This window comes from Helianthus annuus, chromosome 13 (assembly GCF_002127325.2).
Source record: "Helianthus annuus cultivar XRQ/B chromosome 13, HanXRQr2.0-SUNRISE, whole genome shotgun sequence".
NCBI lineage: Eukaryota > Viridiplantae > Streptophyta > Magnoliopsida > Asterales > Asteraceae > Helianthus > Helianthus annuus.
The window spans coordinates 104,348,757-104,420,845 of record NC_035445.2 but is presented as its reverse complement, the minus strand read 5'-3'; the positions used below and the strand labels follow the sequence as shown (position 1 = coordinate 104,420,845).

At 39.3% G+C, this 72,089-nt stretch overlaps 1 protein-coding gene across 1 annotated transcript; it reads right to left on the bottom strand.

Annotated features, from left to right (window-relative positions):
• Window positions 1-37,291: 37,291 nt before the first annotated feature.
• Window positions 37,292-64,584, bottom strand: LOC110901455. Its single transcript, XM_022148283.1, has 3 exons — window positions 64,329-64,584; window positions 38,529-38,539; window positions 37,292-37,528 (listed from the first exon to the last, which is right to left on the bottom strand). The coding sequence occupies exons 1-3, from the start codon at window positions 64,582-64,584 to the stop codon at window positions 37,292-37,294; spliced, it is 504 nt and encodes a 167-aa protein (XP_022003975.1).
• Window positions 64,585-72,089: the final 7,505 nt, after the last annotated feature.

Here is a 72,089-nt window from a genome sequence, read left to right as displayed (position 1 = left end):
CCCAATCTACTGATGCAACTCAAGTACTACTGAAGACCTAAAGCACTGCTGAAGCTACAATAATGGAATGGAGAATCAGTGGTTTAGTTATGCTTTGTATTTGTATTATGTAAATCAGTAGTTTAGTATCAGTGTTTGTATTGATCAGTGGTTGTAGGTTGTTAGGAGGTTAGATGTCACTTTCATGGTGATGTCAGCCAAAAGATGCTCAGTGGTTTGTTTTGTACTATAAATAGAATAGTACCCTGTACTGTTCTATTAGCTCTCTTCATCCCCAAGTCATTCTGTACGAACAATCATTGTGAGCTCAAGCTGAGGGGGAGATACAGTGCATGCATGCTTTGTAGTTGATAATTGTAATACAATCTTTCGATTATGAGATAAACATGTTTGCTGAAAACTATTTCTTCCATTGATTATGTGTTGAAAGTTTGTTTCATTTAATTTCGCTGCACTTAACTCTATTTCATCTTCATCATTATTAAACAAGCACAATCATAAGAAACTCAGATCCTAACATCTGAAGACACTTGGCCACGCCCCCGTGTCCGCTGGGCACGGGGCCGTGGTCAGCCTTCTGTTTTCTTGTTTTTTCTTGGGAAGATGTTTTCGAGGGGTCGGGCATGCCACGTTTATTCCTTTTCTTGTATTTATGTTAGATTTTGCTGCATATTTGTTCCTTTTGTTCATTTACGCTCATTTAGTCCTGAAATACAAAAGGAAGACAATAGCACACTTTTTCCAACATTAGTACTAAAAAAGTGTTAGTTTTATGCCTTAATTGATGTATTTTATATGTTGCATTTTACACACATCAATAACCGCTTACGGAAATTACTTTCAGGTATCATTTCTCAAGTTACTCTCACTTCACTTTACTATACTTCTTCTTCTTCATCAAAACCTGTACTTATTCTCACGCCTGAGGGTGGTCACGGAGAGAACCCCCATTCTCCTCGTGGCGAGTCTAATGGTTGTTTGTTTTGAAGTTATTGTTCGAGGAAGGAGATCATTCACCCCCGAATCAAACGAGAAGACCTAACCCTTTTATGCAGATTCAAACCCCCTGGTTTAGTTGATTCCGATTTATTGAACTAGTGTTTCTTCATTGGTGCCCATCGATTTCTCAGTTTCTATTCACATCTTCTCATTTTGGTTCATTTTTCTTCATTCTCTGTTCTCCATGGCAGAGAATTCGTCAATTTACCCATCAAGTCCTCGATCTGAAAACACGGGTAATCTAACCCAGGATATTCAGATCGACGGAATCATGGGCAAAACAGATAGCAGCAGAAATTATCCTGAGGGAGAGAGCTCCGTTATGCAATAAGGAGTTCACAATCATCCAGATCTACTTCTGGAGGAAACTCCAGAGTACTGGTTCACCAGAATCCAGAACGCCATGAACCAAATTTTTTCACAAAATGCCAGATCTGAGTTGTTGCATAACAGATCTAATGATCAACAAGAGTACAAACTCAAGAGAAGATCCGACATCACAATGTTGGACCCACAATCAACACATCAGTGAGACATCCAACTTAGTAGCCAAGGATATCTGGAACCACACCGAAATATGCAACAAAAAGATAACGACCACCAGGAAACCAAAGTGCCACAGATAAATATTGTACAAGGAGGACCGTCACGAAGGCTGCACAAACGGGACCACAATCAGCACTTGCGAGAGCAGCAAGTAGTCTTTCCCGTCGTTCTAAGAGGCCATCAAGAAGAACGCCCGGTAATCATTACTGGTATCTTCGGTCACTATCGCACTGATTATATGTTTATAGATCCAGGAAGTTCCATGGATATAATTTACGAGCAATGCTTTAAGCAACTCGACCCTGAGGATAAGGCGCGCTTAAAACCAGTCGATTTTCCTCTCACTGGTTTCTACAATGAAGTCGTCTTTCTGTTGGGTCAAATCGCCTTCCCTGTAACCCTCTCAGATGGAGAGCACTCGCGCACCCACAAAGTCAATTTTATGGTCATGCTAGCAACATCTCGCCATGATGTATAACTGGGGAGACGATCACAGAGAGAGTTCGGCATGATCACCTCTATACCACACGCCGCTTGTGGTTTTCCGACGGAAACCGGGGCAGCAATTCTATATTCCAGCAAAGAAGTGATGTATGTGGACGATGAGCCACCAGTAAAAGTTGCCAAACCTTCACCGACAAACGAACCAGAAAAATGGGTCCTCACCGAGGAATATCCTGAACAAACCATTTTGTTAGGACACGATATCTCATCGGCAATCCGTATAAATTTGAAAGAACTCCTATCTAACAATATGGATATCTTCGCCTAGTCCCCGGCATACACGACTGGAGTACCAAGGGAAATAACACAGCACTGCTTAAACATCCGACCTTCTGTGGAACCAGTCGCGCAAGGGAAGGGCGGTCTTAGCACAGAGAAAGTAGATGCAATGAAGGAACAAGTAACCGAATTACTTCAAGCTGGAATCCGGCGCGAAGTACAATATCAAACCTGGGTAGCCAACCCAGTAATGGTGCAGAAGCACAACGGCGGGTGGTGCATGTGTGTCGATTTTAAAGATCTCAACAAGGCCTGCCTGAAGGGCTATTACGCCCTCCCAGAAATAGACAAGAATACGCCTATAGACCTGCAAGCATGCAGACAAGTGTGTCAGACGACGCTGGTGAGTTCAAAGTTTTGTTAACGCGTTTAGTTACCAGATGTGTGTTTAAAACAGTTCAACGTTTTGTTTTGATGTTGTTATTAACTCGATTACCGTAAGTGGCTACAAGATGTGTTTGCCCAAACCCCAATGCCTCTATCAAAGCATTGGTCAAGTGGTCAAGGTAATTAGTTCACGCCCGTCCATTTCGGCCCGGTGTGAGGGTGCCAAACCTAATAGCGCTATCAACTAAATACCCCGTTGCCTTACCGACAACAATCGGTAGATGTAAGGGGTCTTATATGATAGAAACTGAGTAATAACCAACATCCCATTAACTTGCATTCCTCCCTAGAACGTTACCCGATATCCCTTCCCGGGATGCATGCTTGAAAAAGAGCAGTGAACTCACCTTGGTTTGCTCGGTTTGATTAATTACTTGTTCTCGCTTAGTTATTCAAGGCCTAAGGTGTTCATGCACATGAAATCAGTTTACATTCTAATCGCACATGTACACATATAATCATAACGTGCATTCAATTCATGATTACTGGATAACACAGGACAATTCCAAACTCATCTGATTCCACACTTCACATGTATGTTTCACAACAGTGTTAACATTTACATGTACTACTCATGTATGTATCTTAACAGTCGATGATCATATCATTTACAGACATTAATAGGGTTTTGTTACCAAAATCATTCAAATTTCAACAACAGTCTAAACTACCCCTTTGGGGCGGCGAAACTCCCAATGGCGAAAGACTTATGCATTTCGTCGGCATAGATAACGAAACATCAAGTGTTTCGTCGGTCATGATGTGTGACGAAACCCCAGAATGTTTCGTCGGCTTGGAGTTTCGTGAGAAGGGACTTCCGTCATCAGATGTAACAGTTAATCATTCACACACACAGAAACCCTAATCGCCTCTGTTCCAATCATGTCGAACAATTATTTGCAAGCATCATTAATCAGTTAACCTTAACTATTAACCAATTCACCATTTAACCATCCCATAACAGATTAACAGATCAACCGTTTAAAAGTATCATTCCAATCAATGATTACATCTCGACATATATAACCCTCATAACAATCTAACCATGAATAGTCCATAACTCATCAAATATATCACTATTAATCATGTATTCATATCAAATATATCACTGATAATCATGTATTCATATCAAATATATCACTGATAATCATGTATTCATATCAAATATATCATTATAATCATATATTCATATCTAACAAATATTAAACAGTAACACCATCAATATGTATTCATGTACTAACTGAAAGAACGGAGATAACAATCCCAGAGATCTTCAATAGGAAGTGTCGCCGTCGCTAATTTTAGAGAGAGAGTTTTAGGGTCTGCAACCGATCAGTTGTGCGACGTATACATATACACACGTTCTAAGAAGGGAGTGGGTTGGGCCCTTACTGGGCTTCGACGGCAACTGACTCGATGAAAGATTCCCACGGTGAAACTCTACAAGTTTCGTCGAGCAAGCTTATGGCGAAACCCCTCCCATGTTTTGTCGAGTTCAGGAATGGTAGAAGACCTTAGTTTCGTCAAGTGGAGACACCATGCTTGTGACGAAACACCATGTTTCGTCATGACCTTACTAAGGACAATAATAAGCCGACAAGTTTTAGACGTTTATTAATCATTGGGCCGATCAATTCACTTCTGAGTTATCACATGGGCCGACATTTATTAATCACATGGGCCGCCACACAATAAAAAGGGTTCTGAACCTACTAAGTTTCTATTGGATCGATGACTTGTACTGATCACATGCAAATGCTTTGAAACCTTTGAAATTTCATGTGATTCTTGTTAGTCAATACACACATGCAGACTTAAATTTGACTGGACTATTGAACCACTCAATTATCTTGAAACATTGTGGCCGACCAACTTAAACATCCAAAATCAGTGATTGGGCCGTGCACATTGAACGGGTAACAAAATAATCATATAACAAAACAATCATATAACAAACGCGCATCCGCTACAATGCAACGAATTATAAAAACACAGTTGCGAAAACAAGCAACGTGTCAGGAAGGACCTTGAAAACTCGGGTTGTCACATCATAATTTCTTCCCGAAATTTGATAAGTAATACAAAAGTGACATGGTAACTCAAAGGTAACACAAAGCGACAAAGTGCTAGACTAGGATGACTGTGGATTTTCCTCGGGTACCACAAAGGGTCTTGATACCCAAGAATAGTTTGATTGCAAAATACGCAAGAACACACATTTTGACCGAAACTACGACTCGTCACTACACCTAAATAACGTGGTAATCCGTAGGTATAGTCACAAGGGACTATAACCATCGTGATTACGCTCACATCGCGAAGTTCAACGAACTTCATGTTGACCATAACCTGGTCAAAGAAGAAAGTTAAAAACGCATAAAAAGCACGAAAGAGACTTACAAAGGGTCCAAGCTAGGAAGTTTTGATTCAAACAACTCAGGTATGAAGTAATAATTTAGAGCTGATTGAACCAAAGTGTGTGCAGAAATAAAATGAGAGCATGGGTTTATATAGATGTCGGTGAACCGTTAGGATCATTCATCGTAAAACGTGCCTTGATCTTGGCCTTACATGTGGGCACATTTCTAAACCATGGGACACTCAAAACAAGCAAATGGTAATGAAATCAGGGGGTAAAAACCATCAAAGTAGCAAAAACGGACAAGATGATGTTTCTGCCTGGCAAGACCTCACGGCCTGCGTAAGCAGAGACACAAGGCTACGCGGCCCGCCTGGGCAATCTTTCCAGAAATGTCAGAAATGGTCCCTTCACTTGTTAAACTCAGTTTTTGGAACTTTTAAGCCCCATTAACCCCATTTCAAGGCTCTAAAATGAAGTTAAAGTATAGGGAACTTGAAATGTGATCAAAAATATCTTGGATGTCGGTTCACTTGGTCGTACGGTCACGTTGTTTGGTTAATTACGACGAAACACGAACGGACGCGAAAAACGATCCAAATTACGCGACGAATGGAATTTTGTCAAGCCAATCACTAAAATAAAATATTTTAATGATTACATAAATTTTTGGGTGTCTAGATATATTCAAAACGTAAGATATGCGTGAAAATGCAAACTTATGCACTTTTTGACGCTTTTAGTCCCTATTGATCAATAAAGTTTATTTTTGCGCACCAAACACCTCAAAGCCTATTTATAAGATATGTAAAGGATATTTAGGGCATGTTTAACTTATGATCAAGTTCCAGAATGCTCGTCACAGTACAAATTGGCATACTTTCGCAGTTTGTCAAAATTAGTCCCTTTGATCGAATAAACTTGATTTCACCACACTAAACCCTCCAAAACTTATTTCTAAGTTATGTAAAGTTTATTTAAGGTATGTTAAGCCTATGTCACTGTTCCGGAGTGTTTGTTGTATTAAACTGGTTATATTTACGCATCAGTTTGCGTATAACCTTCTAGAAAGTGATTTAAAGCTCGAAATCGAACATGAATTGATATGTGCACATGATACACATATTTATACAAATCCCAAATATGAAACTCAATATTTCATTGATTTGGTATTTTTTTTATTGTCACAGAGGCACAGGTGTCACACTACTTTCTCTGGGTTGACCTTAAAGCCGTCTCTGGTTACTATGAACCCTAGGAATTTGCCCTTATCCATTCCGAAGGAGCCGTTTATTGGATTCAGCTTCAGGTTAACTCTGCGTAGGTAATCAAAGGTGCACTGAATGTTTGTGAGCGTAGTTTCTTCCTCTTGGCTCATGATAACGAGATCATCCATGTAAACTTCTACTGTTACGCCAATGTCTTCTCCAAAGACTCTATCCATCAATCGTTGGTAAGTAGCCCCCGCGTTGCAGAGGCCAAAAGGCATTTTCGTGTAGCAAAAGATACCTTTGTTTGTGCGGAAGGCCGTCTTGTCTTCTTCTTCCTCCTTCATTTGCACTTGATGGTATCCCTTATAGCATTCTTAGAAACACTAACAGCGGAAGGATGCTAAAGAATCTACATTTTGAAAACTTGGCATACAGCTGCTCTTTACGAAGTAGTTCCAGAATAAGCCTCAGGTGTTGCTCGTGTTCCTCCTGACTCTTAGAATAGATCAGGGTGTCATCGATGAAGACTATGACAAACTTATCTAGGTAAGGCTTACACACTCGGTTCATGAGATCCATGCAGACTGCAGGTGTATTCGTTAATCCGAAAGGCATAACCAGAAACTCATAATGGCCGTAACGAGTTCTAAATGTTGTTTTGGAGACGTCTTCCTCTCGGACTCTCAACTGATGGTAGCCCGATCTCAAATTAATCTTAGAGTAATAACTCGACCCTTGCAACTGGTCGAACAAATCATCAATGCGTGGAAGAGGATAACGATTCTTCACGGTCACCTTGTTAAGTTCGCGGTAGTCAATACACATTCTGAAGGTACCGTCTTTCTTCTTCACGAATAACACTGGAGCTCCCCAAGGCGAAGAGCTAGGACGTATGAAACCCTTTTCCAAGGGTTCTTGTAGTTGCGTGGACAGTTCTTCAAGCTCTGATGGAGCTAGACGATAAGGTGCTCGAGCTATGGGCGCTGCTCCGAGAGCTAGCTCGATTTGGAACTCAACTTGGCGATGAGGCGGAAGACCAGGTAATTCCTAAGGAAATACCTCTGGAAAGTCACGCACAATAGGTATGTCTTCTATCTTCCTTTCTTCCGAGGATGAATCAGAAACGAGGGCTAGAATAGCAGTGTGGCCCTTCCACAAACACTTCTGGGCCTTAAGGAAGGAGATGATGCATACAACAGCACCACTCTTGTCGCCACGAATTACGAGGGGTTCTCTACCAGGACGAGGGATGCGGACAATCTTCTCATTGCAAAGAATTTCCGCTTGATGCGGAGATAGCCAATCCATCCCGATGACAACGTCAAAACTACCCAGAATGATAGGAATGAGGTCAACGGAGAAAGTCTGACCAGCTAGGACTAGGTTGCAGCCCTTAACTATGTGTGTGGCTTCAAGACTTTTACCGTTTGCTATTTCTACCGTGTGTTTGGTGTTCAGAAGTGTTGGAGTGCGCTTAAGTATTTGGCTAACTTTTAAAGACACATAACTAGTATCGGCACCCGAATCAAATAAAACCGTAACAAAGAAGTCGTCCAGAAGAAACTTACCCATCACAACGTTGGGATCGTTCCTTGCTTCACCCTGACCAATCACGAACAACCGACCCTAGGCACCATTGCCATTATTGTTGCCTCCGTTGTTGCCTCCGTTGTTGTTTCCATTGTGGTTCCCGTTTCTTTGGTTGTTGTTCTGGTTTTGGTTCAGCTGGGGGCAGTTCCTCTTAAAGTGGCCTTCAGCGCCACACTGAAAGCATCCTTTATTGCCCTGCTGATGCTGCTGCTGGTGATTCTGTGGAGCTTGTTGCTGTTGTTGGCGATTCTGATTTACAGGACGTGGGCTCCTGCAATCCTTAGCTTCATGACCCAGCTTGTGACATCTCTGACAACGACCTTTGTTGCACTGCCTGCTATGGTGCAAATTACATCGATTGCACTTAGGGTGATTTCCCTTGTACCCACCCTGACCTTGATTCCCAGAAGACTACTGACTGGGGCTCCTGTACTCGTCTGTCCTTCGTTGCTGGGATTGAGCTGAAGCAGAACCCTTGCCCAAATTTCCATCCCACTTGCGCTTATTATCATTGGGAGCATCAGAAGTAGTAGTGCTAATACGCTTGGGCAGCCTGTTCTGCTCAACTGCCTGATCAGTAAGGCGATGAGCCAACTTGACGATTTGCTGAATGGTGCTGAGATTAGCCGAGGTTACATGGCTTTGAATCTCTGGTACAAGACCCTTGAGATATAGCTCGATTCGCTTGATGGGAGGGTCCACTATTGTGGGACACAAGATGGCCAGCTCGTTTGACCTCTTCGTGTATGCCTCGATCTCAGACCCCGTAGTCTTCAGATTGAAAAATTCCACTTCCAGCTTGTGGATGTCGTCACGACTGCAGTACTCTTCCTTAATCAGCTCTTTGAAACCGTTCCACGTGGTGGCATTAGCAACCGCCAACCCAAGCAGTTGAACCTGTGCCTTCCACCAGGTTAACGCAGCACCTTCGAGTGTTCCAGTAGCATACTTCACCCTACGATCTTCAGGGCATTCACACATTTCGAAAACAGACTCGAGCTTCTCGAACTAGTGAAGAAGACCTACAGCTCCTTCTGTGTCGCTGAAAGTACTAGGTCGGCAATCCATGAAGGTTTTGAATGTGCACACAGGAGGCTGAGCATGCTAACCTCCTGCAGGGACAGCTGCGAGTGCCTCAGCAACTCGTTCATTGATCAAAGCCGTCAGCTGAGCTTGAGTTAGGTTGATACGTCCTCCGCGTCCGCTCATGATCTTCATCACGAAGCAACGTAAGTGAGAAAAGTGTCGCGAAAGTGCGTATGTGTGGAATGACATGAGAGAGTAAACACACAAGGTTCAAATAGCAATTATCACGTTAACTAATGCACATTGTGAACTATCTAACCGACAATATAACATAAATCATACCACCTATTGTGTCGAGTCTTGCACGTGGAGCGAAGTGTGGTTGTGGATCCTTGAGCACTGTACCGGTTATAGTCTGGTTTTATCAAAAAGCTTTTTCCCTTTTTAAAACCAGGTTCACTATAACTAATGGCTCTGATACCAATCTGTCACACCCCCAAAATCCACCATGCGGAGTACCACCGCTTGGAGGCGTGACGTGACCAGGATCGAGCCACCAATTATATTGAACAACGTATTTAAGTAAATAAAGCCAACCACAATACGATTGGTGACCAAAAGCTAGTTAACCATGTTTTAAATTAAACAGCAGAAGCATAACGTAAAGACCAAAACATAAGTCCATAGTTTATAAGTTAAATTCCAAAACGCAAGTTCAATAAGTTCATAAGGATTTAAATATTAAGCACAGAACATAACAGTCCGTACACCACAACGACTCCTTCCTCGTGCAAGCTCCAAGTGTTTAGCGACCTGTAAGGCATGTAACAACGAGTCAACAACAAAGTTGAGTGAGTTCACGTTTGGTTGTTTAGTTTTAAGTTGTTTCTGAAAACGTGGTTTGTCTTTCGTTGGCGTAATTGCCATGGGGGTTACCCCGTAGTTGAAAGAACATTTAACCAGTTCATCCTTTATTACCCATACCCTGTCCATGATTAGTGGGGGCTTCCCCATGTGAACTACTAGACCGTATGATATCGACTACTACGCAAGTAAGTTGTGCCCTACATCAGTGTCTATCATCACTGATGGTTTGCCATAGTCCATTTGTACACGCCCGTCCGACTGGCACGATGTGAGGTTTGTTAAACCTAATAGCGCTATTAACTAATGACCCGCTCGCCATTGGCCTCGGCGATTACGTTGATATAAAATGAGGGACTTATGATAGAGTTTTGTCTAGTAAATTTAAGGTTGTTCTCCTTCACAAGGAGGACGAACGTACGTAGTTCTCCCAAAGAGAATACGCAGGATTAATACTGGCATCCTACCCGAGGAGGATGGCCGTACATATCCTACCTAAGTAAGATATGTAGATTCCGTTTTAATTCTTTAACCCATTCCCAAACCACCGGGAATCCCATGCCTTAGAAAGTGTGTGAACTCACCTTGGTTTGCTCGGTTAGATTCTCAAATATAGCTAACAGTCGAGGTCGGTCAATCACGTCCTAATATAATTACCAGTTAATCATTTAGTGGTTTTCAAATAGAGCACAAAGTTCCTACACGTATCTATCACACAGCATGCATTACTTTAGCGGTTTATGCCCATTTAAACTCCCCATCCATTCCCATTCACAAATAAACATACCACATTGCACATAACACTTTTATCGACACATAACATGTTAGATCATTCACAGATAACATATTCGACATTTAGACACGCAACTCGCTACTTATGTGGTTTCAACTTAATTATCCGAAACTGGGCTGTTTTCGAGCATTTTAATAAAATAGTTATCTTATTTCAAAAATTCCCAACTTTTTACAGAAGATGCTAAACGACCCAAACATTATTGTGTAAAAATCTCGGGATCTAATTCGTCACCAATATTTTACTAAAAATCATTATCCGGACTGCAATTAGATTCATTATTTTCTGACTGCAGCCCACGGAATAATTCACTAAAAATTCATTGTAAGTCGGATTGATGAAATTCCAGTGGGACAATTACTACGACATCATATCCATCTACAGTACCAGTTACATGATCTAACTCTACACAGAACTCAAGTTACCACAGAAAATAGAACGTATATTTTCAGCAGAAAAATGCAGCTCTAGCTGCTGTTACGGAATGACACTTTAAAAATAGTAAAAGAAGTCCAAAAATTATGATTCCAGTGCCATTAGAACCGTATTTCGTAATACATAAATCTAGGCTTCAGAAAATGCATTTTTCATTAAGTTATGATCTGGTTACAGCCAGTTAAAGGCGGCTGGAAATGCAGATCTCAACAAGCTGTTTTCAGACTTTTAACATTATAAAATGTGTTTGATTGATCCCATTAACATGTTTAGCAGTCACAATAATACTTACAGCAGATTATCACTTATATACTTCAGATTTATCATGCATTAACATATTTCATCATCCTTTTTAACACTACTTTACCATATGCTAGATGATGTTCAAGATTTGTTTATGTTCATTAGAGTTCTACCTTTTTGATCTTTAAACATCATTAACCACACAACAATCATGTAAAATGCAAGGATCTAAGTGCTTACCACTAGCACAAGGCTAGGGGAGTTCGAGTGTAGAAAAGTGGTGGATAAAAGAAAACGAGAGCGGTCCTTCAACTTGCGAGTGCACCAAGCTTCGTTGTTCACCTTCTTGCACCTTTGTATGGATGGAAAGTGGCTATAAAGTGGCTTGATGGTGGGTGTATGGTGGTGATGTGTGGCTGCCGAACTCAAGCAAAGGAGGAGGAGGAGAGCTTGTTGGGTTGAGGTTGTGATAAAAGAGAAAGCTTATCTCATGGGTTTATTTATAATCCAATTTCCTCATTGTCCATCATATAATATGTCTTCAAGATACTAAACATGATTAATAAAATAATCAAGAATATGTAGGTGTGTCTCACACGGGGGAACCAATCGGTTGGGGGGGGGGGGTTTATAGTTGGATGTCAATCGAATAGTTAGTAACTAATTAAGTTCCAATGGTATTAATTAGAGTATTATGTGTGTTATGTAATATAACGGCTGTTAGGGTATTCGGGGACCCTAATTGGCTCAGAAAAGTATAAACAATGTTATTGGCAATATTTTTATATTCCGGGTAAAGTCCCATTGTTCGGTTTGATACTGTTCCGTTAAAGTGTCTTTTATGTATATTTTTGTAACACTTTTAATTTCTAACACTTAGGAAATTATAACGGACTATTTAGTGACTTTTCTGCATACTACTAGTATGTTAACAAGCACATGTAAGCATAACACAGATATCAGAAAGTAGTTAAGTAATTCCATACAGTCGTCAAGCACTTTAATTATCAATAATAAATTGTACGGAATACGTGGAATTTTGAGGGTTGTCACACTTTAAGGCTTCAAATTTAATCAGACCCCACATGGGTACATCAAGTTTTCTAACTGGATAATCCAACGTTCTAACTTTCGACAATTCTTCCACATCCCACCAGGGTAATGACATGACATCGCAAAGATATGCAAAATATTGCACACCATATTCTCTCCGAACAGCATACACATTAACTTGAGGCAGAAAGCCCCAGCTAATGATGTCACCAAGTGATACATCCCTGTCTCTCTTGTAGAACTTCAATGGACGCTTGAAATTTCTTTCAGTGTCTTTACGGAACCATTTCTTGCATTCTTCTTGTTGTGGATCTTTCGTAGTACCATCAAAATTCTTATCCTTCAAACATTCAGCAACTTTTCTCCTCAGTTCATCTCTGTTCTCTTGACTGAAGAACTCAACCAGAGTGGGAAAATTTGTAGTGTCTTCATTCACATATTCTTCTTCACTACAATCTTCAACCTCAACCCTATCATAGTTATCTGCTTCATCAACATACTTGTACTCATAATCAGGTTGTTGGTTGATATCGAAAGCATTCAACTCTTCTTCAAAGTCAAACTTGAAATCTGGATCAACAATACGCGTCATCTCTTTAATATCAGCCATTGTATACGTATGCCTGAACTCACCTTCCTCTACTTCAGGCTCTAGACGCAGAATTAACTTTTCAACTTTATCAACATTTTGATCATCCACGTGCTCCCCTTCACCTTCAGCACTTTCATGTTCTTCATTCGCATCATCATGCATAAAATCATTGACATTCTACTCATTTGACGCTTCAGTGACTTTAATACCAGTACCACCTTGATCATCATCATCATCATTACCATCGTCACTATGACTACTCGCAGAAAAGACATCATCTGCATCATCAACTTTTTCTTCATCATCATCCTCTTCGTCATCTTCCTCATCATCATCCTCATCAACATCTTCCTCATCATTTATAACATCATCTATCAACACGTCTTCCTCAAAAATAGCAGACACTGCTGAAATAGGACGAGGATTCTGAATAGGAGATTCAATTACAGTGGATGGAATAATTGATCTTTCTGTAACCTCAGAACCTTCAACACCTTTGCCTTTAAACTTCATTTCAGCATCAATTTCAGCTTGATGTTTCGCTCTAACCTCTTCTACTTCTATCTCTTCAAACCTCTGCTCAATAGACTTTCCAAGCATATTTTCTAGCACTTTGTTCATCATGTAAATCTCATGTTCTTTCATAGCTTTAGCAGCTTCAAGATCTTTGTTCTTCAACTCAAAGTACTTATTCTGCCCTTCTCGGCGTGCTTTATCTTCTTCTAACTCAGCAATTTTCACTTTCATTATATCTATCTCGGTCTGATCAGCTTCGATTTTCTTTAGCAATGATTTATTCTCATATTCAACCTTCTTGACACGCATCTCAAGTATCTTTTCACGATCAACCAATTTTTTGTTTTCAACCACAACTTCTTCAACTTTCTTTTCCAATCTCCTCACTTGCTCATTATTTGCAATGTCGAAATCACCAATATCGTCAAGACCAATATTCACATTCATAGGGATATTTGGAAAATTTCTGAATCCAGAAGATCCAGGAGTTGTTTGGATAGGTGGTTGAGTAGGTGGTGGTGTTTGGAAAATTTGTTGTGAAGTGAAAATAGGTTGTTCTTGGATTGGTGTTTGGTGTGGTGGTGATAAATGTGGTGGTGGTAGATGTAATGGTGAAAGATGTGGTGATTGAGGTGGAGTAGGTTGTTTTGGAGGAGATTTATGTGGTGATTTAGGTGGAGATGGTTCAGGTGGTGGTGATGGTGGTTGACTAGATTTTGTTTTAGGTGTGCGTTTAGGCAACCTCCTAACCAATTTCTTCCTAGCAGCTTTTGGAGAAACTAAACTCTTCCAAGCACTTGCTTTCTTTCTACCACCAGATGGAGGTGTTTGAGAATCTGGAACATGATCAGGAGATGGAATATACAGATCATCACCCTTCTCCTGTCTCCTCTTTCTTTTCAGCTTCTTTTCTTTTTCAATTTCAGCTTGAATTCTCTTCATACGCTCTGTTTCATCAACTTCAGATTCAGAACTAGAAGAACTCTTATCTTCATCAACACCAACTCCTTCATCAGCTACCTTATCTGCTTCCAAGTCATAATCAATGTTTTTCAACACGTCATCAATATCAGATTCCTGATTTCCTTCAACATTCGTCACTGTTCTTCTTCATCTGGTTCATCGACCAACATTGTCTCCACATTCTTCTTTTGACGTTTCTTTGGTTGTGATGAGGAACCCTCCTCTGCTTGAACTTGTAGAGTTGATTTTCTGCTCTTTTTCTTTTTCTCCTCTTTTACAAACCATTCATTCCTTGTATCTTTGAAACTTTCAAGAATTTTCAACTCATCAGCATAACCTGCTTCTTTCATCTCTTCCTCATTCCTCTAGTTCTGATGGTTGACTGGATCTGGATCTTGATAGTTCTTGTCTTTAGTGAAACCAAAAAATTCAACTTTTGTCTTTGGTTCTAGATGCTTTGGATGATATCTACTCAACTGCTTCAAAGATTCATTATCCATATAATACTGCACCAACAGATCATTATTTTCATCTCTCTACAACTATGACACCTGTGTCACCGCTGTGACAACCCTCACTAAACCAGGTATCCGTACGATTTAATTAATAATTAATTGCTGCTTAATTACTGTGCTTACTTGAAATTACTGGTGAACTGCTACTTGACTGTTGATACTTGAACATATCTGCATCATACTTTGATTTCTGTCACTACATTTTTTACATACTGAACTCTAGTGACAAGCATGATGCACAAAAGCACAAAAGCACAGTAGCACTATGAACGGATAACCTATTGAACATGCTGATGAAGCCAGCATCAGGCAGATACTGCCTCTAAGGCCTGTATGAGCCAGGAATATTTTACTACACCCATTGTGAGTGTAGGGATACAAGGGTTGTAGAACTGCGTCTCTAGGAATAAGTTACGACGACTAGATGTGCCTAAAACATACACTGAGCACAAAACACAGCACTTTAATGAACAATTCAGCCTCTAGCTAGCTAATAAAGTGCCAAAACATGAGAAAAATATTACTAGACACTTTCCAAAGTGTCGGGAATAAGTTGTGTCACTAAAAAGGGAATTAACGACACTTTAAAGCTTTATTAAGCGCTTTAACGGATTACTATCCAACCGAACAACCGGACTATACCCGGAACATAAAAATATTGACATTAACATTATTGATCTTTTTCTGAGCTAGTTAGGGTCCCTGAACACCCTAACACCCGCGTTAAAACACATCACATAACTAACTAAGTTAATCCCTAAACTTAACTTAGTTAACCTAACCTTAAAGTAACTAATACTTGGAAATGAACTAGGACACCCCCCCCCCCTTGGGCCGATCGGTCACATTGTGACTAGATCATGTACCATTTGTGATTATAATATTCCATTGTGTCTCATATCTAGACAACATAAAATCCATTGGTCCTTGATTTCACTTTTGTCTATAAGAACATATTAGTCCACAAGATTACTTTCACAACACAACACCACACAAAACTACTCTCTCTTGCTCCCAAACTCACGGCCGAACACACACACACCCATCCATCCATTTTCGGCTCTTGATCTCCACATTTCAAGGTTGTTCAAGTGTTACGGGTCACGCATTAGGAGTCTTGGAGCAAACGGAAGGCGAAGGGCCTCTCTACCTAGCTTTTATCCACCTCTTTTTCGCATAGATTCTTCCCTAGCCTTGAGCTAGAGGTATAATACTTAAAACACTCTCTCAAACTATTCTAAGGTGGTTAATAAGATATATGATGATTAAAACTCGGAATCTTGCATTTTGAAGCATTAAAGTCCACTAAAATTACAAGTATTGTTGGTTAAAAGCATATAAGTTGTGTAAAAGCTGTAGTAATTAAAAGTTGTGATTATTTAGGCCCGATCTACGTTGTGGTAGCTCGGATCACCATTTAACCCGGTTTGGTTAAGATCATGGATCTTGACATAAGCTTGTTTTGAATGAGACAAGGGTAAAAGGTGAAACTCTACCACACGAGAAACATGAACTTGTGTAAAAGTATTTTTACTTGTAAAATAGTGTTTGAAACTAGCGGATCTATGTATGTACAAATGGTATTTTCAAAGGACCAAGCGTCAAAGAAAATCATGTTTTCTAAAAATAGATCTTACATTAACAAGCATGGTTTTTATAAACCACAAGTGTGTAAACACTTGTGAAATGAAAAGTTTCGACAAAATAACAATCTGTGTAAAAGATGACAAGAAGTTGTAAAGATGGACTTACTCTAAAAACGAGGTTTTTACGAGATCAAATTTCTTTATATAAAGATCCACAAAATATAATGGGATTTACACTATAGTTTCGGAAAAACTACAAGTTCATGTACTTATGCGATTTACATACTTGTCGACTAGTTGATGTGTCGGAAATTGTTTGATTGAATAGAGAAGTTGTTGAAATTGATTTTGTAAAAGAAAATGATACGCTTGAAAGCGTGGCCACCTCTAGTTACAGAGGAAACTCTGGCGAAATTTTTTTCTAAAAACCTAACACTTAGAATTATTTACACTACAAGTGTTAGAATTATTTTTGATATGTTTTCAAAATATATTTCGCCACGACTTTATTTACAAATATTCGGAGGTGGGATTTTTCACAAAAACTAAACGTGATAAATATATATTCGGTAAATATATTTTCACCACACTGTTTATGATTATTTTGTGAAAAATACATAAATATAATTTTTAGAGTAAAAATAATATTTACAAACATTAACAGATCCAAAATAATACGAACGCCTCTACGATAATTATATAAGTTACACCGGTAATTACTATTACCACACGAATGATAAAACGTAACTTACGCATTATACAGAAATATTCATGAACGCGTATTTTATCGACGTAATATTTTTGGGGAAAATTATGTGAAATGGAAATATAATATTTTTGAGAAAATATTTATATTTTGGAATTAGAAATGAAAATATATTAAGTGAGACTTAATATTATAATTCGAACGCACATGTATTAAATCCCCCATCCTTGGGAAGGAGATTAACTACCAAGTACATACGAAAAGTAAACACGGAATAGTTGTCTAACTATTTCCCAAAAACTTAAACTATAAAGCTGAGGCACGGCCGTCCGTCTAATAGATTTAGCACATGTAGGTCGTTGTACAGCTGACTGATTTGGAGTACTTGGTAGAGACGCACCGACTGTGAGTTCATGTCCCCCTTTTCTCTTAACTGTTTTCAGTTTTCTAAACTGCGGGGGTGAAATACATATTACTATGATTATGAGTAGTTTTTACATGGTGTGGTTAGCGTAAGGAGGGCTACTACTTAGATCATGTGAGTGGGTATGCGGGAACTGGAGGCCATTAATCCTCATTGTAGGACCGAGGGACGTAAGCGGTAGATCTATCTGGGTGTAGCGAGCCCAACCCCAGGTCCAGCATAACGGACCTCGGGGTGACTTTGTGCCCCGACGTAAAATCGCAAGGGTTGAGTCTTCCTACTTGCACTTCACACGTATCAGTGGCCTTGCAAACCATTGGTGATCTCTTTTTCCTTATTTGCTACATACTAGGGTTTTGATAAATACAAAGGTTTATTTACTCACTTACACATGAACTCGCTCAACATTATTGTTGATTTTTCAACTTACATGTATTTCAGGGAATTAAAAGATCTGGCACGGTATGGCACGTTTTCCCGCTGCACTAGTTTCCAAGGTCATCCGGGGTTTAGGGAATGTGACTCTTTCCTTGACAAGTCACAGTCCTTAAACTGTGTTTATGTTATGTTTATGTTGTAATGTTTGTTGAACAAGGTTATGGTTGTTAGGGCGTGTTCCCGTTAAAACAATGGTACTGTATTTGGTTTTTAAAACTTAATGGATGATTCTTGCATATTTTTAATTCATATAGCTTTGTTATGATTAAGCTATGGTATTGAGAAGTCACACCAAATTAACCACGCTTCCGCAAAGCCAGGGTGTGACAACCGCGACCATCAAACAAATACCAAGCCGATGAAATATTGTATTTCATACTTGGGATCTTGTATAAATATGTGTATCTCTTGCACATATCAATTATTGTTCAATTTCAAACTCTACAATACTTTCTGGAGAATTATACGCAAACTGGTTCGTAAACATACTCAAATTAATGCGACAAATACTCCGGAACACCAACATATACTTAACATACCTTAAATAACCTTTACATAACTTAGAAATAAGTTTTGAAGGCTTTGGTATGGCAAAAACAAGTTAATTCGCTTACAGGGACTAAACTTAGCAAACTGCGAAAGTATGCCAATTTGGACTGTAACGAACATTCCAGAATGTGTCCATAAGTTAAACATACCATAAATATCCTTTACAAAGCTTAGAAATAGGCTTTGAGGTGTTCAGTGTGCTAAAATAAACTTTTGGGTCATTCAGGGACTAAAAGTGTCAAAAAGTGCACAAGTTTGCACTTTCGCGCATAACTTACGTTCTGAATACATCCGGACATCCAAAAGTTTATGTAAGCATCCTTATATTATGCCTTAATGTATGGCATGAGAAAAATCCATTCGTCGCGCAATTTGGATCGTCTTTCGCGCTTATGCGCATTTCGTCGTAATTAACCGAACATCGCAACCGTACGGCCAAACGAACCGACATCCAAGATATTTTTGAGCATATTTTAAGTTCCCTATACATTAACTTCATTTTAGAGCTTTGAAATGGGGTTAACGGGGCTTAAACGTGTCAAAAATGCATCAAATACCAAGTTTTGGGGCTGCAGGGACCAAAACTGTAAATCTGCCAAACTAAGGCTTACGGACCGTAAGCCATCACCCATACGGTCCGTAAGGAGTCCCTAGTACAGCAGATTCAGCTTTAAATGCAGTTGCCTCTTCATGTAGTGAAAGGCCAAACTTGCACTTGTCTCTTCAGGCCAATTAGGGGCAAATCTGATGTACCATAAATGTTACAACAAGTGTATGGAAAAGATCAAAGCACGTTAATCGATAAACGATCCTAACGGTCATGCTTTTCCTATAAATACCCCCCCCATTTGGTGTAAAACCCACAAGAATCTGATCTAAAACTCTAAGTTGGAGCCATTGCTTCATACCTGAGTTCCTTGGATCGAGATTAGCATTCGGGGACACTTTGTAAGTGTTCCTTCGTTGTTTTATTGCTTTTCGAGTCCGAAAGTCGAACTATGTTTGTCTTTCTACATTGACCAGTTTATGGTCAATGCGAAGTTCGTTTGAAGTTCATAACGTGAGCGTGATCACGATGGTTATAGTCCGTAGTGACTATACCTACTGATTACCACGTTATCTAGGCTCAGTGACGAGTCGTAGTTTCGGCCAAAATGCGTATTCTTGCGTATTTTGTAACCAAACTACTCGTGAGCATCAAAGCCGTTTGTTTTGATGCCAAACCTGTTTTCTAAACTTAGTTAAGCATGTTCTAACATGCTTAGCTCGTCACTTTTAGTATAGTGCTTATATAGGGTCGTAAGGTAAGCGATCTAAACCATCGCTTATACTTTCGAACCCGACCCATTTGGTCGATCATTAGGATCCGACCAAACACATTAGGTGACCCTAGCTATAACCTTTCGAGGTTATACCTTGTGGTCACGATGTTAGGCGTTCCAAACACGTTATACGCGAAAGGCGCGTTAAGGTAGCATAAGCTACCTAAACGGGTCGTAATGGGTCACAAGCACTTAGGTTAGGTTTCATTTTAGTATGTAGGTTTTGTTAAGCCATATTTCACGAGTCTCCATACTCGTTTGGTTTACGAACCCGCATACTATCCGATCCTTCCGATTTTGGTCCGGTATATTAATATAGCTACCTATTAGGTGTCGTTTGATATTCCGTGATCACTAGCTTTGTGTGATTATTACACAAGAACTTCAAAGCAATCTCAGGTGAGTACATTGAACCCCTCTTTTACTGTTTTCCAAACTGTTTTGGGGTGAAACACATGTGCCTACTTGTTACTTTCATGCTTTCCATGTTTTCACATCATATACCGGCTATGTTCGTTAGTACATTATAGTACATGATTTCATTACATTTCATGCTATGTATGCCCATTGTGTGCATACTTAGTACATTGTTCCCCAATACGTTTCATGCTATTTATGCCCATTGTGTGCGTATTTAGTACATTGTTTCACATTACATTTCATGCTACGTACGACCATTGTGTGCATACTTAGTACATCACTTTACAATACATTCCATGCTACGTACGCCCATTGTGTGCATACTTAGTACATTGTTTTACATTGCATTTCCGTTGCATATGCTCATCCAGCATATGAACACATTGTACCACATTTTGAACCATTGTAACCACTTGACTGTGTGAACCGTCTTAACCCTTTGATTATATGAACCGTTTGGAACCATTGAACCGTGTGAACCAGTTGTATCAGTTGACATGATTTACATTTTGACAATAGACATTTGACTATAAATGAACATATCTACAATTGTTAAACACTTCATCTTGATGGTTTGTTTTGAGTAAGTGATCTAAGTAACGAGGCATGTGTAATATGATACAAGCATGGTGGATACGCCGCTGGTACTTTCTATATATAAGTGTTTGTATGGTATTACATATCGTAGCGTTACTTGAATCATTTCAAATTTGAGACATATAACATTCTATACAAATAACACACTTTTCAAAGGACATTGATTTACAAACAACATATCTTATACAAACTCAGTTTACATGGTTATTCATTTAACCATACATTATTCTCTTATTTATACATATCATTTGATCTTACCGTTTTTCAAATGGTTTACAAGACAAAGCAAAATACAAGGTTCATGACTAAACATTTTCTCAAACATAGGTCATAAATTCCGTTTTCACAAAACCAATGTATCTCACATGCATTTTTATGCTGACGTACCTATTTTCACATGTGTTTTCAGGAGATGATGCATAGGACTTATCAAGACATACTTAGGCGGACCTGTGCCTTAGTGACTTAAAACGAGACAAGAACTAGTTAATTTATGTTATGTATTCTTTGGTTCTTGTTTAAAGCAATGTAAAGTTTCATGTTTGATTAATAAAACGAAACTCCATTTACCATGGATTTGAAACAATTGATTCTATTACAACACTCCCCGACATTTCCGCCATGTTTTGTATGTTCTTCGTGGTCGGGGTGTGACAACAACTCAGGATATGCATGGTCTAAAATTATCTTCAAAAATTTGGGATAAACCGAAGTCTTGCTCTTCGACGTAATATTTTCAACCATGTAATGAAACACAATGTGTGAAAACTTGTACTTTTTGTTCAACACAAGAGCAACCACCATATTCATTGATAATCACGCATAGCATCATAACCTCCCTTCCTGTGACTGAGAGCATTCACCACTGAATGAATAAGAAACTTGTACAGCCTTGGAAAACAAGCTTTCAAATAGTTCGCTTTGTTCAGAGGACCATTGTACCCCAACCTCAACATACATCCCTTTACCATCTTTTCTGGAAACTTCGTAGGAGAATTTTCTTCATCTGGAAAGTTAATCACTTCACGTACAAGCTGTTCAGTGATAATGATCGGTTTATCTTTACCATTTATGCTCACAACTGAATTTATAGTCATGTTTGCTTCATCATATGTTGCATTCTCCGAAAAACGTTTAATGTGAGATCTGAATACCAAGTGTTGGTTCGTCAATGCTTTCTAAATTGGCAATCTCTCCATGAACTCCAGAATTTCTGTGAAACCAGCCATCTTTGGAATTTCTTTTTCATAAACACAACAGGTGATGTGTAGTGGATCAAACAGCACATTTGAAGCCTGAAAACATAACAACATACAATGAGTTTCAACACATTGAAAATATTTCAAAACAAACAATTTTCAACCGAAATTACTATACAAACGAAATTACAATGCATACAAACTCAAGTCTCATACGAAATAACATCTCAAACTGAAATACATCTCAAACGGAAACACTGTTCCAACGAAATCATAGTTTGGAACGAAATCACTCATTCACACGAAATCACAGTTTATGCGGAATCATTGTTCAAACGAAATTACATTTTAAAACGGAATCACATTTCAACTGATTATCACATTACAAACGAAATCAAACTTGAAACGAAATATCTATTTCAAGCGGAATTATCAGTTTGAAACGAAATTAACCAATCAACACATTTTCAAGAACTGATGATCAAATTGATGAACTGGGTTTGTTAATCAGATGATTCCGAGTATGATAGTATGTTTATTTTTCAATTTCGTCCACTGAAAAACCCTAAATCTAAGATCTAAAAACCTGAACTGCCGACAATACTCATATCAGACAAATTAAAACCCTAATCAAGATCAAAATCATATTCCGAGTTCAATAAAGTGTTAATCAGTCAATTTTATTCACATACAAGCCCTAGATCTACGTTTTAAGTTCAGTTCATCGCCGTTCAAACGAAATCAGCCAAATCCGGGTCAAATTAACACATATCTCTTACCTTTCCCATGATTATAGTTGAGTATGCCAACTATAATAAGATTTCGAACAAAAATCGGGCAGAGTAACGGCTGAGAAACAAGGGTTTGGAATTTCGTTTGAATTCGCCTTGAACGAATCTTTGAAACAAAATCAGATGAATAATGCGTTCAAACGGAATTACACCCCTATTTATATACGGGGTAATTCCGCGGGGAATGAGCACTAATGTGTTTCATGCGGAATTACTTTTAAACGGAAATCCCGGTTCAAGCGGAATTACTTGTTTCAAACGGAATTACCACTTCATGTGGAATCACACTTCAAACGGAATTATGATTTCAAACGAAATCACAATTTCAAGCGAAATTACCTTTCAAGATTTTCAAATTTTTATCTTTTGCAAATTTTACCGACACACCCAGTTAACCAAGTCCAAGTCAATGACCCTGGTCAACTGTTTAGCCAGCCAAGTCCAAGTTAATGACCTTGGCTGACCAGATTATGAAGATGCTGATTTTCTGAAACAATTTAAAGTTCAAATTAATGAAGTTTTGGAATTTTAAGCAATCACCAATCACTTTCTCAAACTTCTGCTTACCGAACCCTCATGATCCAAACATGTTCAGCACATAAGACTTTGATCATCTGATCCCCAACGTCCGTTGTAAAAAAAAAATAAGATGAAATGCAAATCTTTTTGGATTTTTGAATATGATAAACAGAAAAATGTACACACAATATTTTTGCTAGTTTGTTAGGGGATCATATCAGTGTCCGACAAGATACGAGTACCGTTAAGCTTATATTTCATATACGGCATTAAACAATTTGCTTTGATTGTCGATATACTGATCCTCTTAAATTTTCACACAAAGTTCAATCTATTCGGGATACGGATTTAGTGTTTTAAGATCTTGACATTTACGCGCGTACCACCTCAGAATATACTCCCGTATCCAGATCACTATATTCAGTCTTACATGTGAATGTACACTAATGATATTTGTAATGAGGTGAATGCAAGACCGTGAGAGCTCAGGTCAGAACTTCCGTTCAACAAAGAGATGACAGCTCGACTTTCGGTGGGTTCCCTTTGGGAATCTTTTTTACAACAACACATGATTGACATTTTGCAATGTTTCATCATTTTTTATGCTAAGGGGAGGCTTTACGAATAAAGCTATGATAACTCAAGTTTTCAAGATTCCGTCTTCATGCTAATTGTACGTTAATTGTTAGGTGTTTACTTACATGACTTGTTTGTCTTGTAACCATACGTGTTTAATATATGTTGAGATGTTATGTGACTATTGTGTTATGTGTTTAGTGTTATAAACTTGTGATTGGTTTAACTCAATGACACTTAGGGTTTCACACTAGTAAGCTCGACGAAACAACTTATGATTCGCCACAACCCTTACTTGACGAAACTCAGGAGTTTCGTCATGTATCCATCGACGAAACATGGCGTTTCGTGGACACGGGCTTCGGCCCAATGTTTAAGTGGCCCAAACTGTTATGTTTTATAACCCCTTATGACCTTTAGATGAAAACTAGAAACCCTAGAACTCCTTCCTTGTGCGACGGCGACCTTGAGTCCTCGAAGTCCTCCTTTGAAGCTTTCTCTCTCTGTTCTGTGTATCTCCTATGATTTTTCTTGGGTTAGTATTCATACTCATTTCGATTGTGTTAATTGTTCTCGGCTATGTATGACTGGAATAATGGTCATGATGATAATGTGATAACACGAATGATGAAGATGATTAGGGAGGCGACACTGTTAATGAATCTGTGATGATGATTAATTGGTTAATGAATACACAATGTTAGCAATCGTTAAACTAATGAACTAGGGTCTTATGACAAAACTAGTAAACTAATATGATAAGATTTAGTAACAATGGCATATTGATATTTGATGTACTGTTATTATGTTCTGGAGATTTACATGTTCTTTGATTCGAATGGAATATTGGTCTGATGTTGTTGTAGATAGCTGCTAGAATATGAATTAGGGTTGATGTGTGAAACTGATTCATCACATGGATGAGGCCGACGAAACTCAATGGCCGTTTTGCCATGAGTGAAGACGACGAAACGAGGAAGTGTTTCTTCGCCACTCACCTTGACGAAACTCTGCTTTTCATCCTGGCCTGTAGTCGACGAAACTCAGCTTTTCATCAGAATGAATTAGGTGAAATATGAGTGCTGGTTGCATGGCCTTGAATTGTCTGATAAGATTTCGATACTTGCCTGAATTTAAGTAGTGATTGTGATGTTACCATGGGGCTCGACCCTAACTTGCATGATGACTGTATGTTGATTGATGATTCACAAATCTAATTTGAATGATGGTAAATGACTGATATTGCGCACTACCCATTGCACATTTGGACTGGGCTTTAAATCATGTGGACCGCACACCTATATAATCTATAAATGTTGAATGTGTACATGTAACGAGCTAATATAAGGCTAGACATCTTTCATGTACTAATATAATGAATGTTGTGGATTGTGGATTTCATGAAAAACAGTTACAGCTTGTACGATGATATGTGAGTGTTAGTTGTGAAATATGTGTTATAACTTGCATAAGTGATTAAGAAACTGATTACTCTTGGTAACCACATTAGGGTTTGGTTGACCAACTGGGAACTGGTACAGTAGATTAACAATCCGAGCAAACCAAGGTGAGTTCACACTTTCTACAAGGCATGGGATTCCCAAGGGTTGGGAATGGGTTAATAAACTAAAACGGAATCTACATATCCTCCTTGGGTAGGATATGTACGGCCATCCTCCTTGGGTAGGATGCCACTATAAACTCTGCGTATTCTCCTTGGGTAGAACTACGTACGTTCGTCCTCCTTGGGTAGGACAACAACCTTAACTTACTAGACAAAACTCTATCATGAAGTCCCTCCTCTTTATATCGACTTAATCGCCGAGGCCGATGGCGAGCGGGTCATTAGTTAATAGCGCTATTAGGTTTAACAAACCTCACACCGTGTCGTTCGAAGGGGCGTGTACTAATGGACTACGGCAAACTGTCAGTGATGATAGACACTGATGCAGGGCACAACTTATATTTCGTTAGTAGTCGATATGGTATGGTCTAGTGGTTCACAAGGGAAGCCCCCCACTGATTATGGTTATCGTTTGGGAAATAGGGTAAACAGGTAATTCACATGGGAAGCCCCCGCCATCTATGGATATGTTTGGGAAATAGGGTAAACTGGTAATTCACATGGGAAGCCCCCAACATCTATGGATATGTTTGGGAAACAGGGTAATGTAATTGGTGGCTAAGATCCTAGTCAGTCACGCCTCCAAGCGGTGGTACTCCGCATGTGGATTTTGGGGGTGTGACAAAAGCTGTGTAGAGTATTATACGAGGACTAGGATAGTGCTTCCGCAAAATCAGAAGTCCTGGTATAATACCCCAGATATCATCACGTACAAAGACCTAGTATGTCAGAAATAGGACGTTTCAAACAAGATTTCAGGGGTTACCTATATATCCTGGAGATGTTCCCCACGTAAAAGCAAGTTATTATTTTTGTTTATATGCCAAACAAATCTACTAAATGTATAAAAACCTCTCGAAACATCATTTACAAGCTGGGGTAAACCCCAAAGCAAGTAAGCCAACTAAACACAAACTATGTTTTTGTAAACAACGTAAAACGAACACCCAACTGTGAACTCGCTCAACTTTGTTGTTGACTCATTGTTACATGCCTTTCAGGCCTTTAGGTGCATATCTATGGAACTTGCTGTCTGAGAAGCTGGAGTGGTCATGGGTCGAGTTACATGGAAACGCAACACACGACTAAGAGCTTATACATGTGGTTTATAAACACTTAACGAGTTAAATATGCTTCCGCTGTAAACTGTGAAATATTGTAACGTTGTAACACTTGTTGTTAATAAATGAAAGTTTTATTTACATCTACCTATGAGTTCAATGTGATTGATGGCTAAGATCCTGTTCAGTCACACCTCCAAGTGGTGGTACTCCGCATGTGGATTTTGGGGGTGTGACAGATTGGTATCAGAGCCATTGATTATAGTGAACTTGGTTTTATTCAAAAAAGGGGAAAAACGTTTTTGGTAAAACCAGACTATAACCGAACAGTTCTAAAGACGTGAATACGACCATGACACTCAGCTCCAGACTGCAAGGTTCGCCTCTCTTATACTCATTGTACTACATACGATATTGCATGTGATTGCACGTTTAGCACAACGATATGAATTCATGTACACTTGCATGTGTTATGTGACTGATAGGGTGGTAAATCCCTAAACCTTCATGACTTACGCTTCGTGATACTCTTTATTTGCTACTCGAGTTTGAGGAACCATTTGACATGAGTTAAGAGGAGCTGAGATGAGCATACAAATCACAATATTTTTGTGGGTGCACACAAAATAATAATGTGGGGTGCATGCGAGTCCCAGTGATGCTTAACAAGTGAAAGAGGGGTTCCGTCTCGCTATTTGATCAATGTGAAACAAACAAACCTATAGGGGGCATAGCAGTAATTGTCCCCTACTCAAATTCAAATGTGAACTTCTCATTTATCGTTGGATTCTTTCGAAACTCGATGCTGTCGAGTGTTACCTGAACACCCATCTGAACACCTAGCGAACCTTGTAGAATGTTAGGTGCTTATATGAACGTCCCTGAGTTGGATGTCCCAGCGTCGAATGATTGAACGATACCTTTCTTACTCCTCCTCATTTACTGAAACTCATGTATTGTCGTCACCGATCCCGAAGTGTGATTACTTCTGCAACACTCTCGTAACAGACCGTGAATTACTCGAATCACTTGCAACGACGACGGACAGAAGGATGAGCGTAGCACATTACCGACCTAAGTACTTTGACGACCCTGATTACCGGCAACGAGCACCAGCGAATTGGCTTCAATCGAATCCTTAACCCTCGTCAGCAACTCATGGGAGTCAACACCTACGAACCAATCGAGGCATAAGTGGTAATCATTGACCTTAGTATGGTATGCGTAACTGCCAGCACAGTGAGTAACGCTTTAGAACGCGGCTTAGGATGCGAAAAGATGGACTATGATGGTGAAGAATCGTAGGGCATGTTTCGAGCAACGACATTGGGGTCAGCAGTCACAACGACAACAAGGTGCTCGTAACCCTAGCTTTCAGTAAAGAAATAAAGGTGCCTACATCATGGATTGATTGTAGTTAAGTTAAGAGGTCAACGACCAAAGGAACAACGACAGTACTTGGAATTCTTGTGACGAAAACCAGCAACACCAGAAATGCTGCTCTTGGAAAGGCATTTAGAGTTGTCATGGGCGACGTCAGGACTTTATCACCGTGATAGCTCGTATGAGTAGCAACCCATTTCGTCTCTGTTCCGTTTGATCTGGATGCTTCTAGGAGTTTGAACCTGTTGTGGAATCGGCTAATGGCAAGCTAACGGAAACCTCATATGATCGTTGGGATGCAGACACGACCTTGTGGGACAAGTGTTCGACAACGACCTTCTTCGGTTATTCTTGATAGATGTACCCTGTGAGGGGACAATTCTACGTAACCCTCTCCATCGTGGAGGATTGTTATCTATTCTAACGCGCTAGAGTGGCACAACGGTTAGCTTCATTTCAGCAAGAAAGGCCAGGAGTGTCTACGAAAGGATTACCCCGCAATGTTAACACTCGATACTGATGTCAAGGCCAAGGAAAGGAGGATCGAGGATCCACCAATTATTCGTGATTTTTCCGTAAGTGTTACCAGAAGAACTGTCAGGTTTATCTACACATCGTCAGGTGGGATATCAGATCCGTATCATGCCAGAAGTAGCCCTTGTTACTAGTACATCTTATTATCTTACACCAGGAAGGTTGCAGGAACTGCCTAATCAACTTCAAGAATTATTGGACCTGAGTTTCATCGGATCTAGTTTTCGCTTTAAGGAGCCCTCGCTATAACCATGAAGAGAAGCCTTTTCGTATGTGTAAAGATCATCGAGAACTCAACAAGGTGACAGTCAAGGACCGTTTGCCTCGACCACGTATTGACAACCCGGCGACCAACTGCGAGGAACAAGCTTCCATTCGAACATTTGCTAGCAAACAAATTATTGCCAGGAGGAAGTCCAGGAGGAGAAAGCTCTTAGGACAGCACATCGAACGCAATGCAGCCATTACAACTTTGTACATTGTGATCATTGAGTGGCTCAACACACTAGCAGCTTCGGGGATCACATGAATCGACCGTATTATTGATGACATTTTGGGTCATTTACTGGAGGAAGGGACAACATGGATGACGCCTATGTTGTATCTTAGAACTCATGGGGGAGGAGTCATTACGTGAGAAGTCTTGTTAAATGTAACACATAGATGCGAGAAAAGCATTTTGATCATATAACCAACTGAGTGGGAATACAAGTGGATCGTGCTAGGATCCATATTGTTAGAAACTATTTGACGCCAAAGATTCCTTCGGGGGTACAACAAATTCTTGGTCTTGCAAGACACTATCGCAGATTCATCCCAGGATTTTCGAAGATCGCACAGCTTAATCTCCTTGACACGGCAGGGCGCTGTGTTCGTGGAAGACAAAACAGGAGGAAGTCTTTTCAGCTCTCGAATCCCAATCTGCATGTGCACTGAGCATCGCCTTTACCCGTGGGTGCGGGTGATTCAGGGGTATATCCTTATGGTCCGAACCGGAGTCCCAGCTGCACGTCGACGCAACATGAGAAAGTTATGACATACGTGAACGAGTCACAAAGGGGAACGACGCAAGACACTCGACTGACGGTGAAGACCATGGCTTTGGGGTTTTGGGTGGAGGCATCACTTGGACGGTTCCAGATACGTTATTTAGACCGATCGCAAGGGCCTCCCAAGTACCGACGTTCGAAAAAGCTAAAGCATGCAACGTTCCCGCTGGATGGAACTTCTAGATGAACACGACTACGAAACCTGAACGTACACGAGCCCTGCAGCTCACTATCGATTCTAACTTACTGACTCAGACTCGCTCTGTTCAAACTGGAGAACTGAAGGAAGAGGATTTTCAAGTTGAACTCATGCGGGGCATGGAGAAGCCACCTTTGACAAGTCGGACGATACTCGCTACCTCATAGAAACGAATGCGGGACTCATTACACGGCAACTGAAGGGAACTCGCGTTGAGCAAGCACACCAGTTTTGACATTCTAGCCATCTGGGTTTTGATGAGAGGCGTTAGGATTTACATACCCTGTAATGGTAATTGGACATGAAAGCTCATCTAGCCAAGTATGTGAATGGTGGATCGACTTGAGGAAAGTCAAGGTGTAGCATCAACAACCAGCAACACTCACATGGAAACAAAAACAAACTGCCATGGATGACAGTCCATTTACAACTTGAAACGGAAACAACACTTGGACACTCATTGATTGTTTTGCACAATCAGCACACTTTCTAACAATCAAAGAAACATATAAGTTCCCTACACTTGCAGTCATCTAGCTGAAGGAAGCGGTTGCTAGGCACGAGGTACCAACCTTCATTACCTCTAACCGTAACCCACGATTTGCATCTGATTTGTGGCAAGCGGTGCACAAATCCTTTAGCTCGCGTTTAGACATGAGCACAGAATATCATCCACAGACGGATGGGCAGACTGAACGCACCATCCAAACTCTTGAAGACATGATTCGAGCACGTGAAATCGACTTTGGCAACGGTCGGAAAAGACACCTCCCTTTAGTGGGGTTTTCGTATAACAGCAGCTACCACACCAGCAATCAAGCTGCTCCGCTTGAGGCATTGTACGGACGTAAAATGCCGATCACCTCTCTATTGGGCAAAGGTTGGCGATGGCGAAATCACTAGCCCAGAGCTTGTAGTAGTTACAACCGAGAAGATTGCTCAGATAAGACAATGAATGGCGGCGGCTCATGACCGTCTACGCTGTTAAGCGCAGGAAGCCACTCGAGTTCCAGGTTGGGGATCGAGTGCTACTTAAAGTCTAACCTTGCAAAGGTGTAGTTCGTTTTGGCAAACGAGGCAAGCTCAATCCGCGATATGTCGGACCGTTCGAAATCATTGAGAAAATAGGCAAAGTGGCCTACAAACTGAACCTCCCAGCAGAACTCAGTGGAGTTCACAACGTTTTTCACGGGTCAAATCTGAAGAAGTGTCTGTCAGATGAGACCCCCACAGTTCCTTTGAAGGAGCTCACTATCGACTATCAGATACGATTCATCGAGGAACCAGTCGAAATCACAGACCGGGACGTTAAGGTTCTCAAGCACACCAGAATACCTCTTGTTCGAGTTCGTTGGAACTCCCGTCGTGGCCCAGAGTTCACCTGGGAACGAGAAGACCGAATGAAACTCAAGTATCCCTAGTTGTTCAGGAACAATGCAACTACTACTGAGGCTGAAGCTACTGTGGAATTTCGGGACGAAATTCCAAATCAACGGGGGGATGATGTGACACCCCAGGAAAAGCAGTAAACCACGCAACTTAACTAGCTTCCTCAGTAACCGCATGCTAAATTTCGGGACGCAATTTCTTTCAAGTTGGGGATAATGTGACAACTCAAGTTTTCAAGATTCCGTCTTCACGCTAATTGTACGTTAATTGTTAGTTGTTTGCTTACACGACTTGTTTGTCTTGTAACCATACGTGTTTAATATATGTTGAGATGTTATGTGACTATTGTGTTATGTTTTTAGTGTTATAAACTTGTGATTGATTTAACTCAATGACACTTAGGGTTTCACACTAGTAAGCTCGACGATACAATTTATGATTCGCCACAACCCTTACTTGACGAAACTCAGGAGTTTCGTCATGCATCCATCGACGAAACACGGCGTTTCCTGGACATGGGCTTCGGCTCAATGTTTACGTGGCCCAAACTGTTATGTTTCATAACCCCTTATGACCTTTAGACGTAAACTAGAAACCCTAGAACTCATTCCTTGTGCGACGGCGACCTTGAGTCCTCGAAGTCCTCCTTTGAAGCTTTCTTTCTCTGTTCTGTGTATCTCCTATGATTTTTCTTGGGTTAGTATTCAAACTTATTTCGATTGTGTTAATTGTTCTCGGCTATGTGTGACTTGAATAATGGTCATGATGATAATGTGATAACACGAATGATGAAGATGATTAGGGAGGCGACATTGTTAATGAATCAGTGATGATGATTAATTGGTTAATGAATACACAATGTTAGCAATCGTTAAACTGATGAACTAGGGTCTTATGACGAAACTTATAAACTAATATGATCAAATTTAGTAACAATGGCATATTGATATTTGATGTACTATTATTCTGTTCCGGAGATTTACATGATCTTTGATTCGAATGGAATATTGGTCTGATGTTGTTGTAGATAGCTGCTAGAATATGAATTAGGGGTGATGTGTGAAACTGATTCATCACATGGATGAGGCCGACGAAACTCAATGGCCGTTTCGCCATGAGTGAAGACGACGAAATGAGGAAGTGTTTCGTCGCCACTCACCTCGACGAAACTCTGCTTTTCATCCTGGCCTGTAGTCGACAAAACTAAGCTTTTCGTCAGAATGAATTAGGTGAAATATGAGTGCTGCTTTTCGTCAGAATGAATTAAGTAGTGACTGTGATGTTACCATGGGGCTCGACCCTAACTTGCATGATGACTGTATGCTGATTGATGATTCACATATCTGCTTTGAATGACGGTAAATGACTGATATTGCACACTACCCATTGCACATTTGGACCGGGCCTTAAATCATGTGGATCACACACCTATATAATCTATAAATGTTGAATGTGTACATGTAATAAGCTGATATAAGGCTAGACATCTTTCATGTACTAATATAATGCATGTTGTGGATTGTGGATTTCATGAAAAACAGTTACAGCTTGTACGATGATATGTGGGTGTTAGTTGTGAAATATGTGTTATAACTTGCATAAGTGATTAAGAAACAGATTACTCTTGGAAACCACATTAGGGTTTGATTGACCAACTGGGAACTGGTAAAGTAGATTAACAATCCGAGCAAACCAAGGTGAGTTCACACTTTCTACAAGGCATGGGATTCCCAAGGGTTGGGAATGGGTTAATAAACTAAAACGGAATCTACATATCCTCCTTGGGTAGGATATGTACGGCCATCCTCCTTAGGTAGGATGCCACTATAAACTCTGCGTATTCTCCTTGGGTAGAACTACGTACGTTCGTCCTCCTTGGGTAGGACAACAACCTTAACTTACTAGACAAAACTCTATCATGAAGTCCATCCTCTTTATATCGACTTAATCGCCGAGGCCGATGGCGAGCGGGTCAATAGTTAATAGCGCTATTAGGTTTAACAAACCTCACACCGTGTCGTTCGAACGGGCGTGTACTAATGGACTATGGAAAACTGTTAGTGATGATAGACACTGATGCAGGGCACAACTTATATTTCGTTAGTAGTCGATATGGTATGGTCTAGTGGTTCATAGGGGAAGCCCCCCACTGATTATGGTTATGGTTTGGGAAACAGGGTAAACTGGTAATTCCCATGGGAAGCCCCCACCATCTATGGATATGTTTGGGAAACAGGGTAATGTGATTGGTGGCTAAGATCCTAGTCAGTCACGCTTCCAAGCGGTGGTACTCTGCATGTGGATTTTGGGGGTGTGACAAAAGCTGTGCAGAGTATTATACGAGGACTAGGCTAGTGCTTTCGCAAAATCAGAAGTCCTGGTATAATACCCCAGATATCATCACGTACAAAGACCTAGTATGTCAGAAATAGGACGTTTCAAACAAGATTTCAGGGATTACCTATATATCCTGGAGATGTTCCCCACGTAAAAGCAAGTTATTATTTTTGTTTATATCCCAAACAAATCTACTAAATGTATAAAAACCTCTCGACACATCATTTACAAGACTGTTTAACACATTTTTACAATACAATTCTTTAGCGTACTGTATTTGTCTAGCTGATGTACTATCATTTCCCCTTTTTACACAAACTCTTTTTCAGTTTTTCAATGTTTTTGGATTTTTCAGATTTTCTAATGTTTTTGGATTTTGAAATTTTATCATGTTTTTGTATTTATTTGCAAACTTTCTCCCCCTAAAAATAAAGACATATTTTTGTGTTTTTGTTTTTATCAAATGCAGAAAATAAACTGTACAAAAGTTTTGACAACAAAAACGTGGATCACATCAGATCGCCGTCTTCCTTGGCTTCACATTCCACCACCCTCCCAGAAAACAAATTTTTCATCCCATCTAATTTCAAAAGATAGTTAAATCTCTTTTTATCAAACGGTTTTGTGTAAAAATCAGCCTTCTGTTCATCGGTGTGAATATGTTCAATTCGAATCAATTTCTTCTCGTGACAATCATGGATGAAATGATGTCGAATTTCGATATGTTTTGTTTTGGAATGATGAACCAGGTTTTTCGTTATGTTAATCGTTGTTTCATTGTCCACGAATATAGGTGTGTCCAAGAACTACAAACCAAAGTCTCGCATCTGCTGTTGGATCCAAAGCATCTGAGAGCAACAGCTTGAGGCCGAAACGTATTCAGCCTCGCAAGTAGAGAGCGCTACTGAGGTTTGTTTCTTGCACTGCCAAGTGACTATTCGAGTTCTAAAGAACTGACAGCCTGCAGTGGTGGACTTAGCATTTTGCTTGCAGCTACCAAAGTCCGAATCAGCATAACCTGTGAGAGAGAAATGGCCAGACTTAGGATACCACAAGCTGATGCTTGGGCAGCCTTTCAAATACCGTAAGATGCGTTTCACGATCGTCAAGTGTGACTGGCGTGGGTTAGACTAAAATCGGGCGCATAAACACGTCGGATACATGATGTCCGGGCAGGAAGCAGTAAGATACATCAAGGATCCAATTATCGACCGATACAGTGTCTCTTCCACTTTCTCTCCACTCTCGTCTGGGCAAATCTCGTGATTCTGAGCTAAGGGAGTTGATGCTGGACTAGATTGAGCCATGCTAAACTTCTCCAGAACATCATTCACATATTTGGTTTGATGAATGAAGATTCCTTCATGCATTTGCTCTACCTGCAGCCCTAGGAAGAACTTCATCTCCCCCATCGAACTCATCTCGAACTTCTTCTTCATAACTCTCTCAAAATCTTTACACAAGTCGTCATTCGTCGAACCAAAAATGATATCATCGACGTAGATCTGCACGATTAAGAGATGGCCTGCAACTTCCTTTGTAAACAGAGTGCTATCAACTGTCCCTCTCGTGAACCCGTTGGCCAGCAGATGTTGGGAAAGCATCTCATACCAGGCTCTCGAGGCCTGGTGAAGTCCATAAAGCGCTTTATCCAGAAGATAGACTTTGTTCTTGTGTTGTGGATCAGTAAAACCCGGCGGTTGTCCCACATACACTTCTTCTTTGATTTTTCCATACATGAATGAAGATTTCACATCAAGTTGGTGGACTTCGAATCCTTTCCACGACGCGAACGCCAGGAAGATCCTAATAGCCTCAAGTCTAGCAACAGGCGCATAAACCTCATAATAGTCAATGCCTTCTTGCTGACTGAATCCCTGTACTACCAATCGCGCTTTGTTTCGAACAACGACTCCTCTATCATCTCTTTTGCACTTGAATACCCACTTTCTCTTTATCAGCTTTTGATTTTCAGGAAGGTCTACTAATCTCTAAACACCCAGCTTCTCAAACTGCTGCAGCTCTTCCTGCATAGCATTCACCCAACTGTCTTCAGTCAAAGTTTCTTTATAAGTTCTAGGTTCAATCTGCGAGATAAAATATTTAAGTGAGAATTCTTCCTTTAAAGGAGCAACAGATGTATAAAAACATGTAAGTGCTCTGTTGATATGATCCCTCGTCTTTACTCCGCTCTGAAGATCACCAATTATCTGCTCTGAAGGATTATAAGACAAAGTTCTTGGCATTGCAATGTCAGGCACGCTCACTTCCGATTGTAAGTTCGTAATATCTTGATCACCGGTGTGATCCTCAGCTTCAGTCGTAGCAACATTTGGTTCCTCGTCAAAAATCGGACCGTCTTCCGATTCTGAGTCGTCAGAATTATCAAGTGTTGGAGTTGGTTCCTCTGGTGGTTCGTGAGCTGTTCCACTTGGACCGGCCTCGTGATCGTTTGTGCCACCTGTAGGATTGCTTGTATCCACATTAGGCTGAGAAACTACCAATGGTCTTGGCACCTGTTCTTGTGACATAGATTGTTTATGTTGGTATAATATAGCGAGTTCCTCTTCACTTGGCTCAGTCGGAAGTTGGAAAGACTCCCAGAGTTTGTCGTACTCGAACAAAAATCTTTGTCCGGGAAGTTGTGGTGGAGCAGTATGCTTCTGACAATCCACATGCTAAACATGAATTACCTTTCCCAGGCATGGAACGAACTCCCCTCTTCAGCGGGCTCGCGTAACCTACAAAGAAACCCTCATTAGATTTAGTACCAAACTTGCCATCAAGATCTATAAAGGTACATGGAGATCCAAACGCTTCTAAAAACTTCAAATTCGGCTTATAATGATGTAAAAGTTCAAAACACGTTTTCTTGTACTTCTCACTGTGAGGACTCGGTTCAATGTGTAACACGCTGTTGCCACTGCTTCACTCCAGAAAAATATTGGCAACTTGGAATCGGCAAGCATAGTTCGAGCTGTTTCAATCAAGGTGCAGTTCTTTCTTTCAGCTACACCGTTCTGCTGTGGAGTGTATGGTGCACTAAATTCATGAAGAATCCCCTTTTCATTACAAAACTCGAGCATTCGATTATTCTTGAACTCCGTTCCATTATCGCTTCTTATTCTCCTGATCGGCAGCTTATACAACATTTCCATTTTCTTCAATAGGATCATCAGTGACTCAAACGTTTGTTCTTTCCTCTCCATACACACCACCCAAGAAAATCTAGTGAATTCATCAATGACTACTAGACAGTATAAGTCTCCACTGATACCTTTCACATTAACCGGCCCAAAGAGATCCATGTGGAGTCTCTCGAGCGGTACTTTGATTGAATTCAGCAACTTCTGCGTGTGTGACTTCTTTGCCTACTTTCCTTTCTTGCACTCTACACAATCATCATTTAAATGAAAACTTTTAAGATTCACACCTTCAACTAAATCATTGTGTACAAGAAAGTTCATTTTCCTAACATGAATGTGGCCCATCTTTCGATGCCAAATTTTCGACTCTTTTTCGGTCGCTTTGGTTTTTGACACAAAACATTGTTTCTGATGATCTGTTGTTGTTGCGACACTCATATCAAGAATATATAAATCATTTTCTCATGGAGCTCGCAACAAAACCATGTCTTCAGGAATTTTAAAACCAGGTTTTATGACAAGACATTCATTTTTAGTGAAATGTACGGTAAAAGACTTGTCACAGATCTATGAGATACTCAGCAGATTGTTTTCAAGTTCTATTATGTAGTTCACTTTTTCAAATGACACAACTCCATTCGTTAAAGTTCCTTGACCATCTATCCTGCCACCCTGATTCCCAGCAAATCCCACATATCCTCCGTTGATAGATTTGACGTCATAGAGTAATGCTAGCATTCCGGTCATGTTCCTTGAAGCTCCGCTGTCCATGATCCACTTTGAGATTATTGAACTCGGCAGCCCCTACATACATTAAAGAAATTTATTCAAACAATGAGACCCATAATTTCTTTACACTTGGAACACTACCAAATGTAGGATCGTTTTCGGACCCGAATGAGTCGATCAGAGGCGTTCTACACAATATGAAAGGCGGAAACAGACATATTGTGTGTGATTCAGTTAGAATATCACTTTTAACTGTCTTTCTATTGATCTGGTAACAATTACAAGTCTGTAGACACTTCGACAGAGCTTCACCGTCGGAAAACCTCAACCTAATTCCGTCCCAACTAAAACGAGATTAGCCCTATAATTCCGTTTGAACATGCTCAAACGGAATAACAACTCACACGGAATTAGACATCTCACACGAAATTTACATTACAAACGGAAACACTTGTTAATTCCGTGCGGAATTACAATTTGACTCTTCAAGCAGAATTAGCACCCCATTCAAGCGGAATCAACTTGTTGACTTGATTTCTTGATCTTCGTGTCCTGAGCAATGCAAGATTCGATACAAGATGAAGTCGACAGACGCATGCACTAACAGACTCCCCCTCGAATGTTGACGAGTCTTAAGTGTCGAGTCTTCAACATCTTCAGTCTTTAGCAGTCTTCGGGCTCTTCTTTGAAGTATCTTACATTGTAAAGCATCCTCAAATCTTCTCTCTTCTCTATCAACACCAGCAGACTCCCCTCGAACAAATAATCTCCCCCTTGAATGTTGAATCTTTAACGGATCAGGATCTCAATCTGGCTCTCAAGCTTTCTAATTCTTTTGATCAGATCTCTTGATTCCTTAAGTTCATCAGTAGCTTGCGTGAATACAGGCTTCCAAAATCATAACCTGGCTCATTAGCATCTACAGACTCCCCCTTTCGATAAGCTGGGATCGCAGTCTGGCTTTCATAGGTTCAAGATCGTGACCTGGCTCATACTTTGCTCAGGATCGAAACCTGGCTTTCTCTATTCACAGAACCCTCAGGAATCGGACCCTGGCTCAACTCAGATTTCGTACCTGCACAATCTCTACCACACAATAAATTTCAAAAATTTAAAATTTGTCAAAAATACAATCTGCTTAACACTTGAAGAAACAATGATCAATCAAAGAATGATTTTTCATTTGAAAAACTTCTGATAACCACATGCAGACAAAATCCTTAAACATTTTTAGATTCATCCAACTCCCCTTTAAATTGATCATCATGTTTAGCACTCGGAATTTTGAAAATCAGCCTTTCAACACCAGTTGTCAAAACTCTTTTTGGATATTTCAAAAACATTATGCTAAAACACTCTTAAAATATTTTTGGATTTTTGAATACAATGAAATGCAGTAAAGAAATATTTACACTCTAGGTCTATATTGTCTGTAAATATTTATGTGAGTTTGTGTTAGAGGATCATATCAGTTTATGAGACAAGTCACTAACACCGTTAAGCTTTAGACAGTTTAAGTTCTAAACAATTCACCTAGATTGTCAGTATACTGATTCAATTAAATTTTTACACAAAGTTCAACTATATCGAGATACGAGATTAGTGTCTTAAGCACTTAAACCTATTCGCGTGTCCCACCACTTGAATATACTCCCGTATCCAGATCCTAATATTCAGTCTTACAGGTGAGTATACCTAGATGATATCTGTTAAAGGGTTAAATGCAAAACCGTGAGAGCTCAAGTCAGAACTTCCGTTCAGCAGAGAGATGATGGCTCGACTTTTGGTGTGTTCCCTTTAGAGAATCTTTTCTTCAACAACACATGATTAGCATTTTTCAACGTTTCATCGTTTTTTGTACTGAGGGCGATGCCATATTTGTGACACCAGGGTCACTGCGACCATCAAACAAATACCAAGCCGATGAAATATTGTATTTCATACTTGGGATCTTGTATAAATATGTGTATCTTTTGCACATATCAATTCTTGTTCAATTTCAAACTCTACATCGCTTTCTAGAGAATTATACGCAAACTGGTGCGTAAACGTACTCAGTTTAATGCGACAAATACTCCGGAACATCAACATATACTTAACATACCTTAAATAACCTTTACATAACTTAGAAATAAGTTTTGAAGGCTTTGGTATGGCAAAAACAAGTTAATTCGCTTACAGGGACTAAACTTGACAAACTGCGAAAGTATGCCAATTAGAACTGTAACAAACATTCCGGAATATGTCCATAAGTTAAACATACCATAAATATCCTTTACATAGCTTAGAAATAGGCTTTGAAGGGTTTGGTATGCTAAAACAAACTTTTGGATCATTCAGGGACTAAAAGTGTCAAAAAGTGCATAAGTTTGCACTTTCGCGCATAACTTACGTTCTGAATACATCCGGACATCCAAAAATTTATGTAAGCATCCTTATATTATGCCTTAGTGTTTGGCATGAGAAAAATTCGTTCGTCGCGTCATTTGGATCGTCTTTCGCGCTTATGCGCATTCCGTCGTAATTAACCGAACATCGCGATCGTACGGCGAAACAAACCAACATCCGACATATTTTTGAGCATGTTTCATGTCCACAATGTTTAGGCATCATTTTAGGGCCTTAAAGCTGGCTTTACGGGCCTTAGAAGTGTCGGAAATGACTTAAATACGCAACAGGGACCAAAACTGCCATTTCAGAAAGTATGTGCAGATCAGACAGGCCCAGGCGGCCCGCCTGAGTTTATGTATATCCTGATGCGGGTCGCATGGCCCCTTCAGTAACAAAAATTTTGTCTTTCTTGCAAATTTGGCCCTTCAAACACACCAAAGGGCAATGCCCTTTCACCATTTCAGGACCTAAGGGTCATTTTGAGCCACCACAACTTTCTGACAAGCGTACGCTTAAGATCGTGGCACGAAATTCAAGAAACGATCCTAACGGCTTTACTTTTCCTATAAATACCCCCCCCCTTTGAGTAAAACCCACAAAAATCTGATTAAGAGCTCAAAGTTGGAACCTTTGTTTCATACCTGAGCAATTTTGATCTAGATTAGCATTTGGGGACCCTCCGTAAGTATTCTTTCGTTCTTTTATTCGCTTTTCGAGTCCGAAAGTCAACGTTTTGTTGACTTTCTGCATTGACCAGCCTATGGTCAACGCGAAGTTCATTAGAACTTCATAACGTGAGCGTGATCACGATGGTTATAGTCCGTAGTGACTATACCTACTGATTACCACGTTATCTTGGCTCAGTGACGAGTCGTAGTTTCGGCCAAAATGCGCATTCTTGTGTATTTTGTAACCAAACTACTCATGAGCATCAAAGCCATTTGTTTTGATGCCAAACCTGTTTTCTAAACTTAGTTAAGCATGCTCTAACATGCTTAGCTCGTCACTTTTAGTTTAGTGCATATATAGGGTCGTAAGGTAAGCGATCTAAACCATCGCTTATACTTTCGAACTCGACCCATTTGGTCGATCATTAGGATCCAACCAAACACATTAGGTGACCATAGCTATAACCTTCCGAGGTTATGCCTTGTGGTCACGAGGTTAGGCGTTCCAAACGCGTTCTACGTGAACGACGCGTAAAGGTAGCATAAGCTACCTAAACGGGTCGTAATGGGCCATAAGCACTTAGGTTAGGTTTCATTTTAGTATGTAGGTTTTGTTAAACCATATTACACGAGTCTCCATACTCGTTTGGTTTACGAACCCGCATACTATCCGATCCTTCCGAATTTGGTCCGGTATATTAATATAGCTACCTATTAGGTGCCGTTTGATATTTCGTGATCTCTAGCATTGTGTGATTATTACACAAGGACTTCTAAGCAATCTCAGGTGAGTACATTAAACCCCTCTTTTACTGTTTTCCAAACTGTTTTGGGGTGAAACACATGTGCCTACTTGTTACTTTCATGCTTTCCCGTTTTCACATTCATATACTTGCTATGTTCATTAGTACATTATAGTACATGATTTCATTACATTTCATGCTATGTATGCCCATTATGTGCATACTTAGTACATTGTTTCAAATTTCATTTTCATGCTATGTATGCCCATTGTGGGCATACTTAGTACAAATTGTTTACATCACATGCTTTCATTTTGGTATGACATTTGGTTTGTTTAACATGGAACAATACATTCATTAACAATAGCTACGCCGTTCGTTAGTAGGTAGTGGTACCATAGGAATTGACAACTCCCGTTCCTGAAATCCTGGGTTATTTGGATTGGAAGGAATGACCGAATTCGATATACATAACTTAGATAAACCTTTAAATCGTTTAAGGGTTTATCGCCACAGTCTCAAGGCTTGGATGTATGCATTTTCACAATACCGCATAAATGTTTATATCAGTAGAGCATGCATTGTTCCACAAAACATAACGTTGATTTAAACCATGTTTTACTTCAACACCTTGTTTTGTGCATTTTACATATGGTTTAGTTGATACATCTCACTTACCATACAAGATATATTTTGGGTACACATTACATGATCTACATTGAACATAAACATTTTGACATTGATATACATACTTGGTGGTTTACATTGAACATAGACATTTCGATATGGTTTACACAATAACACTTGACAATTGATTTATACATGAACAATTTACCTGGTGGTTGGTTTGGGCAAATGGTTTGAGTAACGTGGCGTATGTAATATGGTACAAACATGGTGGATACGCCGCTGGTACTTCTTATATATAAATGCTTGTATAATATTACATATCTTCGCGTTATCTAAATCATTTCAGTTTGGATATATTACGTTTTACAAAAATAACATATTCCTCACCAGACATTGTTTTTACAAACAACTATATTATGCAAACTCATTTTACTAGGTTATTCATTTAACCTTACATTTAATTATACATATCACCTGATCTCATCGTTTTTCAAATGATTTACAAGACGAAGCAAATTACAAGGTTCATGACTAAACATTTTCTCAAACACAAGTCATGAATTCCGTTTTCACAAAACCTATGTATCTCACATGCATTTTTATGCTGACGTACCTATTTTCACATGTGTTTTCAGGAGATGATGCATAGGACTTATCAAGATATACTTAGGCGGACATGTGCCTTAGTGACTTAAAACGAGACAAGAACTAGTTAAATTATGTTATGTACTCTTTGGTCCTTGTTTAATACAATGTAAACTTTCATGTTTGATTAATAAAACGAAACTTCAATTGCCATGGATTTGAAACAATTGATTCTGTTACAACACTCCCCGATGTTTCCGCCACGTTTTATATGTTCTACGTGGTCGGGGTGTGACAGACAAGTTGGTATCAGAGCTCATGGTTATAGGGAATTAGGTTATTAGTAATACTTTGACCTAGGCTATAACCTTTCTAGGACCCTAACGCGAGTTTACTTTCGTTTAGTCATAAAACAATACTGTGACCTATCCTTAGGCGACAACCACAACAAGAACATAAAATTCGAAACCGCTTTGAAAACTAATCATCTGTTCTAGGATGATTGATTACTAGGTTTTGAACCCTCTATTGTAAGGTTTTGAACTCTCTATTATATGGTTTTGAACCCCTTTGAGTTTTCAAAACCTCGTCAAGGTTTTGGGTTTTAAATAATGTGAACACGTGCAAACTGGAAGGGTGAATGCCTGTATTCCGGGTTTTCTGTCTAGGCAAGCACTTCGTATACATCTCATCAGACGCGAGACCAGTTGTGCTTACCTGGGAATTCTTGGGATGAGTGTTCACTTATAGGCGAGCATATCTTCGCGATACATTATTTTTGACACATTTACTTTGATTTGTCACCATCTCATTTGTTTGCCTTAGGTAACAAACAAATGATCACAATTTTCATTCGTTACCATTCTGTATTGATTATCCAATAACCTTTCACTTGTTTCTTCCTATATCTTTTATTTTCTTCTAGAATGTCTATTCCTCTCAGCACTGGTCAAATGTCCGAGCGAACAACCAAATTTGCCCGGCAAATAGGCGAAGTGATTCAGAAGACTGTGGATTTAGGCATTGCCATGGCTCGTCTCAACAATGAAGCCTCTCGTCTCAAAAATGAAGCCTCTCGTCTTGACAACGAAGCCACTCAAGAGCCACCAAAGGAAGCAGAAGTCAAGCCAGCACCAAAATCAAGGAAGCGTAAGGCTTCAAGGAAACCCGCAACGGTTACACCTAATCAAGCGGGACCTAGCCATGTGGCAAGGCCACCAGCTAGGAAGCCATACATAGGAACTGCCCCTTTGTGCAAACGATGCAACCGTCATCATTCAAACCTCATACCCTGTTCCAAATGTACCTACTGTGGACGGAGGGGACGTTTGGTCAACACATGCCGCTTTGCTATCCAAAACAAAGCTGCTATAAACCTTGCTGCTACCCAACTCCAAGTCAACCCTACTCAAGCTCGCTTTCCGCCTGGAACGTGCTACAACTGTGGCGAGACAAGCCATTTCAGGAACAAATGCCCAAAGCTTGCTAATGCAAATCCAACCCTTGGATGAGCATTCGGCTAAACAAAGGATGATGCTGTCTTATGCCCTTGTTTCTTTTGTTTTCGTGTATTGTGAAACAATATGTCTCGTTCATAAATAAAAGTTGTTGTTCGCAATCCTGATATACAAGTATAATTACATGTGTTTATGGCATTTCCCTATAATACCTGTATTAAGGAACTATGTTCCTTACAAACTACTCTTGTGATTCTCTCTTTCAAATGATCGTTCATGATTCCCTCGAAAATTTTAAGTACTCATTTCACTCTAAGAAACAAAGTACAGAAAATAAAGTGACATTATGAGTAATCATGCTTCTGCGTACCTTTGAATCCTTGGTTAGATAACTAAGGGTATTTTCAAATCTCGTACCCATTACGTTTTGATTTTTCAACATACACAGTGCAAGTATTTCAAAAACAATCTTCATGATCTCAAAACATTTCATATAGTCTGAAAACAATAATTAACACAGTACATTTTCTTATCAAGTGCATGATTTCGAAAAGCATCATTCATGTCTTTCAAAAAAAAAAAAAAAAAAAAAAAAAAGAAAACCCTTATACATAATTTCAAAATTCATCTCGCATGATTTTAAAACATTTTTTACTTACCTAGTACACCTACTTTATAATTTGAAATGTATTATATATAAGGTTTCAAAAACATTGAACACATTTTTTTAGAACCTCATGCATAGTTTTCAAAAATATTTTCCTCATACATTGACTTAGCCTTCAAATTCCACTTCATATGTCGCCTTGACATAGCTAGCATCTCAACTTCATAAGCATTTTACTCCATTTTTTGAATTAAGCACGTCCAATGCAAGGTTTCAAAACAGGTTTCAAAACATCTTCAACTTCTAAAATCCATATGGGATCTTTTTATCTTCACATTTAGACCCTTATGGATGATTATCTTTCAAACCAGAGTCCTTGATTGGATTCCTTATGTACCTAAATTCAAACATTTCGGTTCCTTATAATCGAAATCGAATTTTTCTTTTAAAAAAATCTTTCTATCTTTATAGTTAGATTCTTGATAATGATTAAAGTACCAAATGAAATCCACGAGATGGATTCCTAGTGTGCTTTAAATACATGCGCTCTGTAGCAAAACAAATTAACAAATTAAAGATCTAGATAAACAATCCTTGTGGTTATATGACTATGTGTTTATGCATCTTGTGTTTTCTTTTATACATTTTGTGTTTTTATACTCTGGGTATTAGTTATCCAAATCCTCGTAGAATCTTTCATATCTTTATATGAGGGATTTGTAGTAGGATATTCAAAAAGGTACTACCTTAAATCCTTAATGGGCTTCTATGTAATAAGTTAAGACCCTTGGATTATATAGTACCACTCCATGATTCATAAGAGACCCTTTTTAGTGGTCTAGTCAAAAAGATTGATTCACAATTTGGTTAAAGAATGACATCTAGTGATATAGCTGAACAGACTCCTTGATAGTCTATTTAGATCATTTATTGATTTAATTAAAAGGACTCTATGGCGGTCTAGTCACACTAATCACAGGGTTTATTCATTTGGTTTTCCCCTACACATTATAAAATAGACTAAGTGAACCATGCAAGGAATTGTGTAATTATGGACGCGTACATAATTATGAAATTTGGTGCACAGAAACCCAGTAAGATTTATTATGTGTAAGAGCCGACAGTAACAACAATAACAAAATGAGAACGATGTGATGGAGGTACGGTGGACGCACCAATGACGCTTCATATACTTGTATATAAGTATCCCTCTTACATTGCAAGCATGATGTTATTAAAGTTACTAGAAGCTCAGAACCCTAACCAATGTTGTTCGATCTTTTCAAACTTCATGTTTTAAACTCTCACAAGTTTCCTCTGATTAAATTTCGGGACGAAATTTCCTAAAGTAGGGGAGACTGTGACACCTGGGTCACTGCGACCATCAAACAGATACCAAGCCGATGAAATATTGTATTTCATACTTGGAATCTTGTATAAATATGTGTATCTTTTGCACATATCAATTCTTGTTCAATTTCAAACTCTACATCGCTTTCTGGAGAATTATGCGCAAACTGGTGCATAAACGTACTCAGTTTAATGCGACAAATACTCCGGAACATCAACATATACTTAACATACCTGAAATAACTTTTACATAACTTAGAAATAAGTTTTGAAGGCTTTGGTATGGCAAAAACAAGTTAATTTGCTTACAGGGACTAAACTTGACAAACTGCGAAAGGATGCCAATTTGAACTGTAACAAACATTCCGGAACATGTCCATAAGTAAAAGTACCATAAATATCCTTTACATAGCTTAGAAATAGGCTTTGAAGGGTTTGGTATGCTAAAACAAACTTTTGGATCATTCAGGGACTAAAAGTGTCAAAAAGTGCATAAGTTTGCATTTTCGCGCATAACTTACGTTCTGAATACATCTGGACATCCAAAAATTTATGTAAGCATCCTCATATTATGCCTTAGTGTTTGGCATGAGAAAAATCCGTTCGTCGCGTCATTTGGATCGTCTTTTGCGCTTATGCGCATTCCGTCGTAATTAACCGAACATCGCGATCGTACGGCCAAACGAACCAACATCCGACATATTTTTGAGCGTGTTTCATGTCCACAATGTTTAGGCATCATTTTAGGGCCTTAAAGTTGGCTTTACGGGCCTTAGAAGTGTCGGACATGGCTTAAATACGCAATAGGGACCAAAACTGCTATTTCGGAAAGTATGTGCAGATCAGACAGGCCCAGGCGGCCCGCCTGAGTTTGTGCATATCCTTATGCGGGACGCATGGCCCCTTCAGTAACAAAAATTTTGTCTTTCTTGCAAATTTGGCCCTTCAAACACACCAAAGGGCAATGCCCTTTCACCATTTCAGGACCTAATGGTCATTTTGAGCCACCACAACTTTGTGACAAGTGTACGCTTAAGATCGTGGCATGAAATTCAAGAAACGATCCTAATGGCTTTACTTTTCCTATAAATACCCCCCCCCTTTTGAGTAAAACCCACAAAAATCTGATCAAGAGCTCTAAGTTGGAACCTTTGTTTCATACCTGAGCCATTTTGATCTAGATTAGCATTCGGGGACCCTCCGTAAGTATTCTTTCGTTGTTTTATTCGCTTTTCGAGTCCGAAAGTCAACGTTTTGTTGACTTTCTGCATTAACCAGCCTATGGTCAACGCGAAGTTCATTAGAACTTCATAACGTGAGCGTGATCACGATGGTTATAGTCCATAATGACTATACCTACTGATTACCACGTTATCTAGGCTCAGTGACGAGTCGTAGTTTCGGCCAAAATGCGCATTCTTGTGTATTTTGTAACCAAACTACTCATGAGCATCAAAGCTGTTAGTTTTGATGCCAAACCTGTTTTCTAAACTTAGTTAAGCATGTTCTAACATGCTTAGCTCGTCACTTTTATTTTAGTGCATATATAGGGTCGTAAGGTAAGCGATCTAAACCATCGCTTATACTTTCGAACCCGACCCATTTGATCGATCATTAGGATCCGACCAAACACATTAGGTGACCATAGCTATAACCTTTCGAGGTTATGCCTTGTGGTCACGAGGTTAGGCGTTCCAAACGCGTTCTACGCGAACGACGCGTAAAGGTAGCATAAGCTACCTAAACGGGTCGTAATGGGCCGTAAACACTTAGGTTAGGTTTCATTTTAGTATGTAGGTTTTGTTAAACCATATTACACGAGTCTCCATACTCGTTTGGTTTACGAACCCGCATACTATCCCATCCTTCCGAATTTGGTCCGGTATATTAATATAGCTACCTATTAGGTGCCGTTTGATATTCCGTGATCTCTAGCATTGTGTGATTATTACACAAGGACTTCTAAGCAATCTCAGGTGAGTACATTGAACCCCTCTTTTACTGTTTTCCAAACTGTTTTGGGGTGAAACACATGTGCCTACTTGTTACTTTCATGCTTTCCCGTTTTCACATTCATATACTTTCTATGTTCATTAGTACATTATAGTACATGATTTCATTACATTTCATGCTATGTATGCCCATTATGTGCATACTTAGTACATTGTTTCACATTTCATTTTCATGCTATGTATGCCCATTGTGGGCATACTTAGTACAAATTGTTTACATCACATGCTTTCATTTTGGTATGACATTTGGTTTGTTTAACATGGAACAATACATTCATTAACAATAGATACGCCGTTCGTTAGTAGGTAGTGGTACCATAGGAATTGACAACTCCCGTTCCTGAAATCCTGGGTTATTTGGATTGGAAGGAATGACCGAATTCGATATACATAACTTAGATAAACCTTTAAATCGTTTAAGGGTTTATCGCCACAGTCTCAAGGCTTGGATGTATGCATTTTCACAATACCGCATAAATGTTTATATCAGTAGAGCATGCATTGTTCCACAAAACATAACGTTGATTTAAACCATGTTTTACTTCAACACCTTGTTTTGTGCATTTTACATATGGTTTAGTTGATACATCTCACTTACCATACAAGATATATTTTAGGTACACATTACATGATCTACATTGAACATAAACATTTTGACATTGATATACATACTTGGTGGTTTACATTGAACATAGACATTTCGATATGGTTTACACAATAACACTTGACAATTGATTTATACATGAACAATTTACCTGGTGGTTGGTTTGGGCAAATGGTTTGAGTAACGTGGCGTATGTAATATGGTACAAACATGGTGGATACGCCGCTGGTACTTCTTATATATAAATGCTTGTATAATATTACATATCTTCGCGTTATCTAAATCATTTCAGTTTGGACATATTACGTTTTACAAAAATAACATATTCCTCACCAGACATTGTTTTTACAAACAACTATATTATGCAAACTCATTTTACTAGGTTATTCATTTAACCTTACATTTAATTATACATATCACCTGATCTCATCGTTTTTCAAATGATTTACAAGACGAAGCAAATTACAAGGTTCATGACTAAACATTTTCTCAAACACAAGTCATGAATTCCGTTTTCACAAAACCTATGTATCTCACAGGCATTTTTATGCTGACGTACCTATTTTCACATGTGTTTTCAGGAGATGATGCATAGGACTTATCAAGATATACTTAGGCGGACCTGTGCCTTAGTGACTTAAAACGAGACAAGAACTAGTTAAATTATGTTATGTACTCTTTGGTCCTTGTTTAATACAATGTAAACTTTCATGTTTGATTAATAAAAGGAAACTTCAATTGCCATGGATTTGAAACAATTGATTCTGTTACAACACTCCCCGATGTTTCCGCCACGTTTTATATGTTCTACGTGGTCGGGGTGTGACAATATTTCAAGCAAATGCAAAGTATTATACGGGGACTAGGCCATTGCTTCTACAAAATCAGAAGTCCCGGGATAATACCCCGGATATCACTGAGTATAAAACCTAGTATCTCAGAAAGAGGGACCTTTCAAACAAGATTTCGGGGATTACCCATATATCCAAGAAATGTTCCCCACCAGATAAGCAAGTTTGAAATTTATGTTTATATCTCGACCATAAACTACGAAATGTGTAAAAACCTACTGGCACATCCATAGTGAGATTATTTATCACATTTTTAACTTTCCATTTCTTTAGCGTGTTGTGATAGTCCACTGATGTACTATCATTTCCTCTTTTCTCAACAAAACTCATTTTTGATTTTATCATGTTTTTGAATTTTTCAAATTTTCTAATGTTTTTGGATTTTCTAAAATTTTTACTCCCCCTAAAATGCAAACACATATAAAGAAATTTGAAAACAAACTATACAAGAAAATTGACAACTGTTGTGAATTGCTTCAATTCGCCATCCACTTGGCATAAACAATCAGAACTCCCCCTTTCAACAAACTATTTTCCCATTATGATTTCAAAACACTTAAGCTTGTTTTAATCAAAATGGTTTTTCCGGAAAATAAGTTTAGTTGATTTTACCACTTGTAGGGAACGGGGTTTATCTCATCACATTGTTTATCATCCACTTTTAAATTCACCAACCAAACATACCATTTGTAGAAAATCAAGTACAATTTAATGTCCCTGATTTACCACTTGTAGGTCAAATCAACTACCATTTTTAGGTATGCACAATCAAACTTAATACAAAGAATGATGCCGATTCCTGCTCCACTCTTACCAACCTGGGAGCTCCGGCAAGTCAGGTTTTTAATCAAAGAATATATCCACCCAAGCCTGACCAGCCTTGGGTGTTACTGAGTTACCAACACTTAGTTTCTTACCTCCCATTTTCTTTTCATAGAACTCTTTAACCCCTTTGACTTTTTTGTCAATCATTTTTCCAAAAATATGTTTCACTTTGGGGTTAAAGGCCTTTTCACATCAAATTCTTTCTTTTCAGAGAAGAATTGATTTGAAATCTCAACTTTTCCAATTTTCTTCTTAAAATTTTCAGCCCTCAATGGTGGAAAATGTGACAACTCGAGTTTCTGACTTTCACTTTCGCATTAAATGCGCGTTGACTTTGACTGTTTAGTTGTTTGGATTGTGGACTTGAAATTGTACGCGTTGTATTTTAATGAAACGTATTGTAGTTTTGCCTAAATGTGATTACTTGCTGTGGTAGAAAATAATATTAGAATTATTATTAAAACACTTAGTCTAGATCACGAAACATGATATACAGATCGAAGGATCACGAAAGATAACCTTAGGTTCGAAGGATCTCGAAACATACCCTTCGAGCAAAGATAGGATCCTTCGACATCTTTCGGCCAGAAGGATCACGAAACATATCCTTCGACATCTTTCGGCCCAGTCCTTCTAGTGGGCTTGGCCCATTCCTGTGATACGTTTATAATTGAGAATGCATGTAAATCGGTGGTTATTTTCTAAAAACCCTAGAGCACCTCTACTTGTGACGGCAACCACGTACTTACGGAGACTTCTTGTTAATCAATTCTCTTGCCTTCTATTCTGGTTAGTGTTTAAAGTGTATATGATTTCATGATTTATAAATTGTCTTGCAATATATTGTTAGTATGTTAACCGGATATGTATGTTAGTATTGCAATATGTTGTTTGTATGTTAACCGGATAGGCATGTTAATCGGATATGGATGTTAATCGGATTGTTCATATTGTAATCGGTTGGTATGTATGTTTTGGAAAATATTTATGTTAATCGGATTGTTACGCCATGGGTTCGAGTATTGATCTTGAATAGTTATGAACTTGTCGTGTTTTAAGTTAACCTGATTGAATGTAAATAGGTTGTGTTCATGTATGGTTCGATTAGGGTTCTTGAGAAACAATTGAAATCTGCCTGTTTGATCGATGACGTACTGAAACTGTTAGGAATTGATAGTTGACCGAAAGATATTGTGTTGACCGAAAGATAGTTGTGTTGACCGAAAGATAGTGTGTTGACCGAAACATAATCTGTGTGTCGAAGGATAACTATGTCGAAACATAGCTGATGTGTCGAAAGATAACCATGAATCGTAAGATGATAACTGTGTATCGAAAGACGTGTCGAAACATAATTGTGATAGTTGTGATAATTGTTAGACCGAAGGATGAACAATGTATCGAAGGATGGGTAATGTGAATCGAATGATAGTTGATGATTAAGTGTGAAATAATACGTGTTGTGCCGATATGCAAACTGACTGTTATGTGAACATTAAATTGCATGCGTATCATTGTGAACATGAACTGATCTGTTATACGTGCATACAATAGGACGTGATTAATTACTTGTGAGTGCATAACCTAGCATACCGAGCAAACCAAGGTGAGTTCACACTCCTACTGAGGCATGGGATTCCCGGGTCGTGGGAATGGGTTAAAGGTTTCAATTGACTAATAACGTACAAACGCTTTTCCTAGACTATCACCTATCATAGTCCTCGGATGTCAGGACGGTTCCGTAGGTTGGGATAACACCTACGTGGTTCCGTAGGTTGGATAACACCTACGTGGTCATATGCCAATTACTATCCTCGATACAAAGGATACGCACGTAAAACCTACGTGTACGCATTACTTACTTCTTCCGTAGGTTGGGATAACACCTACGTGGTCATATTTTCAATTACCTCATACGCGCTACTGTTCTCGGACGAAGAACAGGGATATTACGAATAGTCTAGTGGTCACATAACATGGGAAGCCCCCACTTGAATAACTTACTATTGGCCCTGTAGAGCCACCCGTTACTTACTATTACGCATTTATTTACTGTGAACTCGCTCAACTAGTTTGTTGATCATTCTGTTACATGCCTTGCAGATCGTTAGGTACTTGGAGCTTGCACTGGAGAAGCGGGTCGTTGTGAACAGGGATCGTGTTTTCTACGTTGAACTATTATGACTTTTAAAGCTATTATCCATTGTTGGTTTATTTACTATGCTTCCGCTACACTTGGAAACTATGGTTATGTTTTTGAACACCTATCGTATTGAATGGATAGTTTACATTTATTTTACTTAATATTATTTACATGTTCAATATGATTGGTGGCTTGATCCTGGTCAGTCACGCTCCCAAGCGGTGATACTCCGCGTGTGGATTTTGGGGGTGTGACAGATTGGTATCAGAGCCATTGGTTATAGAGAACTTGGTTTTAATATGGAAAAACGTTTTTATTAAAACCAGACTATAACCAGAACAGTGCTCTCAACGATCCACAACGACGCTTCGCTCCACGTGCAAGACTCAACTTCCTAGGTAATAAGGTTTATGTTTATTGCCTACATGCTAGAATTTGCATAGAACTTTGCTCGTAGTATGCTTACATTACTTTGCTCACAACTTGTCATTGCATGAGAATACTTATGTGCTTACACTCTTCTGTCATCGCACTATTCGCGAACTTTTCTCACTTATGTTGCCTTGATGTGAAGATCAATGGCCGCACGAATTAACATGACTCAAGCCCAGCTAGAGGCTCTCATTGCTGCGGCAGTTGCAGCCGCCCAAGCAGGTAGTATACCCTGCAGTATAGACACTAGGATCTTTAGATCCTACATTAATTCTCGTACTTAACTTTGCCCTATTCGTACACAATAGGTCAACCCGCTCAGCAACAACCTGGGTGCACCTTCAAGAATTTCATGGATTGTCGTCCTAGCTCGTTCAGTGGCACGGAGGGAGCAGTTGGACTCCTCCACTGGTTTGAAAAGCTCGAGTCGGTTTTCGAAATGTGTGAATGCCCTGAGGCTCGCAGGGTGAAGTTCGCCACCAGCACACTTGAAGGGATTGCGCTCACTTGGTGGAACGCACAAGTGCAGATCTTAGGGTTGGCAGCTGCTAACGCCACACCCTGGAATGATTTCAAAGAACTGATCAAGAGGGAATACTGCACTAGAGAAGACATTCACAAGTTGGAGGACGAGTTGTATAACTTGAAAATGGTTGGTTCGGAAATCGAAGCTTACACCAAGAGATCAAATGAGTTGGCTGTGTTATGTCCAACTATGGTGGACCCTCCATACAAGCGTATTGAGTTGTATCTCAAAGGTTTGGCACCAGAAATACAGAGCCACGTTACCTCGGCTAACCTCAACAACATCCAGGAAATCCAGCGTCTCGCTCATCGCATCACCGATCAGGCAGTAGAACAGAATAAACTGCCTAAGCGTGTCAGTGCTACTGCTACCGCTACTGCTTCTACTACACTTGCTACTCCCAGTGAAAGTAAGAGAAAATGGGATGGGGATTCTAGCAAGGGGTCAGCTTCAGTACAGTCACAAGCTCAACAACGAAAGACAGACAGTTACCAGAGTCCCAGTCAGCACTCCTCAGGCAGCCACAGACAGGGAGGGTATCGAGGAAACCTTCCAAAGTGTAACACCTGCAACAAACATCACAGTGGCCAGTGTAATAAGGTTCGTTGTCAAAGATGCCTCAAGATGGGTCATGAGGCCAAAGATTGTAGAAGCGCTCGACCTGCGAACCAGAACCAGCAGCAGCTACCAGCACAGCAGAATCAGCAACAGGGCAACAAGGGGTGCTATAATTGTGGTGCTGAAGGTCACATCAAGAGACACTGCCCTCAGCTAAACAGGAACCAGAACAACAACAATCATAACAACAATCAGGGTAATGGTAACAACAACAACGGGGGAAACAACAACAACAACGGCAATGAAGCTCGTGGTCGTGCTTTTGTGTTGGGTCGAGGAGATGCAGTGAATGATCCCAATGTGGTTATGGGTAAGTTTCTTCTCGACGATATTTATGTTACTGTCTTATTTGATTCGGGTGCTGATACAAGTTATATGTCATTGAAAATGAGTAAATTATTAAAACGTACACCAACACCCCTAGACACCAAACACGTCGTAGAACTAGCAAATGGTAAAAGTGTAGAGGCCGCTCATGTAGTCAAGGGTTGTAGTATTGTTCTAGCGGGTCAGACTTTCTTGATTGATCTCATACCCATAGTTTTGGGTAGTTTCGACGTCGTCATCGGTATGGATTGGTTATCCCAACATCATGCGGAGATCTTATGCAAAGAAAAAGTTATTCGTATTCCTCGCTCCAGTCAAGAACCTCTCGAAGTACAAGGTGACAAGAGTGGTGCTGTGGTTGGCATCATCTCTTTCTTAAAGGCGCAGAAATGTTTACGAAAGGGACATACTGCCATTCTGGCACTTGTCACTGACGCGTCAGCAAAGGAAAAGAAGCTGGAGGATATACCAGTTGTGCGTGATTTTCCTCAAGTGTTTCCTGAAGACTTACCTGGTTTACCTCCTCATCGTCAAGTCGAGTTTCAGATTGAGTTAGCTCCTGGAGCAGCACCAATAGCCCGCGCACCGTATCGTTTAGCTCCAACCGAACTGGAAGAACTGTCGAAGCAGCTACAAGAGCTCTTGGAAAAGGGCTTTATTCGTCCAAGCTCTTCGCCTTGGGGAGCTCCAGTGTTATTTGTGAAGAAGAAAGACGGTACGTTCAGGATGTGCATCGACTACCGTGAACTCAATAAGGTGACGGTGAAGAACCGTTATCCTCTTCCGCGCATTGATGACCTATTCGACCAGTTGCAAGGGTCGTGTTACTATTCCAAGATTGATTTAAGGTCAGGGTATCATCAGCTGAGAGTCCGGGATGAGGACGTCTCCAAAACCGCTTTCAGAACTCGCTACGGTCATTACGAGTTTCTTGTCATGCCATTCGGGCTTACGAACGCGCCTGCAGTCTTCATGGATCTTATGAACAGGGTGTGCAAACCTTATCTTGACAAGTTCGTCATTGTTTTCATCGACGACATTTTGATCTACTCCAAGAGTCAGGAGGAGCACGAGCAGCACTTACGTCTTATCTTGGAACTCCTTCGGAAGGAACAGCTGTACGCAAAGTTTTCAAAATGTGACTTCTGGCTTCGTGAAGTCCACTTCTTAGGCCATGTGGTGAACAAGGATGGGATTCATGTCGATCCATCCAAGGTTGATTCGATCAGAAACTGGCCAGTACCACGTACACCGACAGAAATACGCCAATTCTTGGGTTTGGCAGGTTACTACAGGCGATTTATTAAAGACTTCTCCAAGATCGCGCAACCACTTACTATGTTAACACAGAAAGGTGTCGTTTACAGATGGGGTAGTACGCAAGAGACCGCTTTTCAGTACTTAAAGGATAGGCTTTGCAGCGCACCTATTCTCTCATTGCCAGAGGGCACGGATGACTTCGTGGTTTATTGTGACGCATCGATACAGGGGCTTGGTTGTGTATTGATGCAGCGGGATAAAGTTATTGCCTACGCTTCGCGGCAACTCAAGGTTCATGAACGGAACTACACGACGCACGATTTAGAGCTGGGAGCTGTTGTTTTCGCGCTTAAGATATGGCGACACTACCTGTACGGTACCAGGTGCACGATTTACACCGATCACAGGAGTCTCGAGCATATTCTTAAGCAAAAGGATTTGAATATGCGTCAACGGAGATGGGTTGAACTTCTAAACGACTATGAATGCGCCATCAAGTATCATCCAGGCAAGGCCAATGTTGTGGCTGATGCCCTCAGTCGGAAAGACACTCTACCTAAGCGTGTGCGAGCGCTACAGCTTACTATTCAGTCCAGTCTTCCTGCACAGATACGAACTGCTCAGTTAGAAGCACTGAAACCCGAAAACGTCAAAGCTGAAGCCTTACGCGGCTCAAGGCAACGCATGGAACGAAAGGAAGACGGCGCTTACTATGTAACGGGGCGTATTTGGGTCCCACTTTATGGCGGTTTACGCGAACTTGTAATGGATGAAGCTCACAAGTCTCGCTATTCGGTACATCCAGGGTCGGATAAAATGTACCACGACATCAGCACTACTTATTGGTGGCCTAGTATGAAGGCTCACATCGCTACGTACGTTGGAAAATGCTTAACCTGTGCGAGAGTCAAGGTTGAATATCAGAAACCAGCTGGTCTACTTCAGCAGCCTAAGATACCACAGTGGAAATGGGAAGAAATTTCCATGGATTTCGTTACGGGCTTACCTAGATCCCAGCGTGGGAATGACACTATTTGGGTGATCGTTGATCGACTCACAAAGTCTGCTCACTTCTTGGCTATCAAAGAAACGGATAAGTTTTCTACCCTCGCAGACGTCTATCTTAAAGAAGTTGTTTCGAGGCACGGAGTGCCCACCTCTATCATTTCGGATCGCGATGCACGATTCACGTCAGAGCTTTGGCAAGCGATGCACAAATCCTTCGGCTCACGATTAGACATGAGCACAGCATATCACCCTCAGACAGATGGGCAGTCTGAGCGAACTATCCAAACTCTAGAAGACATGCTTCGAGCGTGTGTCATCGATTTCGGCAACGGCTGGGAAAAACACCTCCCTTTGGTGGAGTTCTCATACAATAACAGCTATCATACCAGCATTCAAGCCGCTCCATTCGAGGCATTGTACGGACGTAAATGCCGGTCACCTCTCTGTTGGGCAGAGGTGGGGGATAGCCAGATTACGGGTCCAGAGATTGTAGTGGACGCCACAGAAAAGATTGCACAGATACGACAACGCATGGCGGCAGCACGCGACCGTCAGAAAGCCTACGCGGACAAGCGTAGAAAGCCTTTGGAATTTGAGGTCGGAGACCGGGTTTTATTGAAAGTTTCACCCTGGAAGGGTGTGGTTCGATTTGGTAAACGAGGCAAACTGAATCCGCGGTACGTCGGACCATTCGAAATCTTAGAAAAGATTGGCAAAGTAGCCTACAGATTAAACCTACCAGCTGAACTCGGTGCAGTTCACAATGTATTTCACGTGTCGAATCTGAAGAAATGCCTATCAGATGAGACCCTTATAGTTCCTTTTAAGGAACTCACTATCGACGAGCGGTTGCAGTTCGTCGAGGAACGAGTTGAAATCACGGACCGGGATGTTAAGGTCCTCAAACACAAGAGAATCCCTCTTGTTCGAGTTCGTTGGAACTCCCAGCGTGGCCCAGAGTATACCTGGGAACGCGAAGACCAGATGAAAGAAAAGTACCCCCAGCTATTCGAAACCAATGCATCCACTTCTGAGGCTGAAGCTACTACTACTGAATTTCGGGACGAAATTCCAAATCAACGGGGGGATGATGTGACACCCCAGGAAAACCAGTGAACGATGTAACTTACCTAGCTTCCTCAGTGAGTGCGTACCAAATTTCGGGACGAAATTTCTTTTAAGTTGGGGATAATGTGACAACTCGAGTTTCTGACTTTCACTTTCGCATTAAATGCGCGTTGACTTTGACTGTTTAGTTGTTTGGATTGTAGACTTGAAATTGTACGCGTTGTATTTTAATGAAACGTATTGTAGTTTTGCCTAAATGTGATTACTTGCTGTGGTAGAAAATAATATTAGAATTATTATTAAAACACTTAGTCTAGATCACGAAACATGATATACAGATCGAAGGATCACGAAAGATAACCTTAGGTTCGAAGGATCTCGAAACATACCCTTCGAGCAAAGATAGGATCCTTCGACATCTTTCGGCCAGAAGGATCACGAAACATATCCTTCGACATCTTTCGGCCCAGTCCTTCTAGTGGGCTTGGCCCATTCCTGTGATACGTTTATAATTAAGAATGCATGTAAATCGGTGGTTATTTTCTAAAAACCCTAGAGCACCTCTACTTGTGACGGCAACCACGTACTTACGGAGACTTCTTGTTAATCAATTCTCTTGCCTTCTATTCTGGTTAGTGTTTAAAGTGTATATGATTTCATGATTTATAAATTGTCTTGCAATATATTGTTAGTATGTTAACCGGATATGTATGTTAGTATTGCAATATGTTGTTTGTATGTTAACCGGATAGGCATGTTAATCGGATATGGATGTTAATCGGATTGTTCATATTGTAATCGGTTGGTATGTATGTTTTGGAAAATATTTATGTTAATCGGATTGTTACGCCATGGGTTCGAGTATTGATCTTGATTAGTTATGAACTTGTCGTGTTTTAAGTTAACCTGATTGAATGTAAATAGGTTGTGTTCATGTATGGTTCGATTAGGGTTCTTGAGAAACAATTGAAATCTGCCTGTTTGATCGATGACGTACTGAAACTGTTAGGAATTGATAGTTGACCGAAAGATATTGTGTTGACCGAAAGATATTGTGTTGACCGAAAGATAGTTGTGTTGACCGAAAGATAGTGTGTTGACCGAAACATAATCTGTGTGTCGAAGGATAACTATGTCGAAACATAGCTGATGTGTCGAAAGATAACCATGAATCGTAAGATGATAACTGTGTATCGAAAGACGTGTCGAAACATAATTGTGATAGTTGTGATAATTGTTAGACCGAAGGATGAACAATGTATCGAAGGATGGGTAATGTGAATCGAATGATAGTTGATGATTAAGTGTGAAATAATACGTGTTGTGCCGATATGCAAACTGACTGTTATGTGAACATTAAATTGCATGTGTATCATTGTGAACATGAACTGATCTGTTATACGTGCATACAATAGGACGTGATTAATTACTTGTGAGTGCATAACCTAGCATACCGAGCAAACCAAGGTGAGTTCACACTCCTACTGAGGCATGGGATTCCCGGGTCGTGGGAATGGGTTAAAGGTTTCAATTGACTAATAACGTACAAACGCTTTTCCTAGACTATCACCTATCATAGTCCTCGGATGTCAGGACGGTTCCGTAGGTTGGGATAACACCTACGTGGTTCCGTAGGTTGGATAACACCTACGTGGTCATATGCCAATTACTATCCTCGATACAAAGGATACGCACGTAAAACCTACGTGTACGCATTACTTACTTCTTCCGTAGGTTGGGATAACACCTACGTGGTCATATTTTCAATTACCTCATACGCGCTACTGTTCTCGGACGAAGAACAGGGATATTACGAATAGTCTAGTGGTCACATAACATGGGAAGCCCCCACTTGAATAACTTACTATTGGCCCTGTAGAGCCACCCGTTACTTACTATTACGCATTTATTTACTGTGAACTCGCTCAACTAGTTTGTTGATCATTCTGTTACATGCCTTGCAGATCGTTAGGTACTTGGAGCTTGCACTGGAGAAGCGGGTCGTTGTGAACAGGGATCGTGTTTTCTACGTTGAACTATTATGACTTTTAAAGCTATTATCCATTGTTGGTTTATTTACTATGCTTCCGCTACACTTGGAAACTATGGTTATGTTTTTGAACACCTATCGTATTGAATGGATAGTTTACATTTATTTTACTTAATATTATTTACATGTTCAATATGATTGGTGGCTTGATCCTGGTCAGTCACGCTCCCAAGCGGTGATACTCCGCGTGTGGATTTTGGGGGTGTGACAGAAAATTTTCATCATCCATTACAAGAACTGATTCTTCACCTTTTTCTTCAACCTGTGGCTCATCTGCCTTTGTGGAATCAGATTCATCGCCAGAAGATAGCTCCTCTGATTTTGATGAATCAGAATCATTACTAGAACTATCACCAGATTTCTTAACAGCCCACTTTTAGTTGTCAAGTTTTGCACTTCTCTTGTAAAACCTGTTCGAACATTCACCAATTTCAAACTTTGAATTTATAAAAAGTTTAGTTCTCTCAATTGGTGGTTCAAACTCAATCACTTTCTCTTTCAGTTTAGAAACTCCCTGTTTGGTTGGTTTTGTCTGTGAACAGTTTATGGCAATATGACCACTTTTTCCACATTTAAAACATGTTCGAGTTTCCTTCTTCTGAACAATAGTCTGTATCTCTTCTTGCTTCTTTGCAAGGAATTCTCTGTTTAACTACTTTTTGAACAACTTTTCTTTCTCTTTCTCAGAAGATGTACCTGAAACAAATATCATTTTTGATTTAAAATCACGAACATATTTTTCATTTTTATGATTTTCTGGTGGAATAAATCCTAATCCTTTCTTTTTGAAATTACCGTTATGGTTTGGTTTCTTTCGATAACAAGAACCAGAACTGTAACCCTTTTTCTTGTTTTCTCTTTGTTGAACTCTTGAGGTGTATTTTTTAGGTTTATTAGTAAGATTTACATCTTTTATTTCAGAAATATTAATTTCTGTTAGTTTGAAAACCTTTTTAATCATTTCTGGTTTGACACCTCTTATTGGAAATTCCTCATCAGAATATAATTTGTCAGAATCATTTAAAGTGTAAGCGACTTTAAATGTTTCATCATTCAAATTAGATTTTGATAACAGGAATTCTTTATTGTAAACTCTTTTGCCTTGTTTTTCAGTTTGACTCGGAGTGCTGGACTCAGACTTTGACTCTGACATAGATTCCGACTTTGACTCCTCGGTTTCATCGTTATCTAACACATGATCCACCACTTTCTTCATGAATTGAGATTGTTGATTAGTGTCAGACGATGTGAACGTGATGTCAATGTTTTCTGGCAAATTAACTGTAAGCTTAGACTCCCACTGTAAGTTTGTTGCCTTTTGGACTCTTTCAGAATTTGGATTTCTGGGCAAATATCCATTTTCCAGCGGGGGTGGACACTTGTTATAACTGACACCTTGTTTCTTACCAGAATTCTTTTTGTCAGTCTTTTTCTTTGTGTCATTCTTCTTTTCTTTCTTCTTTTCAGGAGTCTTTCTTTCAGAAACCTTCTGTTCTTCAGTTACTTCATCATCCTCAAATGCCTTCATGCGTTCAACGGTTGGATAAATCCTGTCAATGACATAAGAAGTACATGAGTAACTTTTTAACAAACGATTAACTCTTTCAGTTTCAATCCTTTGAGTCTCCAATTTTTGTTCCAGAGCAGCACACATCTCGATGTAGTTGTTCACAACTTTTTGCTTTATCATGAATGCTCCTTGAAGTGTCTTCATTGCTGTTGCCTGTTCTTCACTTGTATCATTGTACATATTCATGGCTTTGTTCAGTACATCATAAGATTCTTTCAACCTGTTCATGTTGTGAATCAAAGTACTGTTTTGTTTCTTTACAGCTTCACAGTTTTCACAAATCACTGGACTCTTCTTTGCATCAGCTTCTTCATCAATTTTGAAAGCTGGAACTTCTTTCACTTTTCTTCTGACCACCAGAACATCTTCATCATCACTGCTAACTGGTGTTTTGACCTTTTTCTTTTTCTTTTTAGATTTTCCATCTTCACTATCACTTTCTGCCATCATTTTCAAATGCTTAGCCATTCTTTTAGCATAATACTCAGTACCATCATCACTATCTTCTTCAATTCGAGCAACAAAAGCTTTTTTATTTGAAATCTTGTTCGGATCATAATCATCCCAATTGAAGTTCTCCCAGCTAAACCCTTCTGGCAACTTTTCATCATCTTGATCTATCAATCATGCTTTTCCATCAGCTGAAACATATTTGTCCCAATTGAAACCTGTTGAAGCTGTTTGATCATCTTGATTCACCAGACAAGCTCTCTTTAAAGATTCTTCAATTACTTTCTACCATGTGCCACTTGTGGTTCTTGTTGTTGTTGAGCAACTTGATGATAGATGGCCTTCCGGTAGTAATCATTGTTGTTGAACGGATTTTGAGTTCCACTTGCTTCGCGATTAGTGCACTCCCTCTTGAAGTGTCCTTTTCCCTGCAACGAAAACAAGTAAATTTAGATTTATCAAAACCTAAAGTAGAAACATTAGCTTCACGTAAATCATCTCTTCCTGTGATCTGCTTAAATTTCTCAGCCCGTCTTAACTCACTCGCCAAACACCATTTAATATCCATCAATTCCATTTCTTCAGCATCGATCTGATCATAATCCTCTTTTGTAAGCATTGGATTCCCGATCTGACCTGCAACAAAACTTCGGTAAGACTTTAACACAGTCCCCAACAAAGACATATGGCTTTTGGCAAGTTCTTCAGAATATTCCTGATCATTTTCAAGATTCAATACAATGTTGCATTGAAGCTTCTTGCCATTCTTCGTTGTTGAAATGTTCGGATCAAATGATGGATATGATGAAAAACTTGTGTTACTGTTTGATCCTTTGGATGAACTTCCTGATGAACTCTTTGCATTGAAAGTAGTTTCAATCTTCGGTGATATGTATGTGGATTTGTCATTCAACCCTGCTTTATAATAAAGCCCAATGTCTTGCTCACCATCGAAATCTTTCATTCTCGAAATCTTTCTTTGCTCCATCTCTTGAGCTTCAATTTTTTCAATGAACTTGCTAAGTGTCAGATTGCTAAAACCTTTCTTGTTCCTTAGCATCATGAGATATGTGCCCCAAGCTTCATGTGGCAACGCATCTGCTAATTTTTCAATCAACTCCTCATTGTCTTTATTGATGCTCACCCTCCTCATGTTTACCAACAAATTGCAATATCTTTCGATTATCTGCTTTGTACTCTCATTTTTCAAACCACGAAATAGATCAAACTCTTTTTTCAGAAGCGATTTCTTGTTCTTGATCATTTCTTGACTTCCAACAAACTTAGATCTTAACGTTTTCCAGATCGAATATGCACTCCCATTATGTTGCAATAAGACAAAGATGTCTTCTTTCACAGCTTGTTGTAGAAGACTTAACATCATTTTTTCATTCTTGTATTTCTTTTTATCATCAACACTCATATCTTTAATAGCTATCTCCTCTTCGTCATCATTCGTCGGCTAACATATTTCGTCTCGACACATTCCCAAGCATCTAAATAATTTGCTTGAACCCAGTTTTCAAACCGTCCTTCCCAACCTTTATACTCCTCAATGTTCATGAGCTTAGGCGGTTTTTGCATCGTCCCTGTTTCATTTTCCAACATTGTCTGCTGAGTAACTGTGATCGGGGTACCAAAAGCTTTATAAAATTCCTCTTCCATAATTCGGATTTTCAAAAAATTTCTCAAATAGTCCTTTCAAACGAGATTAGATTTCGAACGAAATTACTCCAAACGAAATCACTTCCAAGCGAGATTACTTTCAAACGAGATTAACCTACACACTGACTTCAAACAGAATTAAAAGTTTCAAACAGAATCACCAAACGGAAATATACTTCCAAACGGAATTATAATTTCGTTTGAAATTTCAAGCGGAATTATGAATTCCGTGCGGAATTAGCAACAACTTCAAACGGAATTAACCAAATGAAGTAATTCCGTGCGGAATTATGGTCCAATTTCAAGCGAAATTATGATGATGTCAGCATTTCAGTTTCGATGTCCAAACGGAATTACTGATGTTATCAAATTTTGAATGAATTAAGGTCCATATCTTTCAAGGATTGATTAAAACACAATTGCGCTTATGATGTGAAAAATTCAGGCCATTTTAATCGTTAAAACTTGTTCAAATGAGAAAAGAAGGCGTAGAAGATAGAAAAACTAGATGAAATTAAGCTGAAATCTGCAGAACTCCTCCTCCTGAGCTCTGATACCACATGTAGGATCGTTTTCGGACCCGAATGAGTCGATCAGAGGCGTTCTACACAATATGAAAGGCGGAAACAGACATATTGTGTGTGATTCAGTTAGAATATCACTTTTAACTGTCTTTCTATTGATCTGGTAACAATTACAAGTCTGTAGACACTTCGACAAAGCTTCACCATCGGAAAACCTCGACCTAATTCCATCCCAACTAAAACGAGAATAACCCTATATATAGGCTGTCTAATTCCGTTTGAACATGCTCAAACGGAATAACAACTCACACGGAATTAGACATCTCACACGAAATTAACATTACAAACGGAAATACTTGTTAATTCCGTGCGGAATTACAATTTGACTCTTCAAGCGGAATTAGCACCCATTCAAGCGGAATTAACTTGTTAACTTGATTTCTTGATCTTCGTGTCCTGAGCAATGCAAGCCTTGATACAAGATGAAGTCGACAAACGCATGCACTAATACCAAACACAAGATCACAATCCACTTCAACTTTCGGAATGTTAAAAATGACATTTGGAACATCAGTTTTGGCTTTTGATTTTAACTCTTCTTTCTTAATCGGTGGAAACTCTTCATGTAGCTTATCAAGTTCAAATTCAAGTTTATCAACATCATCTTTAAAAACTTTTGGTTCAGTTTTCAAAACATTCTCCATCTTTTTCTCTTCAACTGATGATTTTGGTTTTGCCACCCATGATTGATTTTCAAAAACTTTCATCTTTGGATAAATCTTTGAAATCTTTTGGGTCTTCAAAGATTCGCCAATCTCAAAGGTTGATTTCAGCTTTTCTTCTGACTTCAAAGATTCACCTCTTTTCAAGATTCGAACGGGGAAACCATGGGTTTTTTTTACCCTTAACATTAGTTGGAGCTTTAGATTTGGGTTTTTGCAAAACAGGTTTTTCAAGCTTTTTCATGCATTGCTTGGCCATGTGACCAATTTCACTACAGCGATAACAAATCCTTTTGTCATATTCGACAAAAGTTGATTTGTATGTCTCATCTCTCAACTTTTTCGCTGCATCGAAATCATCAATGGCTTTTTGACTGAAAATGTACTCTTTTTCCTCAACAGTACTCTTACCAGCGACAAACACCTCTCCTAACCTTTCCTTTGGTTTACCCTCATTTTTTGCCATCTTCTTTTCAAAACCAACACCTTTCTTTTTTAAATTGTTACCCTGTCTTTTGTTCCGACCATGATTACCCACCGACCCTTTCTTTCCAGAGTTGTTAGTTTGTTGAGTTATAAAAGACTTTTTAGGTTTTGAAAAGAATGTGTTGTTGTTGACTTCTGAAATGTTAATCTCGACCAATTTAAACACCTTTTCAACATTCTCAATTCTGGCATTTTGGAGCGGATACTCAAAATCAGAGTAAAGTTTGTCAGTTCCAACCATTGTGTAAACCACAATGATCAAATCATCATTCGCGACTTTGTCTGATTTTGGTATAAATCGGTCTAAGAAGTTACCATCTTCTTCAGAATCAGAAATAGAGTTCTCAAAATGAGTTCTCACAATCTCAGCCTCCGAGTTATCACTCTCTTCGTCTAACACTTGGTCAACAACAGTCTTGATCACCTGTGACTCATTGTCAATGTCGGACGGAGAGAATGTAACATCAATACTCTCAGGCAACTCATTCTCAATGGTTCTCAGTTTGAGGTTCAAAGCAGCTTCCACCCCATCTAGATACTTCTGAGTGTAATGATTCCACATTGGGGGTGGAACACTGGTAAAGACAGGTGTTGCATCTGGTTGTTTCGGGACAATCTGATCAATCACATATGAAGATGCAACATAACTCATCAACTTTTTATCAATTCTTTCATTCTCAATTTTTGTTAACTTTAATTCCTTTTTCAATGAAGAAATCGTGTCCAAATGAAAGTTGATTTCCACTTGTTTATAAAAAACTGTTGATTTTAACAATCTTGTGGCTTTATCATTTTCAAGACTCTCGTTTTGAATCATTTTGATAGAGCTAGCCAACGTGTCATAAGCTTCTTTTACTTCATTTAGATCAAATTTAATCCCATCAGTGTATTGTTTCAATTCCTGAAACTTTTTGTCTTTTTCAAGACATTCCATGCATGGTTTTGAACAGTTTTCGAATGAAGTTTCAGAAATTGAATCAATCTTTTCAACAATCTTTTCCTCTTTATCAATATTAACATCCTGTTTACCGACACCATCAGACTCTGACTCAGACACTCCTTCTGATTTGATCTCCTCACTATCGGATTTCCCGTCAGACTCCTTTTGACCTGACTCTGTTTTAACCGACACATTTTCAACTGACTCGGTATCAACAGACTCTAGTTTTACAGATTTTGTGTCTACCTCTTTCAGTTTTCCCATTAAGGCTTTGTCAGCAATTTCTTTCAGTGTCTCTTCAGTCATTTCTTTGGAGACATCAATTATCTCTTCAATCGGAGCCTTTTTAACATCATACTGTGGGCAAAATCCTGTTGTTGGCTCATTGAAGAAACCTGCAAAAGAATCAAACACATTAGGAGGCATAATTGATTTTAAAGAACTAGCTAAAACCTCCTGTTCGGATTGATAATAGTAGACTTCTTCAGCAACTTCTTCGAGATCAACCAAACTTTCTTCAGACACATCTTCACTAACAACCTCTGTTTCAACAACACTCTTAGGTTCCTCCTCAATCTTAGCCATCATTGCTCTACCCTCACTGCCCGGGATATACTTATCCCAACTGAAACCTTCAGCAACCTTCTCATCATTTTGATTGACTATGAGAGCTTTTTCCGGCTTGTTTTCGATCTGAGGTCTTTGAACGACAGGTTGTTGATTTGTCTTGTGATAGATCGCCTGTCTGTAGTAATCGTTGGTAAATGGATTATGATGGTTATTGACCTCTCTATTCGGATACTCACGCTTAAAATGTCCTTTCTCTTTACATCTGAAACAAGTCATTTTGGACTTATCAAAACCAAGCTTTTGATCCGGTCCTGACAAACTGTTCCGACCCGTAATTTCCATAAACCTTTGGGCTCTTCTTACCAAACTAGCCATTCCCCATTTAATATCAATTAGCTCTAGCTCCTCTGGATCGATTTGAACGTAATCCTCCTTTGTCATGTCTGGATTACCGATCATCCCAGCTACCAAACTCTCATATGACTCAAGAACGGAAGCTAACAGTGCGATGTGTTGCTTTGCAGCTTCTTCTGTAAACCCTTGTCCATTTTTTATGTTTACAGCAATGCTACACTGTATCCCAAAAACATAACCCTGATTGTTCGAGCTTGATGAGATTTGTGGAGACATTTGTTCTGAAGACTTGGGAATTGGCTCATAACTTGCAAACGATGAAGGCTTGTTGTTGCTTGATGTACTAGACGAAGCACTGGTTGTTGAATCTGCACTGAACGCTGTTTGAATCTTTGGGCTTAGATTCATTGTTGCCGGAGAACTGCCTTTGTAATATAGTGAAACATCTTGCTGAACATTTGCAGAATTCATCTTTCTGATCTTCATCAGTTCAAGCTCATGTGCTTCGATCTTTTTAATGAATGAACTGAGGTTAAATCCAACATACTCTAAGTTATTTTTCAACACTAAAAGATAAGTTCCCCATTCATCATATGGCAAAGCATCTGCCAATTTATCGACCCACTCCTCATCAGTCTTGATTATACCCAATCTCTTCATCTCCACAACTAGAAGGCAGTATCTTTCAATCAATTGTTTTGTAGTTTCACCTTTTATACCAGTGAAGATGTCAAACTCTTTCTTTATCAAAGCCTTTTTTGCTTTTGATCATGGACACACTCCCGAGAAACTTTACTTTCAGCGAATGCCAAATGGATTGTGAATTATCCTCATGCTGCAACAACACCAAGATTTCCTCTTTAATCGCCTGTTGAAGAATACTCATCATCTTCTTTTCTGCCTTAAAATTTTCTTATTCAATTTGTGTCAAACTGCCAATCGACTTCACAAGACCCAAACCATCTTTAGGAGGAACAAATTTTGATTCGATCTTCATCCAGCACTCAAAGTGGTTTGCTTGAACCCATGTCTTAAACCTTCCAGACCAACCCGCATACTCGTCAATATTCATCAACTTAGGAAGTTTCTGCATCGTCCCAAGTTCATTCTCCATATTCACGTTTTGCACAATACCGGCTCGGGTTTTGTGCTGCCGTCATTCCCCCACCGGCAAAGAAGTTATAGAATTCTTGATTGTCCATTTTACGAAATCAGTTTACAGAAAAAATTTTCAAGTTTTGAAAACAGGTTACTTTCAAGCGAAATTAACTTTTACACAAAATTAGACTTTCAAACGGAATTACGAAGAAACTGGACTTTCAAACAGAATCAGATCATCTCACACGAAATTAAGCTTCAAGCGGAATTACCTTTCAAACGAAATTAGCCTTTTTCAAACGAAATTACACCTTCAAGCGAAATCAGGTGTCATTTCGAAACGGAATTAGTTATTTGAAGCGAAATTAGCCAAAGGAAATTACAGTTCGAACAGAATTAGTAATTTCGTGTGAAATTACTTCAAATTTCCAAACAGAATTAGTAATTCCGTGTGAAAATATCTTAGACTTTTCAAACGAAATTACATGTTCGTTCAAACGGAATTACTGTTTGGCCCATTTTTTTGTCACTTTTACTTTGAATTTTGATCTGATTCTCTCAAGGCTTTGTTAAAACAGTGTTTTACACATAATATCAGAAGATCAGTCCAATTTGTCCGTTAAATTGTCCAGAAGTCCAAGAAAGTGTAGAAAAAGGCACTGATTCAAGTGTATTGACTCATAACTGGCTCTGATACCAATTGTAGGATCATTTTACCGACCAAATGAGTCAATTAGAGGCAATACACAACTGTTTGAGAGGCGGAATCAAACAAACATCTTAGAATCAGTGAAGAATTGAGTAGAAACAGAGTATTTCACTTTAAAACAAGCTTCTCATTCAAAATAGACTTGATTACACGGCGGAAATTCAGCCGCACTTCGTGACACACTAGCTAATTCCGTGCCAAATGAGAAGCTACACTACACTATATATAGACATGCTAATTCCGCTTGAAACATAAACATGACTGTTCAAACGGAATTACCTAATGTAATTCCGTACGGAATTACACAAAACCATTTCAAGCGGAATTACATTAAACACCTTAAACTTTACATATTTGACACTTTTGACCCCTATACATTATGACCACTTGACCTAGACTTAAGACTTAAGACGTAGGCTATAGACATCGTGCACCAACAATTCCAATGGTTATATGGTATTAAAGTCAGCTAATGGTATTCAAAAAGGATATCCAGAATGGAATTATCCAAGTAAATGTCTCTGGTTAAGGAATCAGTGGACTCGTAATGTGAATGTTGTAGGATCATTTCGAGACCCAAATGAGTCAATCAGAAGAGCTCTTTATCTGTTTCAAAGGCGGAAACTAAGAAACTGATGTAAAAACAGCTTGAATTCACTTTAAAATGCCTTGTATATTGATAATATTCAGTTTATAGTCAGACGGCACTTCGGCAGCACCTCGGTACTGGAATTCAGAAAAGATACAAATGATTTCGTTTGGATGCTATATATAGGCATCAGATTTCGCTTGAAACGACTATAGGCGAAATCAGAAAGCTGTTGATTCCGCTTGAACCAGCTTGGAGCGGAATACCATGTTTGCTGATTCCGCTTGAAAGTAACCAGAATCATTTCAAGCGGAATTACATCCTCAAGCGAAATCAAACCTATTTCAACCTAAAACTTTCTATTTTCTCGTACAACGTGCCCTGATCTAACATTTCTAGAACTAGACTCGATACAAGACGAAGCCGACAGATGAATGCACCAACAGACTCCCCCTCAGATGTTGACGAGTCGTAAGTGTCGAGTCTTCAACGTCTTCAGTCTTTATCAGTCTTCGGACTTTCAGAATCTCTATCCGACTCTTGCCTTTCTCTAAGTTTCTTGATCAGATCTCTTGATTCCTTAAGTTCATCAGCATCAGCAAATCTCAGATCAGAACCTGTCTCTTTGTCATTCAGACTCCCCCTCAACTTGTGTTGGGATCGTAGTCTGGCTCAAACTCTGCTCACATATTCACAGGATCAGGTATCGCAACCTGGCTCATATGCATATTCTCTACCCAAAACATAGGTTTCATAAAATATAAGATATAGCAAATTTATAAATCATGCTAATCACTTGAAGACACAATCTGAACAAACAAATTTATCATGTAAGTCTCCAATGAACCACTTGTATGTATATCAATTTCTTTCTAAAACACACACTCTCAAACCTGTTCGTCATGTTTATCACTCGGAATTTTGAAAATCAGCTTTTCAACATCAGTTATCTAAAATCTTTTTGTATTTTCAAAGATTTATGCTAAAACACACTAAAAATCTTTTTGGATTTTTGACATAACAGAAATGAAATGCAGTAAAGAAATATTTACATACCATATATTTGTGAGTTTGTGTAAGAGGATCATATCAGTTTTTGAGACAAATCACCAACACCGTTAAGCTTTAAACATTATAAGTTCTAAACGATTCACCTAGATTGTCAGTATACTGATCCACTTAAATTTTCACACAAAGTTCAACTGCTTCGAGATATGATATTAATGTTTTAAGCACTTAAACTTATCCGCATATCCCACTTCTTGAATATACTCCCGTATCCAGATCCCAATATTCAGTCTTACAATTGAGTATACCTAGATGATATCTGTAAGGGGTTAGATACGAAATCGTGAGAGCTCAGGTCAGAACTTTCGTTCAGCAGAGAGATGATGGTTCGACTTTTGGTGGGTCTCCTTTAGAGGATCTTTTCTTCAACAACAATGATTATCAATTTTATTGTTTCATCATTTTGCTGAGGGCGGAGCTATAATTCAAGCATTTGCAGAAAGTATTATGCGGGGACTAGGTCAGAATTTCCATTCAGCAGAAGTCCCGGAATAATACCCGATATATAACTGAGTTTAAAGACCTAGTATTTCAGAAAGAGGGGTCCTTCAAACAAGATTTCGGGGGTTACCCATATATCCAAGAAAATTTTCCCCACAAAATAAGCAAGTTTGATATTTAGGTTTATATCCCGACACAATCTACTAAATGTGCAAAAATCTACTGGCACATCATCAGTGAGACCGTTTATCACATTTTTGACTTTCCAATTCTTTAGCATGTTGTGATCGTCTACTGATGTACTATCATTTCCCCTTTTATACAACAAAACTCATTTTGAATTTTATCATGTTTTTGTACTTTTTCAAAATTATCTAATGTTTTTGGATTTTCTGATAAATTTTTACTCCCCCTAAAATTTTAAACACATTAAAGAGAATTGAAAATAAACTGTACCAGAAAAGTGACAACATGATGTGAATCGCTTCAATTCGCCATCCATTTGGCAAAAACAATCAGAACTCCCCTTTACAACAAACTATTTTCCCATTTAGATTTCAAAACACTTAAGTTTGTTTTAATTCGGGGATCATTTCATCACATTGTTTTCAAACACTTGCATGAGGATTACATCAAGTTCAAATTAATGACCTTGATTAATCACTTTGTTAGAACAAACCTCTGTACCACTTGTAAATAAGCATAATCAAAACTGTTATGAAGAAAGATGTCGATTCCTGCTCCACTCTTACCAACCTGGGAGCTCCGACAAGTCAGGTGTTTACTCAAACATTATGTCCACCCAAGCTGGACCAGCCTTGGGTGATTTTGGTACACATCTATCCCACCAACATTTTGATTTGTAAAACTCTTTGGCACCTTTTACCTTTCTGTCAACCATCTTACCAAAAATGTGCTTGACTTTTCCATTGAAAGCCTTCTCAACATCAAATTCTCCTTTACTAGTGAAGAATTTATTTGAAATCTCAACCTTTCCAACTTTCGACTTTAAATTTTCCTTTGACGATGGAGGAAAATTCGCATCGTTCTCTTCTGGAACGGAATCCACAATCTTGTTCTCAACCAAAGACTCATCTGAATTTATGGAATCAGATTCATTGTCAGAATTTCTTTCAGATTTAACCACCCATTTTTGTTTGTTCAAATCACCTTTTCTTTTGTAAAACCGTTTTGCACTTTCACCTTTTTCAGAACTAGAATTTTCAAATATTTTATCATTTTTCAAAGATAGTTCTGTCTTATCAACAAATTTTCTTCTCGAAACAAAGTTAGAA

Excerpts from the sequence above, each read along its gene's own strand:
- LOC110901455 (XM_022148283.1), bottom strand. The coding sequence starts at position 64,584 with ATGAAAGTTTTTGAAAATCAATCATGGGTGGCAAAACCAAAATCATCA.